Genomic DNA, 71550 nt, shown 5'->3' with positions numbered 1-71550 from the left:
CCAGGTGCTGCAGTGAGATCCTTCCCCACCCTGAAATCCTCATGTGGTCATCAGCGTGGAGGAGTTGCTTCACTGACTCCAGGACTTTTTTTTTTCTTCATGCACATTTCAAAGAAAGGGATGGTGTAAGACAAACCTTTGAAGGTACAGATCACAGACAATATCTGTAATTTTAATATGAAGCTACAGGTGGTCACCTTCACTAACTGTCCATATTTTCATCCTTTCCACACCTTTGAAACAGATGAAGCTAACTTCAGGCCACCAGATTAATCAGGGATCCAGGACTTGTTTACCCTTCTCTGTTATTCTGACATAAAGATTATTGTTAAAGAGAAGTAGAATTTCTACCTACCTCAGGCTTCCATCATCCCTAAGCTAGCAACTATCATTAGGAACTAGCCTCACTAGGGTGTTTACTAGCACTCCCAGGAAGTAGGTAACAGCCCCAAGCTATTAACTTACCTTCCTAGGTTAGCAACATAGCAGTCATTATTAACTAGCATCCCTGTGCTTCTGACTAGCTTCCCCATACTAGCAAGTAGCATCCCTAAGCTATCATTTCGGTTCATTTTGAATTATTTTGCTGACAGACAGATAACCTCCCTCCACCCATCGATTGGCGAGGTAACAAATGTCTGTACTGATTTAAAAACTTGACTTTGCAAAAATAGCAGCCAAAGTATTCAGATCCTTGATTATTATACTAATTACTTCACCCACTGATGGGCAGAGGGAGGTCAGCCCCGTTTGTTTGTCTTTCAGCAATAACTCAAAAGGCTTTGAACCAGGATTCGTGAAACTTAGGGGCCCAAGAACATATGATTTCATTTTAAAGGTCAAAGGTCTAGGTCACCAAAAAATGTCAAAAAAGAAAAAAAAAAAAAGAAAAAAAAAGAAAATCCATCTCGCTCATATGGGTGAAATTTAGAGACATGAATTGTGTGTGTGTGTGTGTGTGCGCACGCGTGTGTGTGTGTGTGGGGGGGAGGGTTGTGTAGGGTTTGTAGTTCACTTTGCATTATTGTGAGTATTTTCATTTAAAATAGAATGAATTATCAACAGTAATCATTTATACCGGAGTACCAAATTTTATCATGATAGACGAAAAATTCACTGATATGAATTTTTAAATTTCGCCACTGATGTGAAAGATGCATTTTTTAATTACTGAAATTTTTGTGGTGACGTTGAAAAAAACAAAGTCATTAATTTAGCTTCAAAGTGTTTTGAATCATATTGCTGACAGACAAACAAACAGGGGTGAAAATATGACCCCCCTGGTTTGCTTAAATATGCAGTTAACTCCAGCTGGAGCCACTATTTTCAGCTCACTGTCATCTGTTTCCATCCATAAAGAGAACACAGACCGGCATGGATGGTAACATTCACCACGTTGTTTGTAGCTCAGTGATTTACTGGTTTATGTTTTTTCAAACTGACAGGAATTTTGTCGGGTTTCCCCCATCTTTGTTTCTTTTTAGACTCCTGCGGTAAAACAATGCTGCATGGCAAACATTGTGTGCCATTGGATAATCACATCCTCAACCATGATGGTCGTGGCTGCTTTTTGAAGCAGAGGAAGAACAGTGCCACAGCAATGGGTGGCTGAAGCATGACTGTGACTGTGTTTACCCTTCAAAGTGCTTGGTTGTCCTCAGGACTCGATGTCTGGAAAAATCTGAAATCCATGAAGACCATCTGTCCCCATCACTCCGAGGGAAAAAATGTTGTGTAACAGGGGTTTACCCAAATCAGACTGACAAGCTGATAATTCTTCATGATTACTCGCCAGGAACTTAGATTACCCATTCAGTGAGCCATGTTATTCACATTGCTTCCCACAGCAGTCCTCTGGAAGGGGTTGAAGCTAACTTCATGAGTCACTATCATCATTAGACTAGGAGCTGGGAGTAATGTCACTCCCAAGGTGACTGCGTTCCAGTAGTATAGTTGGAAAAGCAAGAAAAATAGAGTTTGTTTTGCCTCTAGCAATGTGGAGTCATTCATAAAACAGCTTACTACCTGTTTTTAGACTTAAAAAACAGCTGCAGCATGTTCGTGGATGGAGCTTGTGTTGATTCTCTGTGTATGGCTTATTTACAGTACTCGAAGTCTCAAGAGGTTAAAAAACTGGACTTTAATTTTTCAAATATGTTTCATCTCTTATCCAAGAGGCTTCTTCAGTTCTAAAACCAAGGGGTGGTGAGTCCCAGGTATTTAAACCCTAGTGGGGGATGTCCCCTTTGGAGGTGGTCACATGACAGGGTGGGGGCCAGACAAACTGTGGAGTACTTTTTGAGTTGAATTCAGCCTCTGTAGGTGGCATCCTTTTGTTCCTAACACATTACCCAGTCCATATCAGTTCAGATATCCAGCATGATTTTTCCCATTGAGATCTGATGCTTTCAAAGTGTTCCTTTAATTATTTGAGCAGTGCAGTATCCATAGGCTACCAGCTTCCATTTCTAGTCCACCAACCAGTATCCCTGTGCTCACAACTACTGAGTTATATTCTCAGGTTAGCAGTATTATCTCTAGGTTAGCAACTAGCATCGCTAGGATACTGTCTTTCATTCCTAGACTACCAGCTGACATTTCTAGACTAGCACCAAGAATAACTAAGCTAGCAACTGACATTAACTAGAAACCATGGGTTTATATACACACCCTTTGAAGCCCTCCATCTTGGTTGGTTGGCAGGTACATCTATCAATATAAACAGTGGGCCCTGCCTGTGCAGCACAGACAGACACCACCTGCCAGTTAGTTCTAAGTAACATAAATATAATACAGTAGGATTTCACTCACCAGCTGAAGCACTTTCTTCCCTTCAATCCATGCTATGTTGTTGCTTTTGTTTCTGTAAAAGGCAGCAAAGGCACAAATGGTCCAGTTCAGAGCCTTCAGCAGGAATTCACCTGCCACAGGTGCACTCCTAATAATGCATAACTTTAATATCATTTGAAGGTTATCTTTTTAAAAAAAGAAGAAAAAAAGAGTACCCCACAACACACACACACACGCGCGCACACACACACACACGTGCCAAATCAAATATGTGGATGCATCCACTGCAGCAGCTCCTTGGGGAATAAAGGAATTGCTGAAAGTAGAGAAACCTGTTAAAAATGTGTTTAGAGAGCTGCAGTCTCATTTGGAAAAATGAGTAAACTAATGTTTAGGGAGCATGTCAGACACTAGAGGGGGTCATTACAGCATCAACACCCTCTGCCTCACATCACTACCACCTCAAGTCAGTACTGTTGTGTACTATATAAAAATGTGCTGTAATATTTAGTATTACAGCACATTGTGCTACTGTAATGCTGCTTTTACATTTATGATAAACTGAAACAGAATAATTTTACATTATGTTGTTTTTCCAATCTGGGTGTGATTGCTTTCTTCATAGTTGAAACACCAACACACCAGGTAGCAAACAACACTCACACTGGGTGAGTGCTTTTCCAGGTGCCCACCCCAGCAGAGACCCCAAAGCATTTACACAAGGTGGAGCTTTCTAGCTGTGTGCAGCGGACATGCCTCCCTGCCCAGGAAAAACTTTCTTTGGAAAACTGAGTAAATGTTTCATTTTTACTGATAGCATTTTTTTTGTGTATGTCTCTGTGCAAATAAAGGTATTTCAATCATAACTTGATACAAAAAGGTACAAAATTAATAAAAAGTGGAGGGAATTAAGTATCTAATTCTTAAAATTCCCAGACCAAATCTTAATGTGTCCCCAAGCACTCAAATAAAAGGGTTAAAATGAAGTTTTAAGTGGTCTTCTCTCATGCTCTTTATTCCTCTTGGTTTGTGTTATTCTCACTTCCATTCCCCTCAGGTCACTTTCATCAGTACAAAATACTCTTTCATCCCTCTGGGTAAGATGGCATATCCTGCTCCACTGGAAGTTCCCCAATCCTGCTAATTTCTTTGGTACTTAAGGATGTTGTGTTATTTCTCAAAGTTTAACAGTTAAAGCTTGTTCTATTTTTGCTGTTGTTGTTTGACCAACTCTCACTATAGATTGACCCCCATATTCAATTTATGTTCATTTATTTATCTGTGTTTTCATATACAGAGCCATTGTTAGTTACTCTTTGTGTAATGAGAAAAACAAAAAACTATTATTTTAATTTTGTATTTTTGATCCTTTTCTCTTAACAAAAAAAAACAAAAAAATGAAAAATCTATCAGTGAGTCAGTTTTGCTCTTTAAACGAACCACCGTCTGCACTCTTTGCTCCTTTTTTTTGGTTGAATCTCAGCATGTGATGTTTTCAGGTTGAATATTGCCTGAAAACTCCTGCTGATTTTGCCATTTATGAAAACTAAAATAAACCCTGTCTGCAGGTCTGTGTTACACAAGCTGCAGCTACAGTAAAGATGCATGTGTTTCTGGTCCCAGAGATTCGTGCCACAGTGTAAATGATGCAGTGAACTGAAGGTACCTTGTTTCCTGTGAAGCACGAGGAAAGCTCAGGTGATGTCACGCTCTTCATACTTTCAGCCTCAAAGTCAGTCCAGCTGCACGGAGCAAGCAGCAAAGGAAACATTTCAACAAAAAACCAAACTAATTTGGATAAAATCCAGGAGCCAAAAAACTGGGAAACGTGACTCAAGTTTTTGACTTTTTAAAGACTAAAACTATGGATTTCACTGCTGCCGTTTACATCCTGATCATCACAATAAACATGGTGAGTTGACTTTTCAAAGGAATGACTTTAATTAATGAAATCACAAGGTAACGAGAAGCCTAGGGGATTCTTTTAAATATAAAAATGTTTTTTGTTTGTCCTTTTCTGTCAGGTTGGCTCAATACATCCACACTGTGCCATCGTTTTACATCTGCAACAGAAAGAAAAGGAGTGTAAACTCAAAATGAAGATCGCAGCATCGCTTCATTCAGGCAGGAATAAAACTGCAGGTATGCTTTCTTCACGACAGGGTGTGAGTTTATATCGGAGATAAAGAGCAGATTATAACTGCGTCTTTTCGGTGACAGGTTGTGTGATGGACTGGGATGGATTCAGCTGTTGGACGGCTGCCTCTGAAAGAGAAATCATCTCCATCCGCTGTCCTCTGCTGCTGAAGCATGAAACTCCTCCAGGTGAACAAAATCATCTGCAGATACAAAGAACACGGGCATTTCTAAGGAGACGGGTTAGATATTTAATTCTGTCAGACATGAAGTGAAGATTTTACAAGACTTGATTGGAAGAAAGAAAGTAAGAAAGAAAGAAAGAAAGAAAGAATGAAAGAAAGAAAGAAAGAAAGATTCCTCTGGAGGCTACAGAGGTGCAGTTTGAACACTTTAAGCTTCATTTAAAGTCTTCAAAAATGATTTTCTCCACAGCTTTCATCACCAGGAAGTGTACCGTCCGAGGCTGGAGCAAACCAAGCCTGCCTTATTACAAAGCCTGCTACGATGAAACTCATGAGCGGGATGAAGATGTGGGGAAGGAGGTGTAGATGCATGCTGCAGGTTTACTGTAGCAACTCAGTTTCATCAAAGGGTTTCCACTCATTTAAATATATTTAGCCAGCAGGGAGAAACAGATTTGGTTCTTTGTGCCTGAGAGTGATAAATATTTCATGCTTTGCTCCAGAAAAACTACTTTGATACTCTGAAGTTGATCTACAGTGTTGGATATGGAGCATCTCTCTCTGCTCTCCTCGTTGCTGTTCTGGTTTTCTGCTGCTTCAGGTTGGTTTTGACATCAGAAACCTTCTCATGAAAGACTGAAAATAATCCAGTTTTATAATGAAATGTCAGAATAAAACATTTGATACACCTGTGAGCCTTTACATGCTTCTGTTATTGTAATATATGTACATATATATCATTTTCTTTCAGGAAGCTGCTCTGTACACGCAGCTACATCCACCTCAACCTGTTTGTGAGCTTCATGCTCAGAAGTGTGGCTGTGTTCATCAAAGATGCAGTTTTATTTGCAGAGAAAGGCATGGACCACTGCACAGTATCCACAGTAAGAGGGCAGCTGATATGGGGGAATGGTGGGGGGTGGGTGTAATGTTAGAAACTCATTTTTATTTCTTTGTCTTTGTTTCCTGTGACAAACATAGACTGTATATATAAGATGGATGGCCCACTTTGGTCGAAACTGTCGTCAGGGACCAAAATGTTTATGCCAGCCTGCAAGTTTATTTCTGCTGTAAATTTGGGCATTTTACCGTGACAGTGGATGGGATTAACTCGCTTAAGGAGCCAGCCTCTTGTGGCCATTAGAGAAACTGCAGTTTTTGGTATTTGCTGGTGAGAAATGACTTCAGTCACTCACTCATACAGTTTGGATGAGCAGCTCTTGCAGAGGCTGCAACCTACAGCCTGCTCATTATGAACAATCATGTTTAAACATGCTCAAAATGTATCCTCATACAGATGAAGCCACTCAAAATGGTCGGCCGATCCGTGACGGGACCTTGGCCGGTCCGTGGCCGATTCGGGGCCGGAACGTGGCCGAAATGAAATCCCCCACTCATGATGTGGCAGTTCAGCCACGGGTGGGAACGCCCCTAAGCAGCATTTGGGAAAACTGGTGGTAAAGTCTTGTGTATCCACCAGGAGGAGCAGTGATAGTGGAAGCGCTTTCACTTACAGCCCACGTGCTGTATTTAATTCATACATATTATATTTACTCACGGGTTCTATGAGTCTAACAGAATCATAATGTTGAACCTTTCTGTAAAACACTGATATAAATATTTGTTTGCTGCCAGTAAAGTAGACGATGTAGACAGTGAACAGGATGACTAATGAAAATGACAGCATTAAACAATTATTTAACCGCACTGTAATTGTTTGTAATTTCTTTATATTTTACAGGAAACAGGTGCAGCCATTTACTGAAATATACATGAATGCAGTCAGCATTTGGTATGACCTCCTTTATTCTTCAGCACAGTCTGATCTCTGTGAGGCAGCTTTCTGTAATTTCTGAAGTAGTCTTCAGGAACAGTTCTCCAGGCTTCTTGAAGGTCATTCAAAGCTCTTCTTTGGATGTTTCTGCCTTTTGTTCCATTTGCTGTCAGGACGCTCCCACACTGCTTCAGTAATGTTGAAGTCTGGGCTCTGGGGAGGCCAATCTATGACTGATAGTGTTCCATTGTGTGTTTTTCTATCCAGGCATGCTTTTACTGCAGTGCCCGTGTGTTTGAGACTTTTCTGTGCTGGTAAAAGATTTTTGACAAGATCTCAGCACCAGTGGATGAAATGCAGCCCCAAACCATGACAGAACCTGCACTGTGTTTTACAGACAGCTGTAGATGCTCACTGTTGCACCTCTCCCCTGATCTCCTCCATACATAGATTATAATTTGAACAAAAATTTCCAATTTGTGCTCATCACTCTATAAAACCCATTGTTAAGTGCCATTTTTGAGGAATTCATAGTCTACTTTTAAGAGCCTTTTTAAAAAATTCCAAAAAGCAGGATTCGTGAGTATCAGTCAGTTTATCTTCAGCACACATTTCTGAGAAGGCACATCTGTCTGATGGTGGAAGGACAGTTGGGACAATACTGTCATGCAAATCAGGTTTGACATCATGGAGCAGAAGTGGGAGGAGGCAGCGGGTGTTCATATTAATGTCCATGGCACATTATAAGCTACCTTTAGTGGCTGGCTTATAAAATAATTTTATAATTGATAAAAGTGGAACTTTATGCAGAACTTCTAACAGGAGACTGAAAAGGGAGAAAGCGTAGATTGCTCAGTGCAGCGCTACTTAAACAAAACGATTTATTCCTTTATTTATTTATTAGATTCTTAAAAATGATTTGATCAAAAGAATGTTTGGTGATTTGCAGTGGAAAATGTGTGAAAGGTCATACTGGCTAAAAATTTATTAATCTATTTTAGATTTTTCAAACTTGTTCCACCACTGGTTGCAGCTTTGCTTTAAACAGCGAAAATACTTCAGCATGAAATGTTAACGAAACATTTGTGAATCACAGAAGTCAAAGTTTTTGTGAAAAAAGAGCCATCTCTTGGTGACACTCTGCAATTGAGGGAAAGGGGTGTGGTCATGCTGGGAAGTAGATACGCCCAGAAGAAGGAGGAGGGAACTTCCATCTGGCTGGGAGCGGCAACTTTGAGTGGCTTCTACTGTAAGTCCTGATGAATATACTGATGTCCTGCTATGAACAGAATTTAATTATGGTCACTAAGAAAGCAAAGAATTTCCAGTGTAGCACATATGAAGCAATGTTAACATTTATTCAATTCAAAACAATACAATACAATTCAATTCAGTTCAATTAATTCAATACAATACAATTCAATTCAGTTCAATTAATTCAATTTAATTCAATCCAATTCAATTTCACTTGTATAGCACGATATAAACAACCAATTGCCTCAAGGACAGAGGGGAAGAAATGTGGGTGAAAGGAATCAGAATCAGTCAGTTGCTGTAGGACAGATGCAGCAACAGCACAGAGTTTTGAGTTTCTGGAAGAAACTCATTTTTTTCTTCTTTGTCTTCTTAAAGGAAGGAGGTTCAGCCGGGGTGTCCTCGCTGGACTGAACCTCAGACAAAGAAGGAGGTTCAGCAGGGGTGTCCTCGCTGGACTGAACCTCAGACAAAGTAGGAGGTTCAGCAGGGGTGTCCTCGCTGGACTGAACCTCAGACAAAGAAGGAGGTTCAGCAGGGGTGTCCTCGCTGGACTGAACCTCAGACAAAGTAGGAGGTTCAGCAGGGGTGTCCTCGCTGGACTGAACCTCAGACATGGATGGAGGTTCAGCAGGAGTGTCCTCACTGGACTGAACCTCAGACAAAGAAGGAGGTTCAGCAGGGGTGTCCTCGCTGGACTGAACCTCAGACAAAGAAGGAGTTTCAGCAGGGGTGTCCTCGCTGGACTGAACCTCAGACATGGATGGAGGTTCAGCAGGAGTGTCCTCACTGGACTGAACCTCAGACAAAGAAGGAGGTTCAGCAGGGGTGTCCTCACTGGACTGAACCTCAGAAAAAGAAGGAGGTTCAGCAGGGGTGTCCTCGCTGGACTGAACCTCAGACAAAGAAGGAGGTTCAGCAGGGGTGTCCTCGCTGGACTGAACCTCAGACATGGATGGAGGTTCAGCAGGGGTGTCCTCACTGGACTGAACCTCAGACATGGATGGAGGTTCAGCAGGGGTGTCCTCGCTGGACTGAACCTCAGACATGGATGGAGGTTCAGCAGGGGTGTCCTCGCTGGACTGAACCTCAGACATGGATGGAGGTTCAGCAGGGGTGTCCTCACTGGACTGAACCTCAGACATGGATGGAGGTTCAGCAGGGGTGTCCTCGCTGGACTGAACCTCAGACAAAGAAGGAGTTTCAGCAGGGGTGTCCTCACTGGACTGAACCTCAGACATGGATGGAGGTTCAGCAGGAGTGTCCTCACTGGACTGAACCTCAGACAAAGAAGGAGGTTCAGCAGGGGTGTCATCGCTGGACTGAACCTCAGACATTGGCAGACTTTGATAATTGGTTTCCTCAAAGAGCTTGCAAATGTGCTTCTTTGCCACAGTAGAAATCATCTTGAGCAGCTCTGGTGCAAAGTTTGACATGTTGTGGAGCAGAATGTGGAGTGGGTATTTCTCTCGTATTTCTCTCCGGATGGTCTGGACCACGTCGTCTCTAATGGAGCGAGAGAAGATGGCCTGGCTTTCCATTACCCTGACAGTCTTGGCGACCTTGTCCAAAGTGGCCTTTGTAAGACTGGTGCAGACAATGCTCAGACTTTGGGATTCCATATTTAAGAGGGGTTTGGGAGGAAGCTGCCAGAATCCGTGCAGGACTCTGGGAACAACCTCTATCACCACTTGTTCTGCGGTGTGCAGTCTGGAGGTCTGGGTTTCCTGCTGCTTCTTTTTCAGGAGCTCAATGTAGGTTCTGGCCAGGCGGAGGAGTTGAGGTGTTCTGTGGATGAAGGTTATATGTGTTGTTTTAAACCCAGAAATAGTGAAACACTGTAGTTGAACTGTTAATGATTGTTTATAAAATGCGACTCACTGAAATGTAGGAGGTGTGGCCTTTGGAAAATTGAGTAGCATCTGGGCTTGAAATTCAACATCTCTCATTTTATTGATGATGTTTACTGCCCACACCTGGAACAAAAACACATAAAGTGCACTTTTGTTTTGAGCTTTTGTGAACTTAGTGAAAAAAATCTACAAATCAATACAAGTGTCATCAGCTTTCTAGACTTACTAGTTTCAGAAGCGGTTTGGCCTCTGTTTCCTCCAAATCCTCCAATTTAAACTCCCAGAGCCTTCAAAGGAAACAAAACAGGTTTTAACTCAGCATTTACACTTTGTTACAAACAGACTATCAGGTGTGAGCTGGATGCTCTGTATGTGTCTCAGTAACTCACTGCTCTCTAAGTGTTTTTCTGCTCTCCTCTACCAACAGGTTGCTCAGATCTTCCACAGTGATGTGAGGTGGGATCTGATTTGTCTGCTGTAGTCTAAGGAACTCCCTCATTATTGCAATCTAAAAATAGAAGATATTCAATCATGTTCAATCCTATATCCACACTGTTTTGCAGACTTCAACATATTTGATGTCAGTTTGGGCTTGGATGGATAGTGGATCTTACCTGAGTCTTGTAGCCTTGAACATGCCAACAGGTGTTAACAGCTGTTTCATATATAGGTGTGTTAAACAACACCTGGCATAGAAATAAGAAGTTACTCATCATTAGTTAATTTGATTCTCAGTTTGTTAGCTTTTAAAAAAACATCAACCTCTTTAAAATGTTTAAATGCAGTACAAACAAAAACTCTCTCATACCTTGATGGGTTTGTAGATTCCTCTACTCGCTTCCATCGAAATACCGCTGTTGTGTATCGCAACAGGGAACAGAAACAGGCAAATATACTCAAAAAACGTTGTCAACTCAAAGATAGAAACCAAAAATCCTCTCAACTCGATCGTCTCTCCTGCACAAATGGATTGTTTTGGATGTCTGAAGTGGAATTCTAGAACTGCCTGATGAGTTCTCTGTTCATAACACAGCAGGTCACCGTGGAAACACTGTTTGATGTTGTTATATTAAAAATTCTTTCTTTATTTTACACAACATTACCCTACACTTTATTTTTAAAAATATACATTTATTGTGTAGATAAATAAAATGTAGTCTACAGCTGTACTGTAGCCGTATAAGAGCTTCAGATCTTCTGGGAAGGTTTTCCACAAGTTTTAGAAGTTTTTATGGGACAAATTGTTTTTGTTTCTTTTTCAGATGTTACGTAATATGCACTTTTCATTTTTGGATAAAGTTTGCAGTGGAAAAAGAATGAAGCAGTAGATTTGAAGCACTTAGAGACTCTGGCAAGAAGCAGTTTGGCTGTTATTTAGATCTGTGGTGGCCCAATAACTAAGACCTCCTTTATTTAATTCTATTGCATATTTGCAAACAATGACACCTTGTTTTTTGTAATTTTGTACTTGTACACCTCCACAGTGGATTCTGAATCAAATGCACATTTTCAGCTTTAATTCAAGGGGTTCAATAAAAGTATTGCACTAATTATTTAGGAATTATAGTATGTGATTGAATCGAATTAGCAGATCCTGCTTTAGGCACCAATGACAGAAGATGCTCACCATCACTCCATCTACTTTCACTGACAAGGATTTTTGGTTTTATTGTAAAATCAAGTTTATTTGGTGATCAGGTGCATTGAGTTATTGAATAAACGGCTGACAAATTTAACCTAATGAGAGAAATTACGATCAATACTTGTAATGACTAACTGTTATGTCCCGCGGGCCTAGGGGACAAGGGAGCAACATACGATCAGGAAATGAACCAAAAAAAGAACAGAATCATTTGTAAAATAAATAATGTTTATTTAAAAGAAATGCCAATAACGAGCCACAACACAAAACAATCTCCCAAACGGGAGACGCCACCTATCCTGTCAGGGGAAAAAAAGAAGCACACCAAACACACTGGCAGCAAAGACAGCCAAACAATCGTCCGGAGCCCCGGAGCACATCTGTGGTCAGCCCAACACTGCAGCCACTCAAACCACCAAAATGCAGACTGCTTCACCACCACTTTCTTCTCTCTCCAGCACCGCCTCCTTATATCCTGTGGCTCTGATTAGGAGGAGACGCCCCTGCTGTAGAGAGAGAGAGAGAGAGAGAGAGAGACACAGACAAAACGGCACGCAACCGTGACACTAACCTTTTAGGAAATTAATTAAAATTAATAAATTATTGCTTAATTATAGCAAAACAAATTATTCCGTATTTAGAAATGGGAACAAAAATACATTTAAATTTATTAGTAACAAAGTTGAAATTCAAGTGCATGAACATAAACTGAGACCTAACTATACTGAAAAGTTCATAAAAACACTGGAAAAACAAAAATGTCTAAATGATTGCAGTATTATCTAAAACTAAATGGAGAATCATTTCTACATTAACTGTATTGTTCCATAACCATACACGGTGACTCTGTGGAGGTACGGGGAAATGTACAAAGCACACAACACTAATACAGTTTATCTGCTGCAGAAGGTTTAAGAATAACAAAAGGATGAGATCATTACAAACCAACCTACAGATTATTCAGGATCATTGATCTCAACAACGAGTGATACTGTACAAAGCACAAAACAATCTCGTTACACACTAGAAACAGTGTAAACTCAGAGGAAAAGGTGTGTCAGGACCAGGGTTATAATAGTTTTGGATTTTACATTATAGTTTAGTTTTAGTTAGTTTTTACTTTTTTTTCTTTAATTCAGTTAGTTTTAATTAGTTTTCAGAGTGGATTTTCTCGTTTTTATTAGTTTTTATTTTTGGTTTCATGCTTAGTTTTAGTTAGTTTCAGTTAGTTTCAGTATTAGTTTTAGTATTTTCATACCTAATCAGGTGCAAGATTCAAGGCGCAAAAGTGACTGTGTAATGTGTAATGTGTAATGAAAACTTGACAAAAGATACAGTTTAAAGAAATATATTCAACAACCAACTGTTCACAAGACATGCTAAATGTGTGTAATATTAAGGACACACATGAACATCAACAGGGAGAAACAAAGAAAAACATGAACTCCCAAACTCAATAAATTCTACAATAAACTCCACAATAAAGTTCAGCATCAGTGCAGTAGATTAACAACACCTACAAGTGGTGTTTGACAAAAACAAACTCTTTGAAGGAGTCAAAGCTCAAATCCAGCTCAAATCCATCCTGATGTTCTCACCACCTGAAGCTGCTTCTGTTTTGGAGCTAGCTTGGTTAGATGCTCGCTAATTAAACTTGCAGGGTCTTTGCGGCCTCTGTACACAACCTACGGAACTTGCCGACCTCATGTCCGCATTTATGCTTGTGTAGCTGGATTGTGAGTGTTAATTACCTTGTGGTCGTGTGCAGGTGTTTGTACTCAAAGAACCTCCATACGGGACTCTGCCGCTTTCTCGGCAGACCGCAGCCATTACTTTGCGGACCAGCGCGGTGAGCGCACGCACATGCGCACTCACACACACAGTTGTCCTTAAACTCGGAGAGCGGAAAAAATGATTTCATATCAATCCACAAGGCTTAAAAAAAAAAAAAAAAACAAGTAAATGAAAGTCAGCTTATCGATAATTTCAGTTAGTTTTAGTTAGTTTTGTAAACTCACAATTGAGTTTTAATTAGTTATCGTTTTTTTCCTTTTAATTTATTTCAGTTAACGACAATGTTTTTTCAATTTCAGTTTTCGTTATTTCGTTCGTTTTCGTTAACTATAATAACCCTGGTCAGGACAAATATTAATAAAGAGCTGTGGCAGAGAATCAGGATTTTGCTGTTCACTGTGTAGATGGACAAGTTATCTCCCTCATCCTTAGACTCTGTTTCCACTACAGAAGGCGTGTCAGTGGGATTAAGGAGCTTCTCTAAGTATTTCTTTCATGGCCCGATTATACCCTCAGTTGAAGTAAGAAGCCTGCACTATAAACCATGTGAGAAGAGTACCATTTTCCCTTCCTGAGTCACTGGACGGTTTGCCAGAATCACTTCAAGGCCGTCCAAAAGTCTTTTTCATTGGCCTCACCGAACAATTGAGTTTCTGCTTCAGCCACTGCCCAAGCTGCGTTCCGCTTGACCTGCCGGTACCCATCATCTGCCTCTGGAGTCCCACAGGCCAGCCAAGCCCAATAGGACTCCTTCAACTTCATGGCTCCTTTCACCTCTGGTGCTTTCTTTATAAGACTGAACACCGTCTGACCATAGCGGATTTAACACAGAATCAGGGATAATCTCTGACACTTTAATAATCTAAGCTAGGACTCATCACACCATCGAGCACACAGCTGTGGCTGCTCTCATTATCCTGGAGCTGTGTGACAATAACACAGTCATCTGCAAACTTGACAATGCTGCTCTTTTCATACCTGCTCTGACCCATATTTAAGCAGAGGATGAACAATAAGGAAAAGGTCCCTGTGGGGAGCAGACCTGATCAGACAGGATTCCATTGATCCGGACGCTTTGACTCCAGAATCAGCACAGCAATAAAAGCCTTTTGATTAAAGTATGAGGATGAGTTGTATTAAAGGCCAAAGAAAAACAGGAGTTGAGCATGAGCACAGCTTCCCTCCAAGTGTTTATAACAGTTAGCTCACTGTGGTGACTAAAACTCTCTGATTTCACCAGTTTTTCACAGACTTTCATCATGACTGATGGGAAGTTTTTAGGATAACTGGATATTTCAATAGGGACTGAAACAGCATCCTTCCATACATTATAAAGATGGGTTTTCCAGTGTTATAGTGCTGATTATGCTTAAGCTCTTTACTATAATCAAAGTGCTGCAACGATCCACCGTTTGATTTATGATCCATAGATAAACTTTGTGATCTTCCTGAACATCAGCAGGATCATTTTCCAGAAGACAAATGCAACACCTGTGAGCCAGAGAGAAACAGGAGTGTACAGGTGAGCCCTGGTTATTGATTAATTTAACATCAGTTTTTCTGTCAGGGTTTCACGTCTCCCTCCTTCCTCCACTTGCTCGCTCCACTCTCCTCCTCATCCCTCTGTTTGGCGTTCACTATGTTGTGTTCGCTCTGATCCCGGAGCACGTTGCCGTGGGTCCTCGACTCTACCTGAAGCTAATTTTAGGCTCCTTCCAGGTATTACTGCCAATTAAAACACAAACAGAATGAAAATGAAAAACATCTAAAATGTGTGATCGGTTACTGAAATAGCTGCTTGCATTTTTCCTGTGGTCTCAGGGCTTCTTTGTTGCTGTGTTGTACTGCTTTCTGAACCAAGAGGTGAGCCGGTTTTTTCTTCACCAGAGCCAGATTAGTCCATATGAACAGCAACAAAAACACGGTATGATGTCTTCATGCAGGTCCAAAAGGAAATCGAGCGGGCGGTGAAACGATACTTTCCTGGGACAAAGAGCAGAGCTGGGAATCAGCCGACCAATCAAGACATTCCTTTAAGTCCTCATTTCTTCTTTAGCAGATAAAAACAATGTGTACCAGCTCTGAGATAGTTCTGCATATGTGCACATTTATCTAAAACACATTTCACACCAACGAGTCGCCCTCTGACAGGTGCTGATGATTCATTAAAAGTTACACTCATGTTTCAGCAGCTGCCACTCTTACAGTTCACATGTTGTTTTGCTCACACCCTTCATCATTCCACGGATTTAGCTTCATGCACATAAAGACTGTGTTTGCAAACATTTCAGCAGACTCACAATCTGCAGCAGAACTGCAGCTCCTGCATGTGAAGGTGGAATGTGTGTGGTAACCATGAATTAATTATAATACTAAAAGCTGCATTAAAAATGAGGCTTTTTAAAGAGCAGCAGTGTGGGGCAGCCTGCTTTCATATCAAACATCACAGTTCGCACTCCTCACAAAGCCAAAAACTGCAGTTCCTCTAGTGGCCACTGGAGGCCATTTCCCCCTCATCACAGCAGCACAGGGTTGTACTTTTCACCTGTTTTCACTTGATCCAGCTCTAAATGTGGAAACATCTGCTGGGCTTCACCTCAGCTACATGAGTTGCTGAACTCAACCTCTCTGCTGGTGCTTTTGGGAGTATTTTTAGTGCAATTATATAACAAACAGTGTGACTTGCTGTGTGATTTATTGTACCAACAGTTTTCCCCTTTGCTTCAGTTTTAGTGAGTGAAAGAGACACAAAAAGAGACACAAAACGAGCAGAAAACAGCTCAAAGCCTCATTACAAGATGTGCAACAAGCAGGAAGTGACAGAAAAACATGAAATCCTTAAACTGAGAAAATGCAGCAATTTAAGGAAATAATTGTCATTTTGTATTTGATGGCAGCAACATGTCTCAGGAACACTGGGACAGATCCATGTTTCCTGCTGTGCAGCATCCTGACTGTGAACATCTGGGAACTGTGGAGAGCAGCTGCTGCACTTTGGAAATGTTGTTCCATTCTTCTCTGATAGAGGACTGTAGATGCTCAGCAGTGCCGGATCTTTGTTGTATTTTTGGTGTTCCTGATGTTCCAGATGTTCTCAGCTGGTCAAAGGCCTGGACTGCAGACCGCTTCAGCAGCTGGACTCTTCTGCTATGAAGCTGCGCTGCTGGAATAGCTGCAGGATGCAGTTTAGCATCGTTCTGCTGAAATATGCAAGAGCTCCTCTGAAACACGTCCTCTGGATGGGAGCACATATTGCTGTAAAACCTGAATATACCTGTCAGCACCAATGGAGCCTTTCCAGATGTGCCAGCCGCCAAATCCATAGGCACCGATGCACTGCCACACCATCAAGCCAGGTTGTCCCTCTCCTCTTTAATCCAGAGCACTGTGTTTTCATCTTTGGATTCATCTGACCTCAGTTTTCCACTTTAAATGAGCTTTGGCCCCCAGAAGATGGCCCCGGTTCATATTCACATGTGGCTTCTTCTTTGCATGCTAGAGCTTTAACCTGCATGTGTGGATGGCACAGTCACTCTGGACGTGTTCCTGAGCCTTTCATGGCAGAATCATGTCTGTTTTTAACTGCAGTGCTGCATGAAGATCTCAGACATGCGATGCTGATTTTCAGCCTCGTCCCTTAGAGTCTCTGAATCTTTGGATGATATTATGTACTGCACATGATGAGATGTTTAAAGTTGTGACAATTTGATGTTATTCTGAAATTGTGCCAAAATTTGTAGATGCAGTTTGTTTGCAGTTTGTTTGTAGTTTTTTTTTTTTTTGCAGATTTTCAGTTTGTTTGTAGTTTGTTTGCAGTTTGTTTGCACATTGTAGTTTGTTTGATGTTTGTTTGTAGTTAGTAATTTGTTTGCAGTTTGTTTGCAGATTGTTTGCAGTTAGTAGATTGTAGTTTGCTTGCAGGTTATTTGCAGATTGCAGATTGTTTGCAGTTTGGAGATTGTTTGCAGATTGTTTGTAGCTTGTTTGCACTTTGTAGTTTGCTTGCAGTTTGTTTGCAGATTGTTTGCATTTTGTTTTTAGATTGTTTGTAGTTTGTTTGCAGATTGTTTGGAGTTTGCAGATTGTTTGTAGTTTGATTGCAGTTTGATTTTAGATTGTTTGGAGTTTGTTTGCAGATTGTTTGCAGTTTGTTTGAAGTTTGTTTCCAGTTTGTTTGTAGTTTGTTTGAAGTTTGTTTGCAGTTTGTTTGTGGACTGTTGACCCTCTGCCTCTCTAAAATGCTCATTTTATCCTCAGTCACATCTCCAACTTGCTGCTGGTTCAGTTGAATGGTTCAGAAATATTGCTGCAGCTGTTTAGTGCCGCTGACTTTTGCAGCTCTTTGTTGCTCCCATCCCAACTTTTCTGAAGCATGTTGCTGCCATCAAATTCAATATGAGCTGATATTGTTCTTAAAATTGTAAAAATGTCTCAGTTTAAACATTCGGTATTTTTCCATGTTCTACTGTGAATAAAATATGAGTTTATGAGATCTACAGATCATTGTATTCTGTTTTTACACAGCATCCCAACCTTTTTGGAATTAGGGTTGTAAACTGAGGACAAAGAAACACAATGACTGCAGTGAGGCAAACCACATGTGTATTGTTCATGGTTGTTTTGTGTATTTTATTCTGGACCCAGCAGTCTGACTAGTTCATCTATATTTTCATTGTTTTCTTTATTATCTCTGTGTGTCTGAGCTCTGACTTGGCAGCAGCTTCATGTGTACATGGGCACGGACGCCCTGTCAGAAACCTCAGGGGCCCCCAGGTACAAAGAAACAGACAGCAGGCATAAATGAATCAAAGGAACCCTTTGATGAAACGAATTCATCTTTTACTCTTTGATTGTTTCCAGTCACAGTTTGATGAATATGATAAAGTAGGAACATTCAGTACAGGGAGAGTTTAAAAAAGGGTCTCCAAGCAGAGAAAAGCATTCTCACCCTCCCCTTCTTCCTGTCTGAATGGTCTAACCCACATGGTTCACATGGTGCCCTCCCCCCATGTGTATGTTGTCTTTGCCTAATATAGTGCTGAGTGATCCGGCTGCACGGCCTCAGGACTGTGACATTAGATTTCATCCAGCCTGTGTGTGTCTCTGAGACAGAAAAAAGCTCCGGCCATCTCTGCACAGCTCTCACAATGAACAGTGCAATGAATGGGAATGAAGAGCACGCTCTTCATGACTTCATGTTCACCTCTGAGTCTGTGGGAGAGGGACATCCTGGTGAGTAGACGGGTGCTGCTTATCATATGATAAACTGTTCTCAATGCTTCAGTGATCATCTATGGCTTTGAGGAATGTGCAGAATCCCAATCAGCGCTCCATAAAAAGTGTTTGCAGAGCTGCGAGGATGAATCCTGGATTGGGAAAAGTTGCACTTTAGTTGCAGCACAGGCAGAAGTTTGGATCATTTGAAGCCGAGTGACAGTCTTAGTTTAAAGAGTCACTGCTGGAGCTGTTTCTGTGACATATGTTCTGTCAGTCTGAGGTAAGTGGACTCAAACTGCATTTAAAAGGAAAAATGTGTCCTCAGAAAAATGTTAAATTATGTGACTCAAATACAGCTGCAGCTTTGAGTTTATGATATTATTTGTATGATCAGTTTTTCTTTAATGTTCCAACAAGTTTCATTTGTGTCACGAATGAAACTTGTTGCACTGGTGTGCATTCACCAAATCCAGGCTATTCATAGTCTTGTAATTCCCAACAGGAACGATGTGTTGTACTTTGATGGAGCGGGAAACCCGATATTTCCAGACGCTGCTGAGATGAGTCTGACATGTGCAGAAAGGATCACACAAGGGAACGAAGCAGCACACATGCAGCTATCGATGCCTTTAAATCTTTTTTCTTTTCCAGATAAGATATGTGACCAGATCAGTGATGCTGTGTTGGATGCTCACCTGAGCCAAGACCCTGACGCTAAGGTGGCTTGTGGTGAGTTGGAGTTTTTGTCCAGCAGGGAGGAAGAGGGAAGTTCAGGGGACAGAGAAGAAAAATGCCAGACAAAGATGGCATCATAAAAATTATTATTTTACACACAGCGGTCTGCATGACAAGTGAGGCATTAAAAAAGGAGCTGGGGTGGAGTTGAGATGCAAACTGTCTTACATTTTCTTTTGACTGTGGTGGTCCCGACTGATCCACCCATCAGAATATGACGTGCAATAAATGCAGGTGTGATAACATGAAGCGGGAAGCTTCATGTTATCCTCAGTATTTTTAATTTCAGTTTAATTGAATTTTATATGCATTTCCTGTTGTTGCCATTATTGTCGTTTTGTCAGGTTTATGGAATAAAAAAAGTTCTGCTGTCAGTAATTCACGTACAGCAGGTCATCCTGACTCAGCAACACTTCCCAAGCAATTCACTTCCCTTCAGTCCAGGACAGTAGCAGTAATGATGTCAGCGAGCGTGAATGCAGATATGCAGTGTGTTTTCGTCTGTGTGCTCACACAGAGACGGTGTGTAAGACGGGGATGGTGCTGCTCTGTGGGGAGATCACGTCTCGAGCCAGCGTGGACTACCACAGGGTGGTGAGAGAAGTCATCCAACATATCGGTTATGATGACTCGCAAAAAGGTGAGCAAAGTTTTGAGCCTTTGACTGCAGTGAATCTGTACCTTTATCTGCAGGAGAGGCACTTTCACACTAACATGCACCTTCTCTTCCTCCTCTGTTTTTCCCAGGATTTGATTATAAGACTTGTAATGTGCTGGTAGCCCTGGAGCAGCAGTCACCTGACATCGCTCAGGGAGTTCATATCGATCGCACAGAGAGCGACATAGGAGCAGGAGACCAGGTCAGCTGAGTCTGAAACAGCATTCAGTCCATTTTTCTTCTCCAGATCTAAAAGTAAAATATAAAGTGCTGCAGTTTAACTGTTCTCATGCTGTGTGGGCAGGGTCTGATGTTTGGATATGCCACAGATGAGACAGAGGAGTGCATGCCCCTCACCATAGTCCTTGCCCACAAACTCAATGCTAAGATGGCTGAACTGAGACGAACTGGGATGGTCCCCTGGCTCCGCCCAGACTCCAAGACACAGGTGAGGTCAGAGTACAAAACACTGTGCACGTGACTGAAGAGGCAGCATGACCTTGCTAAACAGCTGACCTTGCAAAAATAACACCATGAATGAGTGAGGAGCAGCACAGTGGGGTGGTGGCTCACACTACTGCCACACAGCAAGAAGGTCCTGAGTTCGAATCCAGTCTGGAGTTTGTCGGTTCTCCCCATGCCTGCGTGGGTTCCCTCTGGGTACTCCAGCTTCCTCCCATAGTTCATGTTAGGTTAACTGGTGATTTTAATTTGACCGCAGCTGTGAATGGTTCTCTGTCTATGTGTTTAAACCCTATGACAGGTTGGCAGCCTGGGATTAGGCTCCTGCAACCCTGAATTGGATAAGCAGAAGAACATTAATGAGTTCATTTGCAGCCTCTTTTGCACTCTGAATTTAAAGGTATTTGGCATCCAGCATCTTGGAGAACCAGCCTCGGTTCTTTGTGGACTTAGAGACTCTCTTGTGGCTCTTCGTGTAATCCTGGACTGACTGGATTGTGTTAAGATCAGGGCTCTGTGGATCCAGACCATCTGATTTTTTTGTGTGGATGATGACTTTGTCTGTATCGTTCAGTCTTGCTGTCCTTTCACAGATGCCTCTATGATGGGGTCATCCCGATATGATATCTTAAGATGTTTAAAGAAAGTTTTCACTTGCTGTAAAAAACTGAGTTAACAGAGTAACTAACCTAACCCTAACCCCTGTAATCAAAGCCTAATATATGCAACTGTAATTTTTATAGGAGGAAAATAAAAAATAAAATATGATGAAAAAAACAACCATAAATAAGACACAAAGCAGGCTGGTAATAAATTGGAGTGTGACACACTGAATGGGACATTATTTGTTGTGGAGCAAAAAGCTAAAGTTGGCAGCATGTATAACCCTGAATGAAGTACAGCGGCCTTCATTAAACACCTCGCTTCGTTTCAGATTTGTCTGCATTAACATATATGTTATATGTATGTTAGAGGTGAAGTAAATTGGTGAGTAACTGTGTAAAGGTGTAACTAAGAACTGTAAAAATAAATGTTTCCTGAGAAGAAGTCAGTGGGGCTCCCCACTAACATGTATGTGTGGCAGAGCTGGTGACCTCCAGAATGTGCTTACAGCGGAGCTGAAGCAGAGCTCGCTGGTATGCAACATCTGAGCTGGGAGATGCCTTTTCAAACAACACTTTTAGCTGGTGAAATGCCTCTGATCCTGCTGCACATGTGGCATTAAATCAAAGTAAAGGGAGAAATGTGGACACTTTAAGATGCCTAAATGAAGCTAAAATTATATTTCCTCAGGTGACAGTTCATTACACACAGGAAGGGGGCGCTGTGGTCCCCAAAAGAGTGCACACTGTGGTGATCTCCGTGCAGCACGATGATAATGTGAGCCTGGAGGAGCAGAAGAAGGTCCTGAAGGAGAAGGTCATCAAAGCTGTGGTGCCTTCACGGTACCTGGATGAAGACACCATCTATCACCTGCAGCCCAGCGGACGCTTTGTGATCGGCGGGCCGCAGGTAAAGAGGCCCATCAATCACAGCCAGGAACACATGCGGTACCTCAGTACTACTTACTGTGAAGTGTGATGGAGTTGCACCTCAGAAACAGCTGCATCAGCAGCTGCTGGCAGGCTAAATAATCATTTACCTGAGAATGAGGGAATTAGTTGATGTGAGTTGCCATATGATCTTGTATGCGGTGTTATATGACTGCACATCTTTATGATTTCTCTCAGGGTGATGCAGGAGTGACAGGCAGGAAGATCATCGTTGACACATATGGTGGTTGGGGGGCCCATGGGGGTGGAGCTTTCTCTGGGAAGGACTACACCAAGGTGGACCGTTCTGCTGCTTACGCTGCCCGCTGGGTGGCAAAATCTCTGGTGAAAGCTCAGCTGTGCAGGAGGGTGCTGGTGCAGGTGAGACCTCTTTCTGGCAAAATCCGTCCTAAACACTGTTTGGTGCGGAGCTTCTCCTGAGCTTTTCATGCTTAAAGCTCAGGTTATTTCATGTTGTTGTTCTGCATGTTTGAACATTCGGTTTGTGAGGGAAAGCCAATGAAAAGATGTTTGGCTTGAAGGAGTCCCCACAAAGATGCCAGAATGTGTGGATGCTGAAGAGTTCATCAGTTACTCCCCCTGACACAGCTGAGAAAGAGGGAAAAGAGAAGATAGAGAGTAGAGAAAGGAGGACAATAGGATGGTTTCCCTGGTTTGGTATGGAATAACTTGACTGGCCTGCACAGACCTCTGACCTCACAGACACTTTCAGGTTTGAATGGGAGAAAATCAAAGGAAGATTTTGTGGAAAACTTCCCAAGCTGAGTGGAGGGTGACATGGCAGGACCCTAAAGCCATGGGTGCCAGAATAACATATTCAAAAATCTGTGTGTATGTATCAGTGCATCCACAGTATCTGGACTAAAACACCAATCTGAGTGAACTTTCTCTCAGATCATCAGGAACATCCTGTGTTTTCAGGTGGCGTATGCGATCGGAGTGGCCCACCCCCTCTCCATCTCCCTGTTCACCTACGGCTCCTCTCCAAAGACCGAGAAGGAGCTGCTGCAGATTGTCAATAAAAACTTTGACCTCAGACCTGGAGTCATAGTCAGGTCAGGATCACACTTGAACTGCTACACCAGCTTTGTTGTTATGTGTGTCCAGTTAATGTCCATGGATACTGTAGTGAATTTCTCTTTGCTGCTTGTTGCTGCAGAGACCTGGACCTTAAGAGACCGATCTACCAGAAGACGGCATGCTACGGACACTTTGGCAGGAAGGAGTTCCCCTGGGAGGTCCCGAAGAACCTCAATTACTAGTGTGTGTATGAGAGAGTGTGACTGACTCAGAAACAGCTGTCTTAATGTAACCCAGTAAGAGTGAGGCAGCTGCCAGTGGTCAGGGGCGGCAGAAGGGTGGGGTTACACAGTCCTTCCTCATTGGTCTGAGTCAGAGGTGTGTTTGGGCTGGAGGCGTTTCAGCTCTTTATGGCATAGCCCCTAAATAGCAGCCTGAAATATGAGAGATTTTTACACGTTACCACAAAAAAAAAAAAAAACAGTAAAAAATGAGTGGATGACCAAATTTGAAAGGAGAATAACCTGAATCACTGTGATGTCTTTGGACCTTCAGTGTGTTCTCATAGAGCTGGTGGAGCTTCTGCATGACTTTTCATTTTTCTCAGTCACTTTGGCCCAAATCTTAAACTCCATATTCCAGGGAAATCTTTCACAAACTGACGCAGACACTTTTTCATGATCATTTCAGTGAAAACCTTTTTGAAACCTTTTTGAATGATCTTGACACGTACAACAAGTTTCACTTAAATAAAAAGGAAATAAACATGTCTACCAAAGAGCTTTGATGGCATGGAAGTGGGCACAAAGTGCCTTCAAGACAGCGAGAAGGGCATCACAGTCTGAGTTTGTCCAAATTGACTCAGAACTTCTTTATACCACATATAAAGAAGCGCTGTAGGTGCAGGTGCTCCTCACTGCTTATCTTTCAACTCTAAGAAGCTGCTGCTTGGCTGTGGCGTCCATCACTTGGAAAACATAGAAATCATTTTGATGAGAATTTGTGCCCAAAGTGTCAGAAGTGCCACAATTTCCTGTGGTTCCCTGTAGGTCATGCATGCCGAGATGCAGGCTGATGGTCCTTGGATCTCGGACCCAGTCTTTAGTTTCCTCGTGAATCTTTAGTTTTTATAATACACAGTTTGGTATTTTTCTTATTTTAGTCTTTCTTTATATTCTCAGGTTTTGGTTTCATGCTTTCGGTGTGCTGTAGTACCTGCTTTAGTCTCCATCTCTCTGTCTTTGTATCAGGTTAGTTGTGATTTCCCCGTTCCTCTGGCGCCCCTCCTGGTTTATGTGGGTAATGTTTTTGTTTCTATATCTCGTCTAAGTTTACTTCCTGTGTCTCGTTATCCCTGATTTGTGTCTCCCACCTATTTGCCCCTCACATCATTGTCTTGTGTATATTTACACCTCAGTTCTCCCCTTTGTCACGTCCTCCCTCAATGCCGTGTTTCCTGAGATTCCTAGTTTGAATTCCTGGCTCCAGCTCTACTGTTTGCTTTGTATTTTTGCATTATAAAAGATTTCAGCATTAAAACTTTTCTTTGAGTTCATGTTCTGTCTCCTGATTCCTGCATGTCGGGTCCTGCCTGCCCCACAGCTGCACGAGAGTCCACCTCTTCTGTTCTTTGCTGTGTAAAGTTTATTCTTTCTGTGTGTTTACTGCAGCTGTAGTTTGGTAAACATGTAACTGTCAGTTTATGGAGAGTAATACACAGCAGCAGGTAGTTCACCTCAGAAAACTGTATTCATGAGTAATAGTGTGGGGTAGAAGCAGCCCTCTGCAGGTATCTGTGATGCTTTGCTGCTGTTTTTGGTGCTGAGAGAAAAACTGCCACAACCTGAAGCTTTTCACCATCCTGCTGTTTGTACTTTGAGGAGTTTATCCAGTATTTTCTATGCCTGGAGTTTGACTTCAGTGCGAAATCAAACCTACTCCATACCCAGCACCTGTTTCAGTTTTTCTCTGAGGTCCAACAGTCACAAAGCAAACACAGATATGATCTCACAGCCCAGTGTTTTAAAAATTACATCAAAGAAAACCAGTGTTTCTTTTGCTGCATGCAATTTAAAATTTACCCTTCATGTGTTCATGTGTGATATGGCTGCAGACATTAAAGGTGCTCTCTGTGTTTCAATTTTTAATAAGTAAATCAAAGTAAATATATTTCTAATATGAAGTTTTTATCAGGTTTTATGCAAATAGATATAAAATTCCGTTTTTAATTAAAGATGACCAAAGATCAAATAAAAATGTCCCACAGAGGCTTCACATGTTACTCTTAAAGTGTAAAACTGGATTTGTTTTGTTTGCAGTGTACATACCAGAAGTTATGCTGGATTGTTGTAGTTCTTCACTTTTCAGTTTAGTGTTTTTCTCAGAGAGGATTGCAGTGTCTTTGTTTGGCCACCATGTGGCGCCAGAGGAGCTCCAGTGCATGCTGGTTTGAGCTCTGCTGGAGGGTGGATCACAGGTCTAACCTCAGGTCACAGGATATGATTTTCATCCTCTGCAGAGGAGCAGCTTCACCCAGGAAGTGAACCATCATGATAAAAATGCAGAAATATTCATTCAGTTATGTTTCCCTCTAAGGGGGCAAGTGGACCCAGAGCATGTCAGCTAACTGCCCTAACTGCTCCTTATAAAATATAAAGCTATATAAATACAGGGGATCAGTGGATACCTGTGCATCATTTCATATTACTTGTTTTATTTCTTTGCTTTCAGTGTACATCATCAAATGTTTATGTCTTAGAAAGCATTTCTGTGTATGATCAGCTGTAACATCATAGTTTGGTCCCATTAAAGAGAAGTTATACACCATTCTTTGGCAAAGAGCTGAAGTGAGAAACAACAAAATGCACAACAATTCTGAGCATATCTGGGAAACGTGAGAGCTACTTGGGCAATGTTGCCTTTAAGGGTTGCAGCAAATGTTGCAAAATCAGCTGAGAATAATGTTTACATCTCTTTACATCCTTTAAAAAATGAAGCTACTTTGGATAAAAGAGATTACTCTTCACACATCAAGTCCACCTGTTGTCTGCTGTTTGTGGGAAACCTCTCCGTGTTACAGAGGTACGGAGAGAAACCTGACTGTGTAACAGAACTTCCTGAGTAGAAACAATGCGAAGCTCCAGGACCGAGGGTGCTCAGCGAGGAGCCACATCTGAGGAGAATTCAGAGAGCCATTGTTGCATTAAGACAGTTCAAACAAACATGAAGGACTCTGTGTGTGTTTCTTTGTTGGAGTTTGTGTTCAGAAAGGCACTGTTGGTTTTGTGTGAGGACAGGAGTCTGCTGGTCTGAGGACAGCAGCTTTGGCACTGTGGCAGTGTGCAGATATGCAGGGCTCCAATTTGGGTGTGATCCTCTTCCACCTCTTGTTAGACACACTGCTGATAAGTCACAGGATCGATAGGCTCTCTGGCTGGTGGTGGCCGGTCCCTCCGCCAACCTCCGTCTTGTGCTCAGAGGTTGAGAAGCTCTGCACCGCCCCGCCTCTGGAGAGCACCATCAGTGTGTCTCCCGACATGCCCCCAAACTCAAAGGCAAATGTTCCGTAGAAGAACATGATCAGCGTGCAGTATATCCACTCAAAGATGGCGGAGGCATGCTGCAGGGCGAAGCTCTCCTGGCAGAAAAAAACTCCACCTGGTGATCAGAGGGTTAAAGAGAGCAACGGCTGCACGGTGAGAAAAACGCCTCAACAGCATCCTCACACTCAGTCTTTATGAGTCTGCTTAGCATTGTTTTTATTTTTCATCTAAAATTTTATGAATACTAGTTCCCCACTTTAAGTGGAGTTTGACCTTCACAAAGCTTCCTGTGTCTGAAAGCAAACGCCACATAACAACCAATGAGTTGCATCCTTACTCATTTTCAGTCTGCGTTTTCATGGTGCATCTAAGAATGGGTCACTGCATCGCATTTTATCCCTACATGCTGCTTTACAGACGTGACAGTAACAAGTAATATTACTTTTTTTTGTTTACTGATGGGCCCAACACTGGTTACAAATGTAAACACATTTATGGTCATGAAACTGATCCATACTGATCCATGTTTTTCCATAACGATCCATGCTGATCCATCCATCCACCCTGAGCTCCTGCCTGACGTCTTGCTGTCTCTGTGGCTCAGAACATCTATAGCTGACTCTGTCATAACTCCTACACCCATTAAAGGGTGCCATGACTGGAAATAAATAAATGTTTTTGCAGCAATCCCTGCAACAAAGTATGCTGTACTGTGGAAGTAGATCCTTTTGGCTGCTCCCTTCTCTCAAAGGGTCATCACAGCAGCATTTTAGATTTTTAAACTTTTACCCTGGATTATCTTCCTGTTTCTCCAACTGCAGCTGTAAAAGAGGGTCAAACTAAGCAGAAGCAACCCTTGTATTGTGTTGGTTAGGAAAGTGTTTTCCTAAAAATGCTGGAAGAAACACAGATTAGCTTCAAGGATACTGAGCACCAGGGCGATGAGGGTCAGCAGGGCCATCCCCACACGTAAGTGACCGATCCAGTACTCCTCCTGGGTCTTGGCCAGTCTGTAGGTCAGAGCTGACTGAAGGCACACAAACAGCATGCTGGAGGGGAAGGCAACTCCAGCTCCAACGTAGTGAAGGACTTTAGCAAAATCCACCTGAGAAACAGACAGATGGACAAAAACTGAGGATTTAGACGTAGATCTCAAACGTGGTACAGATGAGAAAGACTGACTGTGTAAAGTGCTGAGTGCAGGCTGACAGGTACAGTTCAGCAGACAATAACAAATCTTATGCAGACTATATTTAACTGCAACACAAATACACAATCAGTGTTTGATGAAGCTTTACTGATGTTCCTAAATAAGCAGATATTTACAAAGGTTTTGATATTAAACTTTTAGGACAGAATAAACTGATATTACCAACCGTCTTTCATAAGGTCGGGTATTACTATAACATTCATGTTCTCCAGAAGATGAACACATTTGAAGGTCCCCCGCTGACAACGTCAGGTTTAAGTTTGTGTTTTAAACCAAAATGTCTTAAAAACTATTCCATATAGGAGAGAATAAACTTGTATTATAGTAGCAAAGGTAATAAAATCCAATTATTGGATGCAATTCTCTAAAATACACCTTTTAGCTGGAAGTGTAACTGGTTTACTTGATGGGATCCAGAATATCATCCACACCTCGTGGTCTTCTTGTGGGAACATCAGAAGAAAACAAAGCTGATAAAAATACAAACACAGGTCACTGTGACCCAGCGGTGGCTGACGAGGAGCATACTCTGCAGCAGGAAACGGGATCATTTCATTATCAGCTCAGACACTGGAGTCAGTGTCAGCTTGAACTTAATGATGAGCAGTGAGGTTCGTGCCATGAACTCGTTTCATTATCACAGATGAGTTCATTAATAAGATGCTCTCCTGTATTCTGTGAGAGCTCACGGACATTTTCACATGCAGCAGCTGGTTTTTATGATGACACGTCTAGAGTGGGGCCTGTGACAGTGGTGCATTATGGGGGAGATGCACAGCTGTCTGATTACAGGGAGAGAGACAACAACAAATACCCATTCAGCCTGAGTTACAGGTGTGCTTATTCTGCACAAAGCATCTGAAAGCTCTTTGTTCACGAATGACTTTTATGTGGGTTGAATCCTCTCATATCCATCAATTTAGTTCATTTTTATATAGCGCCAAATCACAGCAACAGTCGCCTCAAGGCACTTTATATTTTAAAGCTTTATATTAGTGCTACAATAATTATAGAGAAACTCCAACAGTCAAAACGACCCCCTACAAGCAAGAGCTTGGTGACAGTGGGAAGGAAAAACTCCCTTTTAACAGGAAGAAACCTCCAGCACAACCAGGCTCAGGGAGGGGCAGTCATCTGAGGGTGAGGGGAGGGAGACAGGACAACTAATGATTGAATGCAGAGTGGGGTCATCTCTGCATTAATTACAAAACTGATTCAAGAAGGGCGATCAGAAAAGTGTGAGAGGACCCACATGGAAGCATTGTAAAATTGAAATCTTTAATATAAGAACAAGCCATGGTCATACACCACAGGGCAGTCAGTGAAGAAAAAAATCCAGGCAAAAGGAAATGCCTATGATCACACACAAAAATGCCAAGAACACAACAAAGGCTGTACAAAACCAGAGTACAGGCAAACATGGCAGCTGGGACTGCGATGTACGTACTGAGGATGCCGATTGGCTTACTGGAAACAGATGTGACTAAACACAGGTGAACCTGATTAGGGAAGGTCACACAAGTACCAAGAAGGGAACTGCTTTTCCTAATCACTTTTCCTTGATGGAAATCATCATGAGGTGAAGGGAAGGAGTGAAGGGAAACTGGTAAGTACTTAGGAAAAGAGCAGCACAGTGCTCAGAGAATCACTCCTTAACGAGCAGATCCACATATATCCACAAAACGTGCGTCTTACAGTCAGGAAAATTCCCTCCGTCCATCTCTTTTCCAAGCTGGCCTGGAACAAAAACTCATGACCGTCCTTTAGGCTGCATTACAGCAAAGGGCAACAAAGTGAACTCAAGCAAATCTTAAATGTGCTCTGATCAATTAACATAGCTCATAATCCAGACTTAGATAGCACACCTCTCTATAAACCTATGTTCCTCCATAGTGTAGCGGTTTACGTATGCACATAACAAGCAAAAGAGCCCCGTTTCGATCCTGGGAGGTGACAGCGGGAAGGGTGTCCAGTATAAAAAAAAAGAAAGCAAAGATTACCTGCTGTGGTAAACCCACAACTGATTACAGCAACACAATGCTCGTGGGCCCGCTGTGGCTTTACCAGCCTGTATAATCACATCAGGTTACAGTTTTGTTGGTTGTTTTCATGAACAGTTTGATGATGCAGCCCTGTGACCTGTGGGAGGGTGTGATCTTGTTCCCTTTCATAAAGGATGGTTCAGTGGCTCCTCTGCTAAAGGAGCCAATAACACAGCCTGCTGTCCTTAGAAGAGAAAAAATCTTTTAAATCTTATTCTGGGGCAAACGTGCCAAACTGTTTTGTGCTTTTATGACCCTGTGAGCACTAAAATAAAAGTCATGGATCACTTCTGATTAATAATAATAATAAAAAAAGGATCATATATGAATGTCAGCGTCAAACACTCTGGAATACTAAAGTGGGAGAGTTTAAAAAATGCACACACACCACCAATGAATGAACCCACAATAAACTCTTATTGGAACAACACGTGATACAAAACAATGCTGTAGTACTTTTCCTTTTCTTGGCTGTATCATTCATGATTTCCTGAAACTGCACCCCCACCACCATCACCACCACCACACACACACACACACATTTCTTGGAGACATAAACAGGGTGGATTGGGCTGTTTATTAAAGTGTCAGAGCCACACATGTTTCTATAGTATATCACCCCCACATCACCCACGAACTCCTGCCATGTTTACGCTGAGGAAACTGTGGGATTCATTATATAAGACTGAGGGAGGGGGGCAGTGCAGCCAATCAGCAAGCAGGGGAGGGTCACCTTTAACCGATATTGGGTGAAATGGATGAAAAGTGGTGAGAGTGGACTGTACAGCGAGTCTGAATGTATTTCAGGGGGCCCACATGTGTAGAGACAGAGCAGGAGTAACCTGAGACATCAGCCTGCATTACTGCACACGTGCCTGAGTATCAGCACTTCTATCTCCGGCTCACATGCACAGTGGAGGCCAAATTACTCTGATCTTTGTCTTAACGCATAGTTTATATTTTATTGCCCTGGGATTTTATTTATAAACATGTTCCTGGATTTATACTTGGTTTTAGTCTCATTGTTTACCTTCAATTAAAAAAAGATGACGTGCACGAATTCTGCAATCGGTTTACACTGGTTTCACATGTCCTGTGATTTTACAGTGGGTAGGCGCTCGCCTTGCAGCCGGAGGGTTGCCGGTTCGAGCCCTGTCCCTGTGCTGTGTTATGTCCTTGGAAAAGACACTTAAACCACATTGCCTAATGGTAGCGCCGGTCTCTGACTGCATGACCGCAGATGCTCGTCTCTGGATGAGTGATCTGGAACGATCATTTCGTTGCGTGCCTTGTATGCACAATGACAATGAGTTGAATCTAACAAGTACAGCCATGATTCCAGATGATCATTCAACCACAACTCATCCTATATTAGCTGCTTTAGCCTGCCCACAGTTCCTCTGCCTCTTCAAGCCACTTTGCAACCCACTTCCACCCCAGCTCCCCTGACCTCTTCAGGTCCTCCCTGAACTAATGATATGTGCAGTTTTGTTCCTGCTGTAAGGTGGCTCGCTTAAATGTCCAACATACACAGTAGTTGTAAAAATCACCAGTCCAAACCCTGTTTGTCACCTTCTGTAATATCCAGTTATCCGGGTGCTGATTTTAATAATAAAGGTAAAAATATTCCTAAGTACTTATCATAACTGCAGTGACAAGTGAAAACATTTGCTCTGAAAAGTAAAAGAAAAAACAAAGAATGCAGGAATTATGAGTAAAATGACTGATAGACTTTGGATGTCTGAATCTTCACCAACAATCTGTAACATACCATAAAATCATCACATGTATCACACATGAAGTCAAGAGTAAAGACTACACTCAAAAAATTATTCTTGGCCCTTGTAAATGTGAAGCAATAATTTTGAGCAAAATGCAACTGAAATATATAAAATCAAAGATTTATTGATTCAAATAATTTATCATTAAGGAAAATATGCTTGCTATAAAGGGAGTGCATACCAATCAAGTTAATGCAATTTAATGTAAAGCATTAATTTAATGTAACAAAATCCCATAAAAAATTTAATTTAAAGTCAACATTTTGGGCATAAATATTTTTTTGATCTATAGCTGTAAAATAAATGTAGCAGAGTCCAACATGAATGTGGTGAAGCAGAAATGCTCGAGTAAAGCACACACAGCAGGAAATCAAGTGCAGTATTTGACTGAAATACTTTGTTTCTCATGTGCAAACTTAAGACATTAATTAATATCACTGTGACACTCAAAAGCTGCACACATGTTGCATTCCTATCACGACCAGACTAAGTGGAGGTTTAGCAGCAGACTTGGTGCAGGTCAGCACCGAAAGCATCAAGAAATACATTATGAGCTCGTTCCTGAGCAGCTACTGTAAAAACCTGCATGTACACTCGTGTTCTCTGCAATAAAACCAGCTTCTGCAAACCAGAAGAAAAGGAGACCTGCAACTTATTTTTCAAAGTGAATGGGAGCTTTATCATGAGCACACGCCCTTAAATTACACCACGTTCGAGTGTACCGAGGGCAGAGACAGACCCACAACACTCAGCCAAAATGTTGTTTTTATAATTACAATACCACAGCGAGACAGTTTCCACACAAAACAAACAGAACATCAAAAAGAAATGTGCTGGAAGCTCTACAGAGAGCTGAGAGTCTGCAGGAGGAACATCAGAGGCCCGGCAGCCGCAACACAGCAGAAACTCCGCATCCATCAGTTAATAACACAATCCAGTCCATGACTCAATTCTTCTACCAACACGTTTAAATAGGAAGGAGAAACAGAGCTGCAGTGCGTGCACTTAGCCACCTTTACTGAACAATGGGCTCCACCACAGACTGAGAGGTGCAGCTCCTCATTGTGTAACTCCATGTCTTTGATGCTGAGACTGAAGCTGGAGAAAGGCTCGCTAACAGGTTTCTGAAAATACTTCTGCAATATAATGTTACTCTACAACCATGTAGACCAGAGTTTAGCAGCCTTTACTATAAAAAGAAAAATCTGTATGGAGCTGGAACATCCGGACTGAACTTCATAAAGAGGTAACACAGCTGTTAATTATAAATTACATTATTAATAAGTGCAAAAAATAAAATATTTCAACTCCTTCTACTTCAAAGAGTTTCTGTCAGGAAGCATGAAGGAAAACTTCTCTCATTATCATCTTTTTCCTCAGGTCACATAGCTGTGACATCACAACGATGTGATTGGTCAGTAGCATAGATGGTCCTGGAACAATATCAGACACACCTGTGAGTTTTCTAACACTCACCCCTGTGACACCCCCCCCCCCCCCCCCCCCCCCCCCCCCCCCCCCCCCTCCCCGCCTCTCCCCTCCACAGCTGCCTTCAGTCCACCATCAACCGGCCTGGACCATCTCATGAGCCCACATCTGTATATACATGCTATAATCACCTTATTAGTCAGAGAATATGCAGCAGAGCTCCTGCTGTGGATGTTTTCTATCCACAGGAGTGCCTTCATCTGACCATGTTACACTGCAGAAACATAAGCCATACTGTAACTAACTTCATCTCAGTGATTCTGCTTCAGATACCCATGCATATCTAACAGTAACACCCCCTCACGCTGCAATGTTTGTAGACCCAGCAGAATGTAAATTCTCATTATGATTAAAAAGAGTCCAACAGAGTCCTGTACAGTTTAAACCACAAGACTTCCATCCAGAAATGTGAGGTTAGCGCTCATGTAACACCATTATTTTTGAAACCCGGTTTCATTTTTTTCCTTGTACATTTTGTTTTTGGTTTGATTTACAGACAAAGTTCCTCAGTTATGTCTGGATCATAGATCAGGTTCATGCAGACCCTGTGTGAGAAGCTTTTTTCTCACTCCAGAAAGGTCACCCTGTTCCAGAAAGCAGGTTCAACTAACTCTGACTTGATCAAATAGGTAAGTCTTAGTTTTCCATTCCAATAGAGCTGATCAGAGTTAATTTAATCAAATCTATTTTCACCCTGAGTTAATTTAAAAAAAGCCATCATCAATGGAGCTGCGATACCAGGAATCACCATGGCAACAGATGAACACATATCAGTGTGGACCATGGTGTTTCAAAACACGAGGGGGAGATCAATCCTTTCAATCAGCAACATCCACTCATTAAGTTCTCCTTCTTAGATCATGAAGCTGGAATCCTAATTTTACATTAGATTAAATCAAACGTTGAATTTTCAGACATCTGCTGATGAGCAGCTTAGGGTCACAGATCTGTTACCCTGTTAACTGGCATGAGGTTTGAGTTAGCTTCGTTTCCCTCATCTCAGCATTAATAAAGTCTGTCCTGCATCAGCTGGAAAAAAAGAATATAAATGGCAAAGACGTGTGTGATAGATATTTTGGATTGGATTGGAGTTTAAACCTGGAGATCAGCATTCCAAAGTCTGGATGCAGATTAAAGTTGTTTCATTATAAAGACTAAAGCAACCTCTGGTAGCAGGTATGAAACATGATGCAGGGGATGCTTCACTCTCCACTCAGAGATTAAGTACCCTTTATTTGAGCTGAGGAGAGGCAGGTTGGTCTGACCTCCTTCATTACCTTCATGCTGTCATGTGGCACTGACCTATAAACACTGCACAGCCTTATCTGTCCTGTAAGGTCTGAACACTCCAGTAGATGTGGAAAAGTACTAAACTGCCCTTCTCTTATTGTATTTCCTACATACAGCAGAAAAGCACTGAGGTTAGTTTGTTTTTGGGCTGCACGTGGGATACAGGCTTCCGCCTCCGTTTCAAAGAAAGCATCTGCACAATAGCCGGAGGCGGCTTAAATCACACACAGTGAGACTTCAACACAAATTATGTAACTTACTTTTTGAAAGTGCAGCATTTTTCACATATAAATATCCCCCCTGAATTGATATTGTTTAACTATTGCATAAGAATGATCTGGGACCTTTCAGGGCCACTGTCACAGTTTTCCCTTCCTCTCCCAAGTCTCTCTCTCTCTCTGTCTGCCTTCCTCACCACACTCAGCAGAAAGTAACTGGTGGGAAAATATTAACCAGCTTCTCAAAGTTTGTTTACTAGTTGGTGAACTAAAACCTCACTTCATTATCTTCAAATATTTTTCAATCAGTGTGCATCTAAATCTGCCTCTAACTCCTGCAGGCTTCCTGTGGAAGTATCACTGCTGGAAAGGACCCACACAATGGAATACATTCCCTCTATGAAACTAGAATACAAGTTAATTAGTTGAGCTAAATATAAGTTATAGTTTAATAGTGCCCCAGAGAAACAATGCGGATACTCTTTGATATTTCCACATAGCTCTGAATGTCCTGGACACTGAACAGAGTCTGCCTAAAGCCACACGGGAGCACTTTTACTGGCAACTCTCCCAAAAAAAGGAGTTAATAATAAAGAACTTTCACCATTATCACCTTTGATTTACATGAAGTGAATGATTGCACATGCAGGGATGATGGCTGTGGGCAAAGGTCTCCATGAACACACATTTTTACTGTAACCGTACCTTCTGCTGAAAGCCTGCAAAGACCGGGCTGCAAAGAGCCAGTTGTTACTCCAACTGGCTCTGATGGGACTGATTACCTGAAAGTTTCCCACCATGATGAGCCCCGCAGAGCAGATCCACCCGGTGGAGAGGCCGGCCGTGTTGAGGATGCAGTTCTGGTGCTTCTCGATCACGTGAGCGTAGCGCAGCAGGCTGATCAGCATCACTGGAGGAGAAGATGAAAAAGGAAACAAAGAGGGTTTTGTCAACCAGTTATGTAACCATTTTATTTCTGTGCCCACACTAGAAACTCTTTCTGAGGTGTTTATGATTGCTCCAGCTGGACGAGCCTGATCTCCAAACAGGAGAGAAATAACCTCAGGGTGACACATCGAGCTCTGTGTCCTCTCTGAAACAGATTTGTTTAGGCTGCTCGAAGGCAGCAGAAAGAAGACGCACACATTATCAGCATTTGAATTAAAAGGGTGACGTTGTTACTCCAAAAGTCATTCGACTCCTGAGGGAGATATCAAATATAACTGGGCCTGCCTGGTACCCCTCATTGCAGAGTAAGATTAACAGAGTACTGCCAGTCTTACAGTTTCCAGCATCACTGGGTTAGAGCTGGATCCCACATGGATCAGACCAGTGGAACCTGTTAAAAGTACATTCTTCCTCCCCACAGTTGCCAAGTGCTGCTCATAGATCATCTGATTGTTGGGTTTCTGTTGTGGAGTCTACAATACAACATGCCTTAAGACAACTGTTGCTGTAAACTGTTGCTTTATAAATAAAGCTCAATTAAAATGTAATTTTTCTCATAGAGGCAGGTATAACAATAAAACTGATGCTGTTCAAATTGCACAGAATAAACAGTGGAGTCTGGGCAGCTAAAACCTGATGACTGTGCACATCTCTGTGTGAGCAGATTCCTGACGTCTGTTTACTAAACGGCTCCTTCAAAGCTTCCCAGCAGTTTCACGCCGCCCTCCCATCTGATGTTCACGCCATTCACATCTGGCACTCATCACCCTGCAAACTGCAGAGAGTGACTGTTTTGATGTTCCCGAGGGTTGTCCAGCAGTGGTCAGTTTTTGGTGATCGAGTGCACTCCGCGATAAGACTCCGTGTTTTGGGTTCTGGGTCATACGTGCATTTCGCGAGCTGCTGCAAGGCGAGGGTTCAACTTTCAGGTTCTTCTACCCTCACACTACACCTTTGAGTTAAACAAACTCCCTCACAAACATAAAGTGGGTGTTGTTTATGAGAGGGGAATAAAAAAAGAGGGAAAGCTTTGATGTGTGAGCTCGCTGATGCCTGCACATGAGTGGCTTTTAGAAAATGTATCCATCTATATGAAAAAAATGCAAATGTTCTCCTCTTCCAGCATCTGTGAGGATGCTTTCATTTGCCACACTCATAGATTAAAAAAACATCTGGATTCACTGAACTTTCTATCTTATTAAATCTTTAATTCATGACCTCTTACAGAGAACAGAGACTAAGCTGAATGCTCTAATTTTAACAGGCTTCACCAAAGTCAACCATAAAGAAAAATCTGCATTTACATAGAAAAACTTGTTTTTCAGGTCCTCTCTGTAAGTATTTATCTACCTTTCTTCACATCAAAATAAGATGCTGACATTTCTTAACTTGGAAAGAACATTGCTCAGTCTGGGACACCACGGGCCATCATTCCCGAGTCAGGATCATTAAGTTACAGATCCGAGGGCACAAATGTTTCATGTGCCCTCACCGATTTAATTTTAATGCTTTTAATAATCAGACAGCACACAGTATAAATCTGCTTTTCTCTTTCCTGTGTTAGGCCTGATCCTGCTTGTTTCACTCATTCTGGGAGCTGAGTTTGGGAGAGACTCATCAGGTAGGTGAGAAATAAGCTTGTGTAAGAGGGGTTATTGTAATTTGTTTTACCATTTAAATCATTTTTGTTTTCAGTAATATTACAGTGTGGTGTAAGAGCGTTGCTCAGCTTTAGTGATTCCTGTTAGATTTGACCTGTGGCAGCGCATGGTTACAGGTCAATAACTAATTTGCCTTTGGGTAGTGACACGTGCATCATGCATGTAGAAAAATCTGGGATGAAAAAGAGAATAAACTTTATTTCCACTGTATTTTTACTTCAGTTTCTGCAGCTAAAGCAAAAAGGATCAATCAGAGGTCTCAGCAGCTGCTTAGGCCCCAAGTGATATAAATTGCTTATCAGAGGGTCAGTGAGGCTCCATGCAGATGACACTTTGTGTGACCGGCCAAAGTCATCACACACGTTACACTATAATGTGCCAACTACACGTGTGCTCCTTAGGCTGCCTTCAAATCAGAAAAATCCTGGTCTTAATGAAAGTCACTGAGCTGTGTTACAGTCTCCTAACAGAACTCAAAGCTGTCAGGAAATGTTAGTTTTGGTTTTTGAACATTGTTCTCCCAAATCCTGAAATCGAGGGGAAAACACTTTCTTCAAAAACATCTTCAAAATCTGAAGTTAGAATTATAATAATGGTTCATCAGTGATGTTGACTTAGACATCAGAGGGTTTTAAGCTAGTCTATGACCTTTTTATAGTCCTACTTATATGGCTTAACTTGGTTCAAGAAGAAGGACACAGAAAAAATGGAAAAGACATGAAAAATAAAATCCAGAAATGGACTGAGGAGGCAGTGCAGGCTTATTTCTGGTCGCTGAGGAAAACCCAAAGAGATTTAGAGAGCTGCGTAGTGAGCGGTGGTGGTCCAGTGAACTAGAGCATGAATGAACTGAGTGAAGCAGTGACAATCAAAGTCTTATTTTCTGTTTTCCTGCTACGTTCTAAAGATTTTGATGTACAGCAACCTGGTGGCAAAGTTTTATGAAGCTGTTGTCGCTGTTGCTACTGTACATCAGCAGACTGATTTACCTGATCGTTGTGTGTCTTTGCTGCAGTGAAAATGCTGCAACACAAAGTTCTGAAGGAAACCCACAACTCCCTGAAAAACCTCTGTGCCCTTTGGATTGATAAACAGCTAATGTGTGTTAACAGCCAGTTCTTAGATAAATATCTTTCAGGGAAAAAGCCTGAGCTGGAATGGGTTAACAGGTTTTTAGACTTCCCCCAAATTCCAGCATTTTCTCAGAAAAGCAGCAAGAACCTAGGGTGCACTGGAGAGAGGTCACCTTAAATAAATGGCTCTGTAAAGAGTGCAAATAGGCAGCTTCAGTCAGGACACTCAGGTTAAAGGTTTCACAATATATTGCAATATGTGTTTGAGTTCATGGCGTGTTCACAGGAAACTGGAAACACCAGGCAAACAGTTTCTGACTGAGGCTCCTGCAGTTGCTCTCAAATCTGGGACGAACCACCCTCACTTTGATGTGAAAGCCCTGCAAACATCCATTTATACGGTTCCAAAATTCAAAGTTTATCAGGGTGAATTCCCTGAGTGTAAATTATCAGAATTCTGACAAACATTTATAAAGCAAACAGAGAAAAAAGAGCCAATATGCACACTGGGCTTATGAACCCTGAGTAAACCACACAACCCTATGGTCAGAGCGTGAATGCTTGTGGGTCATTTGATGCAGAAAAAGACACTATTGATGGCCTGGTCTGAATTTTTCCCTCAGACTGAGGGCTGAGGCAGGAGCTGGCAGTGCAACAGAAACTTGGCTGGAGCCTCTACAGCTGAAAAAATAAGTCCTGTCCAACCACAATGTTGGGTAAATATGTGCAAGAGTTAAAAAAAAATACTATGAAAGTGTATCTGGCTGAATATTTGTAGACCAAAACTGTACTGATACTTACCCATGAAGGAGCCAGTGCTGCATATGAGGCTGAAAAAGCAGCTTTCAGGTGGCAAACTTCCACATTTACTACAATGGAAACACAGAGGAGAGGAGGGCTGGTTAGTACGGCCTGTCCTCCAGGAGTGTAAGCTCAAACCATGACCCCCATGCCTGCTGTCATATATCCCTTCTTGATTTTTATTTTTACTGTGCAGCACTTTTAAACAGGAACTGTGGAAAACTGGAGAGCCCAAGGATGTGTCCTTAGCCGCTCTGTGGTACTAAAACCATGCCAGCATTTTTTGCATAAATGCAGAGACCTGTGGGAGGCCAGAAAGAAGGACACAGATCTGTATCTGCAGCTCAGAGCATAACAGCTAAAATATTTCCCATATTAGATTATTCAAAGGGTGAATCTTCTCAGCAACACATGTTCACCACACTGGATATCATGTATTTGTGGGGGGAATAAGTGTTTCAAAGACTCACAAAGGACCTACTGCACTTAACAACAGCCCTTCTTCCTGCTGAGGTGAAGAGGAGCCTCACTCTGGCAAATGTGGGCTTATCTAACATCATAAACTTAATAAAAGAGAAACATGCACATCCAAAAAATTAACCTGGGTGCGGGATCCAAACAAAACTCAATGAAAAAAGATGAGGTCCGCACACCAACAAGCTCCTTGTGAAATTTTAATCCATCAGCATTTAAAAGAAGTAAAAAGGAAAAAACTTCTTTTCTTTTTCTTTTTTTTAAACAAAGGGGGCCAAAAATAAAGCAACTGTTTGTTTCAAGTGAAAAACAAAATTCAGCCATGGTCATGAAAAAAAGAATAACCACAGACCACAGCAGGATGCATCATCTGATATCTGTGGTCCAATCTTTTATTGTGTTCCAGTGAAACTGTTATTACTGCAAAAGTAGAAATAGGACCCTCAGTCTGCTTCCTGGTGGTTTAATGAAGGACAGGACAGGAATGATTACAACATGCAGCTGTTTTGTTCTTTGAAGATCTCAAACATTACAAGAATCAGACAAACCCAGGGTTTCACAGATAAACACACAGCAGCAGCAGCTTTGCATTAAACTCCACCTGTAATACCTGCAGAGCTGGGATCACTGACCTGATAAGTGGTATGTTGTCCAGGGTGCAGCACAGTACAGGTCCCCTCTGTAATGGAAGTGGCTCCACACAGGACTCATTGTAAACCCTGTAAACATACGTGCATGCATGCTTTTATTTCAAGCTGCAAATAGACACTGAGAGCACGAGCAGAGAGGTGTCAGGGAAAGTATCGAAGGACACTCACGTAGACCCAGCTGGACACACTGAAACACAGTCATCATAAAGAAGTTCTAAATAACCTGATTGTCCTCCTACATTAGGGTCTCTTCCTTCTCCTCATACACAAAATGTTCAATGATCAGGCTGAAAACTGAAGTTGCCACTGCAGTCAAAACTTCACTAGTACAACAGTGGTCCAGTTGGACTTTCTCTTACAGAGCAAAAAAGATGCCATTATTGAAATGAAGAAATCAAATGCACATTTACATACACATTATTAATAAAAAAAATATTTAATAGATCACTAAGCGTGGTGGGCAGACAGTCCACAGCACATGCAGAGACTAGTATTTCCATACATATGCTTTGTAAATATAGACAGGATATTTATATGTTTCTCTCATACGGTGTTGCATCTGGACTGTCACGACCAAACCTGTGACGCAGCCCGATCAGGGTGTGCTGTGGCCACAAAGAAGCTTTTGTGAGTTTCTCTTTTGTTTGTTCTAATCAATAAAAGGGTGATATAAAATAACACACCCGTGCAATCAGAAAGCCCAAGGAGAATATCCAACAGACAACAGCTGGTATGATTTTCATTTTGGAGCTATTTTTCAACCAAGATCAGATGAACCCAATCAGCTGGGAGTTACTGAGCATTGTTCAGTGTTTGGAGACTCTCACACTGCAGGCTTACTCACACTCCCTCCAGTTTCTTAAAGCCGAATGGGAGGCAGAGCCTTCAGCTATCAGGTCCCTCTCCTGTAGATACCCTCTGTTTCTAAGATCAGGCTTCAAACTTTCCTTTTTGACAAAGCTTACTGTTAGAGCTGGATCAGGTGAACCCTCCCTACAAGTTCAGGCTGCTGGGAGACTTCCCATGATGCACTGAACAATTCTTCTTCACTCCTTCTGCACACCTGTGATGCTGCCAGACAAAGTCTCTGTTTTCTTCATCTACAGAGTTTCTGAACATCTTCACCCTGGAAGGACTTTTTCAAAAGCTTCATTTTCACGGACCTAAAATGGCATTTACATGTAGACAAAAGCCCAAAATACATAGAAAAAAAAATCTGCATTCACCAAAATGCAGACAGGGCCTAAACCTGCATTCATTCACAGGTAACCTGAGGGTGTTCTGACCTGATGCACCACCACATGCAGGTCTTCAAATCTTCAAAAGAACAAAGCAATGTGCCTACACAGGCGGGAAAGGAAGCGACAGCATGCAAACAAACACGATAGAAAAAGTGTGTCAGTTTTATGTGTTTTATGGAGAAAGAATCACTGCTGTTTTCAAGTAAACACACAGAGAACCTTTAAAGAACCTCTAACCTACATTATTTGATTTGGCTCATTTCTGACCAAACACAGCACATCATTATGTTATCAGACACTTACTGCTTTACTCATCCAGCAAATGAGGACCACCATCATCATTAACTCGAGTCTTAGTTTGTAAATTTTTAGGTAAAAATACCTGACTCTGTTTACTGATCTCTGACCCTGTATTTCCACTCTATGATATTTTAATCCCACAAACATTTTAGATGAAAAGGTTCTTCCAGACCACATTTCCACTGTGGTCCATAGTCTTTCTAAAGACCCATGAAGATGGGACAATTTGATGGAAATAACACACCTTTATGACAGACTCCATCAGGTGGTAGTAGAGGGGGATTTAAGTGGTGATGCTTTGCAAATGGAGTCACGAGCTGACATCATGTGCCCCATTTTTTTAATGTCTTTGAGCTTTCGTTTTACTTTTGCCTGTTTGACATAAGCAGAGGTGAGTGGTTGGATGCAGCCAGTAAGGCGTGTGCAGCAGTCCTGCTTTAATGTCGACATCTTTGACTCTTTGTTTTTATCTAATCTATAAACTCTGTCCTAGTGAGACCAGCGTCTGGTCTCTGCACCAGAAACAGTTTAGGAAAAGTTTCATCGTCGCTTTGGGAAACTTCTTGATGTGGAAAGCTCACCAACATTACCTTTACCTGCCTTTAAAATGAACTCAATATGTGTGTGTGTTTGTGAGTGTGAGTGCCGTACCAGTTGCTCACTGGGCAGACGTGCTGGTTGTAGAGAGCCATTGCGTATCTGCAGAGTTAAAGAAGACGAAAATCTTTGGTCAAAGATCTGAACAGACATGAAATCAAGTACTGTACTGCAGTATTTGAAAGTATTATCACATCCAACTAAAGTCGGGCCAGGCTCCAACATTTTTTCCACTAACTAAACACACACGAATCACCACACCACACTGGATTAATTATTTGCATGTTGGTGACTCTCCTCCTTGTGCTACCATGAGCTTTTTAGATGAGGCTTAAAATCATGACTACTGTGAGATATACCAAGACAAGCAGGTGTAGCTGGTTGCTGTAAAGCCTTATCTCCTCTAATCTGAGTCAATGAACTGGAGCCCTCCACCATGTTTGTGCTGTTGGTGCGTTTTTCCAGAAATGAACTGACAAGTATCAAGCTTCTCTGTGTGCTGCAGATCTTCAAAGAAGTCTGTGCTCCAGTGAGATTCTCGTATTTTCAACAATCACTCAAATCCCAGGAGAAGCTCCTCGTGAAGGAGGCCTTGGCTGCAGGGTGAACTGAAACCACTGCAGAGAGGTCTTACTCTTCATTTGTCTTCTACTCAGGCTTAGGCCCGAAATCCTGCAAAATGTGTGACGGTTCTACAATCCTTGCTGTTTTGTTTCATGCTCTTTTGTGGAAACATTGTAGGTTAGTACAACATCTACTTTACATAATTTGCTTAAACACAGCTTAATAAATCTGCCAATGAAGTTGCATTATAGCTTTAATATTCCTTCAACTATAACCCACATCTGCCAGCACTCCCATTTTTCTCAGGTTTATCCCAACTATCACAGAGCTGTATGTTTTGTATGTGTGGCTTACTTAGGCAAGTTGGTCCATCATCTCTGAAGCAGTCATTGCAATGCATACAAGTTTTACCCATCTGCTATATTACATGTTGGCAGATGCACTATAACTCAGGTTTAAGTACAGTATGTCAGAAATACCCAGGTAGACCCTTTCAAAACAACCAAAAGGACATGTTGCACCACAGATCAAATACACAGGACCCAGAAAAACAAGCTGCCAAAAGACGTGACAGCTGGAGTGTCTTTATTGATCACTGATAACAAGGGAATTCTCAGGTCAGAAGAATTGATTTGGCCTTTAGAAACTATGTACAAATCATGTAAAGCGCCCTTTGGTTGATCAGTGTGTTTCAGCCTGTAGCCTTTGTCAGGAACTCTGGTAAAGGCTACAGGGTCACGCAGTAAAGTCACTCCTCATACGACGAAAGGTTGTTGGAGCTTATTGCTCTTCTCCGAGCACTTTGGAAACCTGTACTCTGTACAACAAACAACTGCTTGGAGTCGCATTTAGAAGCAATGATTAAATCTAACAAGTCTGTTTTTGTGTGTAAACCTAATGAATTCTTTTTAGAGCCTCGATCTAACCTGCAGGTAAAAAAAAAAACAACTGAAACAAAGTCCCAAACTCGATGAGGTCTCCTGGCTAACGGCAGTCTGACTCACGTGGTGGTTATGGATGAGGTGTTGGTCATTGCACGTTACTCAAACTGTGTCAAAACCTCCATAAGCATTTATGCTCATGCTTCTGACACGCTCGAGTCACTGCACACGTTTGATGTGACGTCAAAGCATAACCACCCTGTCCCACCAACACCACCCTGTCTCTGTTCAATGGAAAAGTAATTTCTCCCTTCAGAGAGGACACATTTTGGCTTGATATAAATGATTTTACTTGGTTTTGGTTAAAAATATGAACTCCTCATATTTTCCCACCAAAGCCTCACCCAGCTGCTCAGAGCTGCAGCGCTGCTGCAGAGTTTGTGGGTCATGAAAGTAGCTGACAGAGCATTCAGAGGCAGAAACAGGCAGGTGTCAATGCATCTGAACAAACAGCAGGTCTGACGGAAGGATTCAACAAAGGCTCACAGAGGAGACTGAATCCTCTCACTCTGAGAAAAGAAGAGAGGGACATCAGCTGTTTGCTAAATCTGGATGAAGTGCATGAAGACGTTATCCAGGGTTTACTTCAGAGCTCAGTCTATGACCAGTTAGAGTTCATTATCTGGAGCAATAACTAGAAAACATGATGAGACAGAGAAACAAACTAATGTTTAGGTTTTGTTTTAGGTTACACCAAGAATTCATTATTAGAAACGTTTTCCTTTCTCTCAGGCGGCTCGTGAGAACTTGCTCAAAGGAAAACTTTGAGGGTTTTTAAACTTGTTGAGCTCCTCCTAAAATTCAGTTTTAGCCTGGATGGAGGGTCCAAGCGTATCAATACCACTTTTAGTCGAAGCATTAAATGTGTTGTTGATTATATTAGCTCAGCCACAGATATGAGAGACAGTCAAAGATAAACAATCCACATCCGCATTTTTTGTTTTCCACTGAATGTTTTACACACACACACGCACGCACACACGCACGGGCACGCACACACACAAACACACACACAGGTTCTGCTGTTAGAGTGAGCCTGTGTGTGTGTGTGTGTGTGTGTGTGTGTCTGAGTAAAAGGAGTTGGGAGATGAGGAGCTAATGCATGGACACAACGGAAGCTGGAGAGGATTTTTTTTAAACGTTCTCCTGAAACAAAGACCACGCTGCTTCTCCTGGCCTCCAAAAAAGGAAACATTTCACAGTCGTGACCTTTGTACAGTCAGCTAAGATCACGGTGACCACAGCAGGGATAACAGATAACGTATGTGACCACACTCGTGTGCGGACAGCTTGACTCGTGAGTTGCTTTTAGGGGCAGAAAGATCACTTTTTATCATTGTGCATTCAGTGGTTCGAAGGCTGCTATTTAAAGAAGAAGCAGCTGAATGTATTTACTCTGTGATCCTAATCTGATTCCAGACAGGTACATGTTTGCACGAGTGTTCAGAGAGCTGAACTCTGGAAGTGCACAAACAGATGTGAGAATCTGCTGCACATGCTGAGGTACTCACACCACCCATATTCCTGTGATGGTGAAGACGGGCAGGCTGACAGGAAGGATCATCCACAGGGACATGATGAGCCGATCTCCACCACGAGCAGCACCGACGGACAGCAGCGTCGTCACAGACCTGCAGGAATACAGACAGTTACTCTCAGGGAGAGGCTGCAGAAGCTCCTACAGGAGTCTACAGTACAAATATTATAATACAAAGCAAAATTCATGATAGACAATTAATCATCTTCCTGTTCTACACTGCAGACTCTACAGACCCAGTTTAAGGTCTTCTAATATTTTCCACATTAAGTTTCCTTCACTCAATTTGTTACTCTGTTGAGCCTCTTTATTGTCTTATATTGATTATATTTTATGAGGGTTGGCATGTTCTCCTCAAGTCTTGCGTGGGTTCTCTCAGGTTCTCTGGCTTCCTCCCACAGTCCAAAGACATACAGGTAGTGGGGTTAGGTTACCTGGTAACTTTATAAATGCTGTCTGTCTCTCTGTGTTAGGCTGGTTACCTGTCCAGGTGTACCCTGTCATGTCTGTCATGCTGGTCTCATAAACCTGTGACCTGCAGCAGAGGTGAAGAGCTGCCAGACTGGTACCTTCATCACTTCATCACCTCAGGACAGAAAAGGTTTTGTGCTTTTTCCATAAATCTATCATTCAATAGAGTCAGTTAAAAAAAAAGAAGAAATATTAAAAATGTCAAATTTTAAAGGTATTTTGTTCAGTTTATGTCCATAAAAGCAGTGAGAAGTATTATGCTGTGTAAAAGGTAAATACAAACAGAGTGCAATGATCTGTAGGTCTCATAAATCCAAACTGTATGCACAGTAGAACATAGAAAACATCAAAAGTTTCAAAGGCTCCATCAGTGCTGACAGGTATATCCAGGTTTTACAGCAACATGTGCTCCAATCCAGAGGACGTGCTTCAGAGGAGCTCTTGCATATTTCAGCAGGACGATGCTAAACTGCATCCTGCAGCACGGCCTCATAGCAGAAGAGTCCAGGTGCCGAACCGGCCTGCAGTCCAGACCTTTGACCGGCTGAGAACATCTGGAGCATTAGGAACCCAAAAATACAACAAAGAGCCGGCACTGCTGAGCAGCTACAGTCCTCTATCAGAGAAGAATGGGACAACATTCCCAAAGTGCTGCAGCTGCTGTCCTCATTCCCCAGATGTTCACAGTCAGGATGCTGCACAGCAGGAAACATGGATCTGTCCCAGTGTTCCTGAGACGTGTTGCTGCCATCAAATTCAAAATGTTTGATTTTGTTTGAATTTAAATGTTTGATGTTTTCTATGTTCTACTCTGAATAAAATCTTTATGAGAGTTGCACATCATTGCATTCTGTTTTTATTTGCATTTTACACCAAGGCCCCAACTTGTTAGGGGTGTTCTCCACTTTGTACTCAGTTATTACAGCTGTGGGCTTATTTCCATATGTTTTTGGGTATTCACACACCAAGAAATCATCTTATTAAATACTGTTATTAAGCTGTTAGTCTTTACTTTCCTTACTTTAATCTAGGAATATTGAAATGTTGCAGTTTTACTTAATTAGCCGGCTTTTTAAACCACCTTTGCAGAAGTCTCTCTCTCACACACGCACACATAAATAAATATATATATATATCTTGACCCGTTTTGAATGACTTTATGAGACATATTAAACCTAAAATCTAACGTATAATAACTTCACTCACTGAGGATATTTATCTGCATTAAATACATATTTCTAATAAATAGTCCACATTTAGTGGTGTCAAACGATAGTAAAATATGTGGAAAACATAATAATCATAAAGTTGTTGAGATGATGGGTAATGATCTGTAAACAATAACAAAATGTAACTAATATATATATATACATATATATATTTTAAAGCCTGTCATGTCTGGCAGATCTTGCAAGCAGAACTGTACAAATGTAAAATGTAACTAATATTAAAACTTCTGTTTTTTTAATTTGGAGTGGTAATAAGTTTTCAATGAATAAACAGTCATTATTTCCTCTGTAATTTCAGGTTATTTCTCTTCCCTGATTTGCATCTACTGAACCTTTAGTGTATGTTATTGTGTTTTAGGTTTACTCGTTTAAATGAAACGGTTGCAGCTGTAACAGTAGTAACTTCCCTTTGGGATCAATAAAGTATTCTGACTGACTGACTGACTGAACATTTTTGCACGGAGCTTTAAAGAGGTCTGAGCAGGTCTGAGCTTACCGTTAATGCTCACTGAAAGCTCTTCAGTCTCAGCTCCTCCAGACTCGAGGAAAAGTTGCCGAAAGTCTCCGTGACGCCGAGCAGGTGTGTCCGATGTTTCATGGTCCAAACGTGGCCGCAGGTGTGTCACTCCATCAGGAGAAGAAGCGGAGGAGGTGGCGTTAATGTGGCGCCGGGTTTCACTCATCACACCGATGATGCTCCCTCCGCAGCCCGGTGCGCTCTGACCGGAGGTGAGCACAGCAGCTGGAGTCCGTGACTGTGACTCCTCCCAGTGCATGCTTTCCACCCGCACTAATTCCAGAAACTAATTTCGCAAACAGATGAATTTTTCTCTCTTAAATGGCTCAAAATGTTTTCCAGGTTTTGCTGCTTTCACGTGTTTTTTGTAAGCTATTGATTTAAAGTTCAGTGAGTGAACTTATAAAGTCATTGTTGTCATCTTTCAGGTTGGATGAGCTTTAAGCTGTCCCACCCTGCAAACCTCTCATTTAAAGACTTCAAACTGCTGCATAAAAACGTCTGACACACTGAAATAAACGGATGCCTCACAGCTTTCTCTCATTTCTACCAGTACTGTTTATCTTGTGCAGAGAGAGCCTAGATTAAAAAAAACAAACACAATCATAATTGAGTCCCCGTGTACAAACAAAAAGAAAACTGATGCATGCATCCACATTATTGCAGATCAGGTGGTGTGGCTGTGGTCCCCCTCATCCATCCATGTGTGCAATAAAACACAGTGACAGGAAAGCAGCACCAAACCCACAGAAAAGAAGAGAGCGGACATCAGAAGCAGCAAACACGATCGGGATGAAGTCAGACAGAGATCAGATGGGGTGGAGGTGGGCTGCAAAGTGGCTTGCTGATGTACAGCAACTGGAGCAGGCTAATATTTGTGAATTAGCCAGATGGATGTGTAGAAGATTATCAGCTATGCAGTATTCCTACTTCTGCTACTGTTTTACTTTAAAAAGGGGACATTTTACCCCTAACTCAATGGGGACAGTTTGCTCGAGGCTCGGAGCAAATTTAAAGAAACTGCAAAAAGTAACATTAACAGGAAGAGCTGAAGGAGACAGGACGGTGAACGTGTGAAGGAAGGCTCTGCATCAAATATAAAGCTGCCTTGTCTTGTCACCCTGCAAAAAACAAAGACTAAATAACAGCAGCAACAGGTCGCTGTGGGGACAGCCAACACGGCGGGCCCCTGCAGATCAGTCAAAAGTCAAAAGAGAGGCTTTTCTTAGGAAAACGCTTCTTTTCATATCACTTAAAAGAAATTTGAAGGCGCTTCTTAGAGAAGTTATTTCACAGTAAAACTGTTTCCTGGAACTATCAAACAGGAATTCAGCAGCTTTTGGAGAGGACCACCCGGCGGGCCACTCAGTGGGTTTCCTCCTGTTTTACATGGATGTCACAATCACAAACTGTTTGAAGCAGTTTTCCAACAAACACATGCTGCAAAGCCTCACAGGGAAACACACCAATATCAGAATAACCAGGTTTTGGCGGCACCTAAAGGCATCCTCACGCGTCTGCTCGCGTGCCTGCTCGCTTTGTCATATCCTGCAGCGGAGAAAACGCCAATGACCACCTGCTGCCACACGAGGGCGCCATAGACTGCAATAACAGAAAGTGGCTGAAAACAAATCAAATGTTTTATTTAAAAACGCGGGCGGACAGGCCGAGTTTATTACTTATGAAAAAGATCAACACCAAACAGCAGAAGTACTCGATTACAGTATGTTTACTTAAAAGGGGAGAGTGCACGTGTAAATGCGCCACTTTTAACCATTCAGGGCCATTTTCCATCATTGCAGGTCGATACTGCAGGTTATAAACATTAATAAAAGTGAACACAGCTACTAAAACATATACTAATGGTACATATTTGGATAGCTACAATTTTATGTGCTGGATGTGTTGATGTGTAAGTAGATCTTTAAACATCATATTTTATGAAATGAGCTCCTGTAACTTGTGTTTTTACCGACATGTTTGTATTAGAGGCTCACATTCAGCTCCTAAAAGTCCCGTCCTGACGTCTGCGTCCCTGTGACGTGTTTCAGTGAGTATCATATGTTTATTGCAGGCTCTCAAACTTCCATCATGGAGCTGAGCTGAACCTGAGCTGAAGGTGTTTATACGCAAAAATCCCCCATGAGGTGCAGAAGTGTGCTTAAAGCTTTTCCTCTCAGCTCCTCACAGTGTGTCTGTCCTGCAGGTCCTCTGGGGTCACCGCCCACAGCTGCAGGACTGTAATGTGCTGAGCATGCAGAGCTTCATCTTCCATCCACCCACCACCTCCCGGAGAGTCCTCGGCTCAGCCTGGACGTTTGCAGGGCAGTGTGCTGCGAGCTGAAGAGCTGCAGGAGGCTTTAACTGTGTCAACAAGACAAATTCCTCCACTTTAACGGTCTCACTGGGACTGAACTGTTTCTGCAGATCACAGAGATGGATGGTGGAGCCGCTGTGTGCCTGTCCATCAAATGATCCTTTACAGGAATGGTTTGGCTGCAGTGTGACAACAGCAGCCTCCCTCCATCCATCATATCAGAAATTACATACAGGAAATACAACTATGTCCTAAAGTATTACAACAGCCTTGTTTACATATTTCTGTGAAACAACACATCATATATATCTCTCTCTCTCTATATATATATATATATATATACATACACACACACACACACACACACTTGTATTTATTTATAAGGTAAAACTTTAATTTCCTTTAATTTATAATTTTTAATTCATTTTTTCCTCTGTAATGCATGCTTATTGAATGCAGTCCTGTTTTTCCCATCCCATAAACACGCACTATGACTGAAATAATAAATGAAGCTGAGCCGTCACCTTCCTGCCAGTGTCAATAAAAACTGACACAGCAACAGTCGAAGCATCAGAAAGGTGAACTTCTAGTAAAGCTGCATCTTTGAAAAATACATCTTTGACTGAGCTTCACATTAAAAATGTAATTTTTCTCATTTTTATCTCTCCCTTTTTTTGTATGTCTGTGTGTGTACATGTCCATATCCATGAAGCCAGATGACACTCATCAGTTAAACTGCAGGAATGTCATAAAGACCTCTAATTTCCTGCTTCTAAATTCAGATAAAACTGACGTTCTTGTACTCAGCCCCACAAATCTTAGAAACATGGTGTCAAACCAGATATTTACTCTGGATGGCATTACCTCATCCTCCAGTAACACTGTGAGGAATCTTTGAGTCAATTTTGACCAGTATTTGTCCTTCAATGCACATATTAACAAATATGTAGGACCGCTGTTTTGCATTTGCGTAATATTTCTAAAATTAGAAACATCTTGTCTCAGAGTGATGCTGAAAAGCTAATTCATACATTTATTACTTCTAGGCTGGATTATTGTAATTCATTATTATCAGGCTGTCCTAAAAGCTCCCTGAAAAGCCTTCAGCTGATCCAAAATGCTGCAGCTAGAGTACTGACAGGGACTAGAAAGAGAGAGCAGATTTCTCCCATATTGGCTTCTCTTCATTGGCTCCGTTAGATCCACAATTGAATTTAAAATCCTTCTCCTCACATACAAGGTCTTGAATAATCAGGCCCCATCTTATCTTAAAGACCTCATAGTACCATATCACCCCAATAGAGCACTTCGCTCTCAGACTGCTGGCTTACTTGTGGTTCCTCGGATACTTAAGAGTAGAATGGGAGGCAGAGCCTTCAGCTTTCAGGCCCCTCTTCTGTGGAACCAGCTCCCAGCTTGGATTCAGGAGACACCCTCTCTATTTTTAAGATTAGGCTTAAAACTTTCCTTTATGATGAAGCTTATAGTTAGGGCTGGATCAGGTGACTGTCTCTCTCTCTCTCTCTCTCTCTCTCTCTCTCTCACACACACACACACACACACACACACATACACACACACACCATTTATGCTACATTAAACCCCAAAGATGTTTCCCTGATTTTCAAAATAAACCCCCCCCCCAGTCAGTGTGTTTCTATGTTCAGGCCTGAATAACAGGATCTGTGAGAACCTGTGAGCCCCTCACAGTGCTTTACAACCTGTCACACCTGCAGCCCATTTAGCATCCCCAGTTAACCTAACGTGGATAACTGGGAGGAACCTGGAATACCCAGAGAGATCCCACTCAAGAGAACATGAGAACTCCACACAGAAAGGTCTCAGCCTGGATTCAAACCACAGTATTCTTGCTGTGAAGCGTCAGTGATAACCACTGCACCACCATCACTGCCAGGAGCCGTCACATTCAGGACTTAAATAGTTTGTTGTGATGAAATTTTTCTGATTAGTTTAGAAAATGAACGGACTAAACTGCCCATGTGTAGATCATCTGGGGTATACACCCACCCACCGACGCAACTCAGTGTGGCCCTGACAATCCTATAGAATACTGTCTTTAAATCTCTAGAAAAAAATATTTAATGTTTAAAATGTCCAGAGCTGAACAGATTTATGAGGCTTCCTGTCATAAAACAAATGTTTTAGAAAATTGGATTGGATTGGAGAAAATGACTGAATTCACGTTTCTGTACCCGCACACTAATATGAATGAAATGAAATGACAGGCTTGAATATCTGCTGCATGGGATCTGTACCTGTTATCACGGTGCAGCCTCTTGTTCATCTGAAGCAACAGACAGACATTTAAAAGCAGAACAGATTTATTGAAAGGTGAAAGCCTTTAACTGGTTTCTCTGTCACTGCAGCTAAAGCCACAGAGGGTCAGAAAACAGACAACACAACCATGACAGAAAACACACACAAGCATGTTCGGCACACACAACAATCATTTCAAGTTTTTCAGTTAACAGTGTGTCAGAGTTCAAGGGTCAGTGCTCCTTTACATCAAACAGCATAAAACTAGTAGAACAGGTTGCTGGTGAAACAACTGCAAACAGTGTTTAGTCAGAAACAGGTCATTTCTCAGGCTCACAGCAGGAAGGTGAGACTGAAATCCAGAAAGAAGTCATTAAACTACCCACAGGAGCACTGTGGCTCCATCACACCAACCTGCAGCGAGTGTGCAGTAATGGTTTTATTAAAGGTGTTCAACCACAGTGCACGGCTCAGCGTACAGGTCTGTAAGCAGGAAAAGCAGCTTCTGTGAGAGCTCAGGCATATAAGACAGGATGTGGTCTGAAAACACGCTGCATATCTCTCAACCTTAAAGAGAAAACTATGGAAACAAGTGCATGGAAACATGTGACATCGAGCAGGCCGATTGCACGAAGGACGTAAAGAAAATTATTTAACAAAAGGGACGTCATCACTTTGTGGCTTCCTCGTTAGCAGCTTGTAAAATGAAGCAGCACAGCAGTTAATCTGACCCTCATCATCATCATGATGATCATCTGGCCATCGGTTTGTTCAAAGGAAAATAAATAACCAGCAGGATCAAAGGGCAAAATCATAAAGGATGAGCAGGATTAAATAAAACACGTTTTAACTAAAGCCAGGGGCCAAAGGTCGGCAATAAAACACAAGCACAGGGGTCCGACCCTGCTGAAGTCACAAAATCACAAAGTTCATTTTTCCTTTTTTTTTGGCTGTTAAATACGTCACAGGAGGCAAACAGTTTCAGGCTAAAAACAGTTATCACTTTTAAAAATAAGCACCCTATAAAAGCTGTAGGTCATAGCTAAACACCTTCTTTATACAGCTGCACAGAAGAAAGCTCATTAAAGTGTCCCAGTCCAGATCAATGAACCGCTGCCCCTCTGACTCACACTGACTGCTCACATATCATCCCCTCATCAACTGTCATCTCGCTCAGAAAACAGTAACAGATACACACTGTACAGTGTGTAAATGTGAAAAACACAACAGGGAATTTAACCTGTTTCCTGGCTGCAGTGTGATCTGGACGGCTCTCATCTGAGGAACATGTTCCTCACTCAGGCCTCATCTTACAAAGTGTACATGTGGCTAAAGCAGCAATAAATATTGGCCATGTTAAAGCAAAGATGAGGTACGTATCAGTAGTCAGTGCACTACCTGCAGTAAAGGATGGTGTGGAGAAGCAGACAGAAGTACCCCTGGGGACTAATTTGATCCACTTTAACGAAATAAATTTCACTTTAGGCGTCTGTTATGTTCAGAATATCTTTACTTTGCTGTCAGCTCTTCTTACGCTGAGCCTGAGCTGTCGTCCCGCCTGCAGAGCCAGCAGACGCAGTAACTTCACATCGATTCAAACTAATATATTAAAGCGAGGCCGCTGCAGGTGAACGAGGTCACCAGGAGAGAAACAGAAACAGTTCTCTGCAGGAGAAGGCTGTTTAACAGCAAAGTGGTTACAGTACTCTGTATAATTAAACTGACACTGCTTTTCTCTTAACTGCCATGCATGAAAACTTTCCTTAGCCTGTGCAGAGACCTGCAGGGTAGCAGGTCGAAGGGAATAAAGACAAATGAATGGCAAACAGGTGTGAGGGCCCACATGATGCACACCTTTAATGCAAGCAGGCCACGAACAAGTTAAATAAGAACAGGTGGGTACCTCAGACTCTTAAAGGAACAGTTCAAATCCTGGCTGACCCGTTCCTCTAAGAGAGCTTAGCATAAAGGCTGTGGGCAGCTTGAACTTCAACTGGAGACAATAATTTATTGTCTGTTCATTTTGAAGTTAAGCAGAAATCTGCAGAGTTTCAATAAGTCTGTTTTAGAAGGAGAGGGCTCTCCCACGCCCCCTGCTTCCAGCCTTCATGCTACGCTAACTAGAGCTAAACTAACCATTTTTTTACACAACATAAAATTAAGTGTTTTTTCTTCCATACAGATCAATGAACATCTTCTTTAAAGCACACGAGCATTTGACAATCAACTGAGTATTTGGCCCTCATAGGGCTGCTATTAGATGATGGGCTGGAGTTAAAGTGAACAAGGCCGGAGTAGAAATGGAGTGGTATTTTAGTCAAACACGGTTACAGTAATGTCCCTCAATCCCCTCGCTTTAATCTTATTTAAATGTGATGAATCGGCACCTCTTTGAGCTGCAGATGCCAAAAACAAGTCACAAGAGGAGGACTTCCAGAGCCTTTAATACAACCAGGAGAATGGCACAGAGGCGCTACTCTGCCTTGGATCCTTTGTCCCTGGGGGAGCCTTGGAGGTAGGTGTTGTAGAAGAAGGAGGCGAAGAGGATCAAGTAGCTGAGGTACATGAGAGAGCCCCACATGATGTTGTCCTCGTTGGACGGACAGCGCACCTCGTGCATCCAGCAGTACACGAGGCCCTGGATGGCCAGGCCCATCACCATTTGCAGGATCTGCAAGGCCGTGATGATCATGGCGCAGGGCCTAGGCACCCGCAGGCCGGCTGCCCGGGCCGCGTAGTACGTGTACATGAGAGAGTGAACCACATAGTTCATGGTCATGAACCAGCCGCCGCCCGCCACCTGGTCCTTGTATGTGTACCAGGAGTAAAGCAGCACGGTGATGTGGTGGTACCAGTGCAGGAAGATGAGGCGCTGCTTCCGCAGGACGATGAACAAGGTGTCACCTGAGGGGAACAGCAGAGAGGAAAAGATTTAACGCGCCACAGCCGAGTACCAAACGCCACATTGTAGCTACTGATGTAAGTTTAGTATTTTTCATTGTTAAGCTACTGTTGAGCCTCTGAAAATTTGGAATTATGTATAAAAAGACAAGTTCAAGCAAACTTTGTGTCAAACCTCAGAGAATTAAAGCTGAAATCTGCACTTCAATCACACCTGGACTGCTTGAAATACACTGTGAGGGTTTCACTGAAGGAAAATTACTAAAACGGTCCAAAAACACTAAGTTTAAAGCAGCTGATGATCTGAAAATCAGCTCAAATAAAGCTCGATTCATGGTTTCATACTCATGTCGGCCTTCGACTGTTAAATGAGGAGCAGACACACAAAAACAAGGCAGCACAGATTATAGTTAAACATGAAATTATCACCCAAACTGTGCTTTGTGAACATTTATCACAGATTTATGGGTTTACGTCGGCTCTTTCACGTGCATTTAGAAACAAATAAAGTGGTTCAGCTTCAAAACTCCTTCACAGGGATCCCAAATCTTATTTAATAAAGTACAAAGTTATTACTGATACAGATGCTGGTCAAAGCCATGAATGTGAGACCCAAGCTGTTGTAAAACAGAACCTGCATTTCTCATTCGTTACTGCTTAGACTGCTTCTCTGTAGAGTGTTTATCCTGCAGCAGGAAGGAGGTCGTGTCCTTCTTGTCTGTGGCTGAGGAAGCATCACTGGTACAGCATCAGCTGTGCACTAATGCACTTTTCTTTCCACCTCAGCATCTGCCTCAATCTACACAGTCTGAGTCAGAGGAGACCACATCACTGTTCAGATCATCCAGAAGAGCAGAGAGGAGCAGAGAAGCATCTGCACAGTGGGGCACACTTTAATCTATCATTTCATTCTTACAGCGACCCAGAAAATAAATCCAGGATCAGTTTAGATCCTTTTGGACAAGAGACAGAAGGACACACCCACACTGTGATAAACACACAGTACAGCATTTATTATAGCATTTAACGTCTCATTTAAACAAAACAACTCTTTTTGGTTGTTGTTTTTTTAAAGCACAAATATCTGAGTGGATTTTGATGTACAGCAGTGCGAAAGTCCTGAGTCACGCTTCATCTTTTATATTTGTGCATTTATCACCTTTTTTTTTTTTTTTTTTTTTTGAAAAACACAAAAAAAAAAAAAAAAAAAAAAAAAAAAGAGGACTGAGTCAAGACTTTTGCACAGTTCTAACTGATACTAGCTCACAAAAAGTTCCGACAGTGTGTTTCTGAGTTATGTAGCACTCCTATAATGAAGATAGGTGCTGCTTCACATTGATTAAAAACAAGCAAAGAACAAACTTAAATCCTGTGGTCTACAAATGTGTGCATCAGTGAGATTTTAGATTTCTGTGTGCATGAGGAGAGATGAAGTCTCACCCAGCTCGGGGGCCTTGCTGAGGGCAAAGGCGTAGGCCCAGAATTTGGTGACAGGAGCGCTGTAGAAGGTGTTGTCGCACACCGACTGCCTAAAGCCGCTGTTTGTGAGGACGTGCAGCATGTACGCTCCGGTCCTGACCGCTCCTACAATGCTGCATAGAAAATGTGTTAAAAGAAGCTGACGACACAGGCATACTGACAAGATCACAGAGGCCCTGACATTTGTTGTAGTAAGTTATAAAGTTTCATATTTTACCACTTTCCTGGAACAGGTTCAGTTATTCAGTACATATTTGTCATCCTTATTTTTTTTTTTTTTTTTTAAAGTGTTAAAGTGTAATTCTTCTGCTCTTTGGGTCAAATGAAGCTTTGAAAGCACAATTTAGCACTTTTTACAGCCCCTATTTTTTATGAGAAACATCACTGAACTGATGGCCATCACAGTGCAGCCATAAAGGCTGAATGTCAGACAGTTTATTGACATTAAACTGATGACAAAGGGCAACTTACACAATGGTGCAACACTGATCTGAAGATCAGACCATCATAACACACCTCAGTGAGTCCCTGCACCTTTATCTTATCTATAAACAAGCCACCCTGTGGCATTTTTGTCTGATCACTGATCAGTGACCCAGGCTTCATTCTGATAGAAGAGCAGCACAGCAGCTTTAGTCAAATGTTGGTCAAAGAGGCCCAAACTGCTTTTGCTGGGGGACCATTTTTTTTATTGACACTAAAGGATGGTGTGTGGTAAACCACAACAACTGGGTGTGTAAATTCTTCAAATCCATGGTTTGGTTAACTCTGCTTTTGGTCCACGCTTCAGCTGAGTGGATCAATAAGCAAAGAAAGTGGAAAAGAAATATTTTAACCACTTACATGATGACAAAGACTAAACAGCAACAATACCACAACATTTCTAAAAGGTAAATCGATGCTTTTTATAGCACTTTTGCTGCTCTTACTGTGCACTTCCAGCTTTTAAACCAAGCCACCCTCTCTAACACACACACACACACACACACACACACACACACACACACACACACACACACACACACACACACACTGCCCAAAGACCCTTGGATATATGGAGGGAGAGAGGTCTTCTGATCAGTAAATCAGCTGTTGTCAGTTTCTACACGACTGTAATACCAACACTATGATAATGACCTGTATACAAAAGATGGCATCATTGGTTTTAGGCATTTTGAAGCCTCCATAATTTGGACAGTACCACATTTTTTTGGAGCCAGAAGTGACCTTATTTAGAAGTTGCCATAGAAACAGCCTGAAACCTTCTGCGTTCATAAGGTTTACAGGTGCAGTGCACAGATAGACCTAATTAGCACCAAGACTAATAAAATAATAGAATTTCTTTCACCAAAACTAAAGCAGCAGGCTGTAAACATGTTCATATCTTCTGTGGAGTTTATGTGCATTTGCACACAGTGGCCATTAGAGGATCTGCAGTTTTGGGCTTCACTCCTCAGCCTCAAGCCAAAAATCCAGAGATGCATGACAAGCCCAAACACCACCAAAACGTGCCAGCAGTTGTTTTTGGCTAATGTGTCAGAGGATGCCACTTAGTAAAAATATACCAGTCATAAAAGCAATACTTCCACTTTAAAGAAGAGAGTTCATAGAGTGGCTGTAGTAAAAACCAAACCCCCAAACTTGGGGTGCAGACAGCTGAGGGTGAAAGGAGCAGAATGTAAATGGACTGGTTCATAGTTCTTTTCTACTCTATGTCGAGCAATCAAAGTGCTTTACATGACATGCCTCATTCAACCATTCACACAAGCACTTCTTTCTAGGCTTTAGTGCTTTCTATCTAAGATTCACACACATTAATACTCTGACAGTTGTATCATTCAGTCTCTTGCCCAAGGATACTTTGGCATCAAGACTGGAGCAGCCAGGGATCGAACCGCCAACTTCCCGATTGATAGGTGACCTCCTCTACCTCCTGAGCTACAGCCATCCCACCTGTGCTCACAGCTCTAAGATTAAGATTACAGGGAGGGTTCAGCGTGACACAGACTCACTGCTGAGGACAACGTCCTGCAAACCTGCCACATGCATCCTGGCAGGTGCTGGATTTGAGGCATCTCTCATAAATGAAACAATCAGCACAATGGTGCATTTAAAGGACATACAGGAGCAGGATTTTGGATTTGATAAAGGAACAGCACAGTCAAGATCCTCAAACGGTTCACATTAAATCAGTAAAACAGATTCCTGGAGGTTCATCATCATTGAAGCAGCACCTTAAAAACATTAAAAGATCCTGGTGGCTGACAGTGCTACCCTTCAGCCTCCAGGCAGCAACAGTTCAAAGACTTCAATAGAAATGAAAATATCAAACAATTATAAAAACTGAATATTCCTTAAGAATAGTTACATTCTTTCCTGCATCATCATCACTTTAAATGAACAAGCAGTGATTACACTTCAGTGCCTGTTATCCGTCAAAGCTCCATTTAAACACATCGACTCTCCTTATTTGTAATTTGTGACAAATAATAAACCTGAGCACCACCTGAGTCGCTCCTTTGAACCTCATCATCACAAACCGCAGCCATACTGAGAGGACGTTCCAGGCTGTGCTCACAAAAGGCAACAATCTAAATTCAAACAATACACTGGAACATCTGAAAATCTATAGTTATAGTTACAGCAGTCTGACAGCAGAAGGGTTATTATCATTATGAAAACCTTTTGGCAAAAGACTGAAACAGTCACACTGTTACAGGTTATAATGAGCCATTGAGAAACCTGCAAACAAATAAATAAATGTGCATTGATTGTATCGAGGCTGCCAAACTCCAGAGAGTCAGAGACGGTCAGTAGATGCAGCTGAGCTATCAGTAAGAGAGAGTCATATCCTTCCTAAGTAAATACATCTATGGAAGGTTGGAAAAAATTAATTCCCACATCCTCCTCCTCCTTGAGCTGTGTTCACAATATTTTCAATAAACTTGACCTTTGACCTTGAGGTCAAGGGCACTGAGATGCAAACCCGTCCAGTTTTTTCAGGAGATGCACCAATGGGATCAATGTGAAACTCCTACATCGCCTCATTCTCGAGTTATGTTCACAAAGTCGGACATACACCTGGACGGCAGGGAAACAACAGTGCTCCCTCAGCCTTTTCAGGCTGGGAGTAAAAAAGAAAAGGTTTTAACCCCTTAACTGGCCAGGGCCCGGCGTTTGTAGTCCCCTTTATATGGCAGGCTAGACCCTCCCCTTTTTATTGACACCTCATTCGGCCAGTCATGTAACTAGCTGCAATAAATCACCTGAGAAAGCTACGTGATGCCCTCTGATTATCATTGGCTCTGTGAAACCCATTTCTTAACATGACTGGCCGAATGAGGTGTCAATCAAAATGGGCGGGTCTAGCTTGCCATATAAATGCACTTCATAGACGTCAGTTAATAGGCTATGAAATGGGTTGTTCAGAGCCAATAATAACTAGAGGGTGTTATGTAGTTTTTTTCAGGTGATTTTTTTGCTGCCAGTTAAGGTTTTAAGGTTGGCTGATGTCCTCTTCTAGATAATCTTCTCAGCCATTCCAGTTTTTTTAGATTGCCCTTTGGAAGCCCTGCTGTGTCCCCTGGATCTCCTCCAGCATGTCGAAATACTGATCCTGCAACTTGATATTCTTTCTCAGGAAGAAAACAAAGCAGTGAGACGGTGCTGAGTGCTTGCTTTGTGTAGCCAAAAACTGCATGCTCAAAGCGCTCCGAGCCCCCACAGTTCAGCTCATTTCCACTGAATTTTCTACTGAAGACTTCTCAGGATGTTAAAGTCAAACGCCTCACTGACAGTCTCACCCTTGGGGACAAATTCAAGGTGCTGAAGAACTACCTTAGAGATTTGAAGAGCACCACAAAAAAAAAAAAAAAAAAAAAAAAAAAAAAAAACACAAAATCGATTGGAGTGCATTTAAAAAAAAAAAAAAAAATGCAACTGCTCTGGAATCTGCCTGGAAATCTCCAAGAACATTATCTCAAACAGGAGATTGGACAAAGTTAGACCAGGTAGGCCTTTAAGGTTTTATAGGTCAGCCCCTGTAAGTGTGAGACTGCACCCTGTAGATACAGGTGTGCCCAAAGATGGAGATCAGGACTCTGTCAGTCACTGCTTTGACTCCTGTGATGAATGTGGTGGTGACAGCTGTTATCAGACTGGTTTCAGCCTCTCAAACAGATCACATTCCTTCTTTGACGATCGCTTTCACTATTTCTTAATGTTCCTGTTTACCCAGAAATTAAATTCAGATTAAAAATACCAAACAGCATTCCTGTGAAACACCTGTTTGGTTAACTGAATTTCATGTTAGCTGACTGATCACGTCCACCGTCTTAGCTGCAACAGCCTGAGAGTGACTCACCTGAAGATGGCCAGGCTGAGTGACCACAGCACCAGCGGGCGACGCAGGTTCAGTTTCTGCCTTTCCCTCATGAAGTGCTGACCGGTGAATACAAGTGCAGCGTACAGGCCACAGAACATAAATGACTTGGTCCTGCAGAGAAGAAACCACACAGCAACACTGATTAACACTGAATACACAGCAGATGCCACAATCATCCACACAGACCCACTTTAATACCTTCAAATACTGATTTATACTCTACTTACAGCACAGATGAAAAACAGGAATGCTGTAACACAGTCTAAAGCAACATTTCTGCAGAAGCTGCCAACTGATGTTAATTCAAAGGTAAAATATGTCTGTTCCAGTTCTATTAAATCAATCTTTGTTTATGTGTGCACTGATAAATGCTTAGTGTAAGCTTTAACTGTGGGCCAGACTGTCTCACATTTGACTCCAAAACACTTTGGTATTCAGGGGAGGTCATGGTTGACTCAGTGACTGGAAGGTGCGGCGGCCCTGTGGCTCAAATCCTCAGTCCTCCACCACAGTGCTGACAGTCTGAGGTGTTTGTGTTGAAGTGCCGTGTTTGGGTTTCTCCAAACATGCTGCTGTGCATCACAGACAAGCATCTCTGCTTTGGTCTCCTCTGTCCAAAGGACATTGTTCCAGAAGTCTTGTGCTTTGTTCAGATGCAGCTTTGCAGAGCTAAGCCATGCTGCCATGTTCTCCTCAGAGATTAGAGGCTGTCTCCTGAAGCCCTTCCAATCCAGTCAAACTGGTTCAGCCTTTTTCTAATTGTGGTGTCATGACATGCTAGCTGAGGCCTGTGGAGTCTGAGGTGAAGCTCTTGGAGTTTCTTTGAGTGTTGCAGTCTAACCCTTGGGATGAATTTTGCTGGATGTCCACTCCTGGGAAAACTGCCAACTGCCTTTAATGTTTTCTTGTGAATAATCTCACTGTAAAAATGATGTTCCTCCTCAGCATCATGTTAACACACCTGAGTGCTCCAGACCAGCAAACTACCAGAATGTCTACTCTTACAGAGGTGCTCACACTTGCTGATGATCAATCAAGTGCGTCTGATTAGCTCCTACTTACCCTTGTAATCCATATAGCAGCAGTAAGGATGTAATGTTTTCCATACATGGTTTCTAGATTTTGGGTTAGTTTTTAAAACACGGTATGCTAAGCACCAAACACAGGCCTGTGTGCGCTTTGAGCTCTGCCAGGTTACAATGAAGGACGTGACTTTCCCTGACAGATCACTCTGTTAAATCCCAAATCACCTCCTCACACTTTGAAACAGGACACTCTTACATAAGATATTACACAGTTAGTGTGGATGAACCAGGCAACTGCAAATAAAGACAAATATGACCTGAAGTCAGAACATCAGACTATAATTACATAAATGTCAGTTTAACAAACCCAGCCACCCCTCCTAACACCGGCTGACTCAATTATACTCATAGTAGAGGATTAAGAGATGAGCGTCTGACACACTGACCCCTCAGACTGCCAGCTCCAGGCGATAAAGCCATTTTTCTGAGCACCGCTCTGCCTGATGTTTCAGTAAGAGCAGCAGAAACACCACAAACAGCAAAGAAGCGGTCGATTCCTGGTTGAGCAGAAACAGCCGAGGAGAATATTAAATGCTAAGGAAAAAAGATTAATGTGCACCCATACCGTATTTTTTTTTTTTATTTGACATTAAACTGCTTCCGTCCACAATATTAAAACCGGTCTTTAAGTAAAGAGAATGTGCATGAGGCTGAAGCACGCTGCAGCTACAGTTTGGGAATATAGCAGATGACTAATCCAGATTGGGAAATAAATAATACACAGGATGAGTAGATAGTCCTACTGCAGCTTGACCCAGTTAGTGGTTATAGTGGTTTCTGACAGCTGCTCCCAGTTTGTCCCTATGGGAGAGAAAAACCAACACGAAGCTAAATCAGAAGCATACTGAGAGTTCTTCACCAAACTGATAACAACCTCAGACAGGAGGCGTATCTGCTCTCACAGGGACGTTCTGCTCCAGATACTTCAATTCAGTAACTGAAGGATCATATAATCTTACAGACTCAATTAACTAAACAATCAAGAAATCTCAGAAAAATAACAAACCAACAGTATTATCCTATGGAGGAACCTGTGTCCCAGCATCTCCACAGCTGCACTGGGAGCATGTGGGAAGCCTACAGTAATTCCCCTTTCAGAGGCATTAATCCTGAGATTTCCTAAGCCCGCTTTAAAAGCACAGACTCCTGCAGCTACAAGCATTTCACTGAAACATCTAAATCTGCTCAGGAATAATCTCAGGTTCATGGTTTTTTTGGAGAATGACACATTTTTGGTAGTTTTACCTCTTGTACACCACCACAATCAATCAAAATGTGACTGAAGTGCAACTGTAGTTCAAAGGTAATCTTTATACACACTTCAGAGGCTGGTAGTCATTAAAAGGTTTAAAGCATCCTTTAAAGTTCTGGTTAGCTTCATGTTTCAGACCCAGTGGTTATACCCTCCTTTTGGTTGAATTTGGAAAGTCAGCTAGCAGCACCGTTTGCCGTTGATCAATACTTCAGTGCTGATCACTTGGGAACTATGCCAAACTCATACCAGCATGCATATAAAAGCTCCAGGGTTTCTTTGTGTAACACCTGACCAATCAGTGCCACAATCACCTGACCAAGTGTGCTGACTATAGAGATCAGTAACAGTGCATAGAGAGCATCATGGAATTGGTTTTCGTGGTCAAGCAGCTGCATCCAAGCCTTACATCACCAAGCTCAAGGCAAAGCGTCGGATGCAGTGGTGTAAAGCACGCCACCACTGGACCCTGAAGCAGTGGAGACGTGTTCTCTGGAGTGATGAATCACACTTCTCCATCTGACAATCCGATGGATGAGTCTGGGTTTGGCAGTTGCCAGGGGAATGGCACTTGTCTGACTGCACTGTGCAAAGTGTAAAGTTTGGTGGAGGGGGGATTATGGTTGGGGGGTTCTTTTTCAGGAGTTAGTTTGGGGATGGCCCCTTCCTGTTCCAACACTGACTGGCCTGCACAGAGACCTCAACCCAATAGAACACCTCTGGGATGAATTAGAGTGGAGACTGTGAGCCAGGCCTTCTCGCCCAACATCAGTGTCTGACCTCACAAATGTGCTTCTGGAAGAATGGTCAAAAATTGCCCATACACTCTTAAACCTTGTGGAAAGCCTTCCCAGAAGAGCTGAAGCTGTTATAGCTGCAAAGGGTGGGCCAACATCATATTAAACTCTATGGATTAAGAATGGATGTTACTCAAGCTCATATGTGTGTGAAGGCAGATGAGCAAATACTCTTGGCAGTGCACATGTGAACTGCAGCAGCAATTAAAAACACAACTTCCTCCTGGTCTCCTTTAGTCTCTGTGCTAAAACAAATAACTCCTAACTTGTCTAATTTATCAGATTTGCATGCCTCCATTCTTATCATATCCTTTCATCAATTTCTGGCGTGTTTTTCTGACAGTTACACAAAGCACAAAAATGTTACAGACTCACAGGGTGGAATTTTCACACAGTTGAGAAACATTTTCTGCTGTTTCTCTGGTGAGTTTAATGACTCTTAGTGAGAATCTGTTTTAATATAATCAGTGTCCACTCCTAACACACAGCTAATCTCAGCTGACCCGAGTGATTTATGGTTAGCTGCTGCTACCAGAAGTTTCATTAAATATAATCCAGGGATTACTGATCAGCTAGATAAGGAGCTACAATCTTAACTCTGTAAAAAAAAAAAAAAAAGTCTTCTGGTCCCTTAAAAGAAGATATGGTATCAGCACTGAGTTATGTGTCAGGATAATAACTCTCAGTATCTGCTTTTTGATATCGTGACTCTGATGGCTTCATCGATCTGTGACGTCCAGCTGCTCTGGGGGAGGTTTGCATTATTTGAATAGAGCTAAACTGAGAGGTTATTGTGTCTAAAGCTGAAATGGAAATGACATCTTAAAACTGGCTTCAGACTGCTCAAAATGCTGCTGCAAAGCTTTTAACTAAGGCCAACATGGAGCTCACGCATTACTCCCATTTTACCTGCTCTGCAAAACTTGAAATAAATCATACTAATCACAGCTGCTAAACTTCAGCTGCATTCTCACACCTGCGCAGGTGTGTTTCAAGTCTAAAGCAGAGAGACCTGCAGCCACACAGCTGACTTTGACATCAGGGTAGGCAGTACTGCGGGTGGATGACGCCCTGTAAAGTCAGAAACCAGAACTGTAAAAATAAAATATATTTGTAACCATTTTTTCCCTGATGTGGGGGCTAATTTACTCCAATTTAAATTAATTTTTGCTCGTAAAATTTCCAGAAAATGACAGAAAGATGCACAGACTTCTTATCAGTAAGGTTACACACACACACTCCTGCCTAAACTACACACACAGCCGTTGTGGTTTTGTGAATATTCGCCTCCCAAACGGCCCATTTGTAGGCAGCAATACCCTGACAGTGGGACACGCCGCAGCTACAGAAATGCACAGTGACATTATCAGCATTGTGAGTTCAGGTTTAATTTACTCGAGGAAACATTTTGTTTAAATGGTCGAAAAAGTACAGCTGTCTGAGCAGCTGCCCACCGAAGGCCAAAGGCTTAATTCGCGAAACAGTTAATAAGAAAACGAATCACTTCAATTAACTCAAACATAAAGAAAAAGCCACTTTTTTAATATTAACTTGATCCAACGTAGCGTCTTTGCTTCAGTATGAAAAAGTAAAAGTAAGGAAGGTCTTTATGGCATCCATCACTCAATATCTGTGCCTCTGCGTGGAAAAACGCGAGCACACGCCCACACACCTTATTACATGACCAGCGTGCAGAGCTCGGCTGCCCGGCCTGAAGTGTATCCTTAGCGCGGTCATTTAAATGAAAGTGAGTAAAACAAGGCTCAAAGCTTTTAAACAAAGGCTATTTTAACTTTAGCACTTCCGTTCATTATAAACCGCTTTAGAAGTAAATGAGAGCGAGCAGCGCTTACAGGGCTGCAGCCCGGCTATGTTTTTTAACATTACCTGACTTTTTAAAGACTTCCTCGTTCTTACCAGTGCTCCTGCATCCACAGCAGCGCGCTCCTCTCATCGAACCGCCGCTCGAAGTCGTACGCAGTCAGCGGGTAGCTGCTCACCTCGCTTTCGTTCATGTTCTTTCGTTCTGGAAGTTTGTGGGTGTCTCTGTAGGGAAGAAAAAAATACAGAGAGGTTCAAGAGACAAATGAGAGAAGATCCTTCCAGTGCCGCTCGTTTACCTAGAGGTTATCAACTGCTTCTCACTGTCACTGAGATGCACTCCAAGCCGACAAGCTAGCCTAGGAGCACGATGCTGTTCCGGTTTAGATTTTCAAAATAAAACTAAAAATAATCTGCAAAGAAAGTTTTTAAAGCGTGATATTCTTTCTAGCTTTGAGGCCAGGTCAGGATATAACACTTAAAAAACAGGAACAAAAATCTGTTACATGGTGTTATAATACAGTTTGCTTCTATAGCAATTATCACGACCCATACAAGTAAAATACACACAAAAACATAAAGTCTTGCTGCTGTATTTTGAACATTTTTTAGGTGTGTGATTTTTGATTTATTTATTAAAAGACTGTTTCTAAGTGAGAGGAAATAAAAGCATGAATAAGAGTCTAAGCAGCACTAAATCTCAGTATTGATTGTATTGTAGCAATAGTAGTAGGACTGGTAGCCACCTTGTTCATATATTTCTTAAAAGTTATGTTATATATAATGTATATATTTATGTCCCCCTTTCCCACCATGGGGTTTCTTGTCAATATCTATATTTGCATATGATACATAGGTTTTAGACAGTTCTGGGAGAGACAGTTTTGAGCCCCCCACTGAGCACCAGAGTTGATTATTCAAATACTCAAAATCAAAACACCCGACTTTGCGGTCATTTCCGGTGTCCACCGTGCTGTGATTGGGCGACTTGACTCAGTAAAAACACGTTTTTTAGGGAGGCGGGGCTTGGGTGTGACGTTTTCTTATCAGGCGAGCGCGGTGAGAGCACTGGGACCAGTCAGACCAGTCTGCTTCTATGGGCAGGGCCGGGTTCCCAGATACCCACGCTCAGACTAATGCTTTCAATCAAAGACAGCAGCGGAAAATATCATTAGGAATAAATACAGCAGTGCATATAGCTGCACTCAAACTGTTCATCCTGGCTGGTTTTAATGAATGAAATTATTTTAATATGCAATCATTATTCACTTTTTTAAATTCCACTTCTTTCTATTGTGACTAATGTACAAGTTACTTTATGTCTGAGTAAACTAAAAATAAATGTCCTGTCAAGTGATTTATTAAAGTTCTCAGGCTGTTTTCAAAGAAGAACACTGCCATAAATTTGCAGGATTTTGAGCTTTTAAATCCTGAGTGGGCAAAAACAGGCCGCTGAAGATGTCAGCTTAAACTCTGAGGAACTTTTTTTTTTTTACTGTTTTATCAATCACAAAATAACTGATAATAACTGTATGCAGTGTGAGCATTGCAAAATATGCATTACATTCCTGAAAAATCAGGAATAAGCCTTTGTTTATGTATATGTTTAAGCTTCCCCTTCACAAGCCTGCTCAGTCCGTTCTTATTTTCAGTGTAATCAGCTCACAGAAGCAACTTTTCTCACTGGAAGTTCACCTGGAGCAGCTCGCCGTGCAGTTCTGTAGCCTGACACTTTTAAAGAAGCGCTGCACATGAAACAGGACAAAGGTAACGAGACACGTTTTAGCATTAATGTGGTGATGTGATAAGCTGACATTTTAATATGTACTATTAATACACACCCAACCACACCTGCACCCACCCCCACCAGGAAATTTTGAGCTTCAGGTGGTTGACTTCCTGCATAAAGGTGTTTTTTTTTTAATGCACCATTTCTACCGTGGAGCATATTTCATAAACAGAATAAAGCGCAGGGGGAAGAAGCTGTACAATAACTTTTGTATATATAAGGAAGACATGTAAAAATTTACCTTCATACTATGAATATTTTCCAAGCTACAGGCCCTTCAGGTAGGGCGGGTCCAAATTTTGTCACTTATTAATTCAGCTAATTTTTTCCAGTATTTTTGAGCCCTCATAATTTCACAAGAAGGGGAGATATGGTCCTGTGACTCACAGTTTTCTTGCTTCGTTGCCTGTTCAGGATGAGATCTTTTGGCATAAACTGGCATGTTCTGTGACACTGTGTTCAGTGTCCTCATTCATCCTAAGACCCTCTGTCCAGGCCCTTCAAGGATTTTAAAAACTTCTTCAGGACCTAAATTGTTAGATTAATGTGATATCTCCAAACTATTACACAGCGCAACTTTGTTTCTCTATTTCACAGCCATAAGCTACATTCAGCAGTGGTAAAATATGACAATATTAGAAAATGATTTACCCAGAAGGAATCGTGCAGTTTATTGGAACGATGATGTCAATCCTCTTATCTTATTCAGGGTTCCGATGGGCTGCTGTCACAGGGTGAGAGGCAGGGCACACCTAATTGCCAGTCTGTTGCAGGGCCAGCACATAGAGACAAGTAACCATCCATGCTCACACTCACACATTTGGCATCACCTATTAATCTAACCACATGCATGTCGTTGGACGGCGGGATAGAACCTGTGCAAAAGTGGTCACAGAAAAAAAATCGTGCTGCACAAAAACGGGGCTTTTGGTTTTAGGTTGTGACACTTGAGAGTGGATGTAAAATTGATTTGAGTGCAGATTTTAACAGAGCTTAATGAGTTTTTCAGGCCTGAAGATTTCATGCAGAGATGCCCTGTACTTATGAAGTTAAACACCCTTTTGTACTTCACCTCCTGGGTGAGGTGTTCCGGGCATGTCGTATCGGGAGGAGGCCCCGGGACAGACCCAGGACACGCTGAGAGAGAGGAGAGCGGAGCGGAGAGATATAATCTCATCCTCGCCTCAGTGTCCCCCCGGATGAGCTGGAAGGGGTGACATCAAAGATTTAGGCAGTCGTGTTACAAATTATTTCAAATTGAACCAACTTGTTCATTTTACAGTTTAACTGACACCAAATTCTGGTAATTTTCTAATTAATTTTTAAAATTAAATTCTGGTACTTATGGCAAACTGAATCAAATGACTATGATATAAACGCTGTTCTATGCACTCAGTTAATTCAGCTCCAGGTGAGAGTCTGGTACAATGCTGCCCTCTGGTGGTAGAAGTGCCGTTAACCCAGAGCTGTTTCAGCCTTTTATTGACTAAACAGAGGAACATGTTGTATTGTGCAGCAGTGATGGGTTACAGAATTAAGGGATTACATGGAGACCTGTGGTGAAGGCAGACACACTAATGCCTTAAATCAAAGATGTCAGCAGGTCCAATGCTGCCAACCTGCCTCCCACGTAGATCTCTCTGAATAATTCATTTTCCTGTCACAGCTCAGACATCATTTACAGCACGAGATCCAGAGGGATTAATACAGGAATTATGACCACCATTACTGCAGGAAATATAGTGTAGAGTAAATTGGCATTAATGCCTCTGGCAGGAAATGATGTTGACAATTTAGACAAGCATGAACATCTCCTACAGTCCCAGCCGTCACTGGGACTGAAAGAGAATTTCTGTGTACTCATATCCAGTATAAGTACACAGATCCCCAGCTTTAAGGACAGTCATATCAAAGTAACCTGAATATGAATGCATTACTAGTTCAGCCAAACAAAAGCAAAGTCAGCAGAGCACAATGTGATGATGCTCATCATATCCTCAGGTGTCTCAGCATTGTTTTATACTTAGAAATCCTTTAGACCTCATTTTTTGTTGAGATTCAGATGAACAGATTTGCTTGTGTTTGTTGTACAAGCCAACCACTTACAGAGGATGATGAAGATAGAGCTGCCAGGCTGGAGGAAAAGAGGAAAACCTCAGACAAGAGTCATGGATGTGGTGAAGGAGGACATGCAGAGGGTTGGAGGATGCTGAGATGGAAGCAGATGATCTTCTGTGGCGCCCCCTAAAGGCAGCAGCCGACAAAAGAAGAAGAAGAAGGTTGTATCTGTTGATCTGGTTCAGGCCAAATCTGGCACCTTAAAGACTTATTAACCTCTTTCTGCTATATTCTGTAGTGTTTGGTGCTGGCAGTTTGAGTGCTTATTTAAATGCAGATCACAAGTCTGTTTGTTAATTAAAGAGGACCTGATATGCTCATTTCCCACTTCATGTTTTTATTTTCTGGTTTCTGGGCCGCATACGATCAAGCAAAAGGACAGTTTTAGTTTTCACTACTTTCCAGAGAACTGATTGGCCGGTAGGCAGTGATTTGATACCTGTTGATCTCTAATTTGGAACATAAAAAAATATTCACTTACCATCCAAATCACTGAATTCAGGTGTTCCAATTACTTTCATGGCTACAGGTGTATAAACCAAGCACCTAGGCATGCAGACTGCTTCTACAAACATTAGTGAAAGAATGGGTCGCTCTCAGGAGCTCAGTGAAATCCAGTGTGGTACAGTGATAGGATGCAACCGGTGCAACAAGTCCAGCTGTGAAATTTCCTCACTACTAAATATTCCACAGTCAGCTGTTAGCAGGATTATAACAAAGTGGAATTGATTGGGACGACAACAACTCAGCCATGAAGTGGTAGGTTACGTAAAATCACAGAGTGGGGTCAGTGGATGCTGAGGGTCATAGTGCGCAGAGGTCACCAACTTTCTGCAGAGTCAATCGCTACAGACCTCCAAACTTCACGTGGCCTTCAGATTAGCTCAAGAACAGTGTGTAGAGAACTTCATGGAATGGGTTTCCATGGCCGAGCAGCTGCATCCAAACCTTACATCACCAAGCACAATGCAAAGCATTGGATGCAGTGGTGTAAAGCACACCACCACTGGACTCTTGAGCAGTGGAGAGGTGTTCTCTGGAGTGATGAATCACACTTCTCCATCTGCCAATCTGATTAATGAGTCTGGGTTTGGTGGTTGCCAGGGGAGCAGTACTTGTCTGATTGCATTGTGCCAAGTGTAAAGTTTGGTGGAGGGGGGATTATGGTGTGGGGTTGTTTTTCAGGAGTTGGGCTCGGCCCCTTAGTTCCAGTGAAAGGAACTCTTAATGCTTCAGCATACCAAGACATTTTGAATGATTTCATGATTTCCCAACTTTGTGGGAACAGTTTGGGGATGGTCCCTTCCTGTTCCAACATCACTGCACACCAGTGCACAAAGCAGGACCATAAAGACATGGATGAGCCAGTTTGGTGTGGAAGAACCTGCACAGAGTCCTGACCTCAACCCAACAGAACACCTTTTGGAATGAATTAGAGTGGAGTCTTTGAGCCAGGCATTCTTTGTGCCGTGTGCCTTAAACATGCTTTTAAATACTGTAAAGTTGAACATTTTAACAGCGTCTGTGAGGATTGATTCATTTTGTAGACAGCCTTGAGTGGCCATTAGAGGAACTGCAGCTTTGAGTTTGAGTATCTGAAGAAAAAAACATTTTAGCTGCCATTAAGCCAGATTTTTTTCTGACTGACTTAACAGGCAACTTATAGGATATAAGTGCCTCTT

The 71550-nt window shown here is 42.1% G+C and overlaps 3 protein-coding genes across 3 annotated transcripts; 1 reads left to right on the top strand and 2 right to left on the bottom strand.

Moving 5' to 3' along the window:
- Positions 1-18477: 18477 nt before the first annotated feature.
- On the top strand, positions 18478-25643 carry LOC115798846 (S-adenosylmethionine synthase). The gene is made up of 9 exons (XM_030755828.1): positions 18478-18660; positions 19297-19374; positions 19898-20020; positions 20128-20240; positions 20343-20486; positions 21794-22012; positions 22231-22413; positions 22975-23108; positions 23213-25643. The coding sequence occupies exons 1-9, from the start codon at positions 18576-18578 to the stop codon at positions 23313-23315; spliced, it is 1182 nt and encodes a 393-aa protein (XP_030611688.1). The 5' UTR covers positions 18478-18575; the 3' UTR covers positions 23316-25643.
- A 104-nt stretch (positions 25644-25747) lies between these two features.
- On the bottom strand, positions 25748-47879 carry LOC115798847 (transmembrane protein 150A-like). The gene is made up of 8 exons (XM_030755829.1): positions 47628-47879; positions 45406-45525; positions 42444-42491; positions 40234-40320; positions 39128-39195; positions 35427-35554; positions 27543-27720; positions 25748-26730 (listed from the first exon to the last, which is right to left on the bottom strand). Exons 2-8 carry the CDS (start codon positions 45468-45470, stop codon positions 26483-26485), a joined length of 822 nt encoding a protein of 273 aa, XP_030611689.1. The 5' UTR covers positions 45471-45525; positions 47628-47879; the 3' UTR covers positions 25748-26482.
- Positions 47880-54715: 6836 nt separating this feature from the next.
- Positions 54716-66335, bottom strand: LOC115798258 (elongation of very long chain fatty acids protein 6-like). The gene is made up of 5 exons (XM_030755043.1): positions 66261-66335; positions 66058-66186; positions 60986-61117; positions 56584-56735; positions 54716-55146 (listed from the first exon to the last, which is right to left on the bottom strand). Exons 2-5 carry the CDS (start codon positions 66153-66155, stop codon positions 54716-54718), a joined length of 813 nt encoding a protein of 270 aa, XP_030610903.1. The 5' UTR covers positions 66156-66186; positions 66261-66335.
- Positions 66336-71550: the final 5215 nt, after the last annotated feature.

Source organism: Archocentrus centrarchus, chromosome 19, assembly GCF_007364275.1.
Source record: "Archocentrus centrarchus isolate MPI-CPG fArcCen1 chromosome 19, fArcCen1, whole genome shotgun sequence".
In the NCBI taxonomy this organism is placed as follows: Eukaryota; Metazoa; Chordata; class Actinopteri; order Cichliformes; family Cichlidae; genus Archocentrus; species Archocentrus centrarchus.
The sequence above is the reverse complement of the archived record's forward strand: the minus strand, read 5'-3'. Positions and strand labels throughout refer to the sequence as shown.

Bases quoted from the DNA above. Each gene is read 5' to 3' on its own strand.
- LOC115798846 (XM_030755828.1), top strand. From the start codon at position 18,576: ATGAACAGTGCAATGAATGGGAATGAAGAGCACGCTCTTCATGACTTC. The intron at 20,021-20,127 runs GTGAGCAAAGTT...TGTTTTTCCCAG, and splicing joins TTATGATGACTCGCAAAAAG to GATTTGATTATAAGACTTGT. The intron at 20,241-20,342 runs GTCAGCTGAGTC...CTGTGTGGGCAG, and splicing joins ACATAGGAGCAGGAGACCAG to GGTCTGATGTTTGGATATGC.
- LOC115798847 (XM_030755829.1), bottom strand. From the start codon at position 45,470: ATGTCCCTGTGGATGATCCTTCCTGTCAGCCTGCCCGTCTTCACCATC. The intron at 39,196-40,233 runs GTCAGTGATCCC...TTTCCATTGTAG, and splicing joins GACAACATACCACTTATCAG to TAAATGTGGAAGTTTGCCAC. The intron at 35,555-39,127 runs GTAAGTATCAGT...CTTCTCCTCCAG, and splicing joins CAGCACTGGCTCCTTCATGG to TGATGCTGATCAGCCTGCTG.
- LOC115798258 (XM_030755043.1), bottom strand. From the start codon at position 66,155: ATGAACGAAAGCGAGGTGAGCAGCTACCCGCTGACTGCGTACGACTTC. The intron at 56,736-60,985 runs GTGAGTCACTCT...TTTTCTATGCAG, and splicing joins CTCAGCCTGGCCATCTTCAG to CATTGTAGGAGCGGTCAGGA. The intron at 55,147-56,583 runs GTGAGACTTCAT...TGTTCCCCTCAG, and splicing joins CAGCAAGGCCCCCGAGCTGG to GTGACACCTTGTTCATCGTC.